Source organism: Haematobia irritans, chromosome 5, assembly GCF_050003625.1.
Source record: "Haematobia irritans isolate KBUSLIRL chromosome 5, ASM5000362v1, whole genome shotgun sequence".
NCBI classification, from domain to species: domain Eukaryota; kingdom Metazoa; phylum Arthropoda; class Insecta; order Diptera; family Muscidae; genus Haematobia; species Haematobia irritans.
In genome coordinates, this window is record NC_134401.1 from 138,641,073 (window position 1) to 138,713,161 (window position 72,089).

The 72,089-nt window shown below is 35.2% G+C and overlaps 2 protein-coding genes across 4 annotated transcripts; both read right to left on the reverse strand.

Annotated features, from left to right (window-relative positions):
- Nucleotides 1-5,751: 5,751 nt before the first annotated feature.
- LOC142240352 (uncharacterized) lies at nt 5,752-8,619 on the reverse strand. Its single transcript, XM_075312060.1, has 5 exons — nt 8,467-8,619; nt 7,887-7,946; nt 6,385-6,740; nt 6,160-6,319; nt 5,752-6,096 (listed from the first exon to the last, which is right to left on the reverse strand). Exons 3-5 carry the CDS (start codon nt 6,589-6,591, stop codon nt 5,945-5,947), a joined length of 519 nt encoding a protein of 172 aa, XP_075168175.1. The 5' UTR covers nt 6,592-6,740; nt 7,887-7,946; nt 8,467-8,619; the 3' UTR covers nt 5,752-5,944.
- An 11,761-nt stretch (nt 8,620-20,380) lies between these two features.
- LOC142240353 (uncharacterized) lies at nt 20,381-30,560 on the reverse strand. 3 transcript variants are annotated; one of them, XR_012723242.1, is made up of 4 exons: nt 30,354-30,560; nt 30,017-30,195; nt 20,656-21,352; nt 20,381-20,497 (listed from the first exon to the last, which is right to left on the reverse strand). XR_012723242.1 is itself a non-coding variant. In XM_075312061.1 (2 exons), exons 1-2 carry the CDS (start codon nt 30,079-30,081, stop codon nt 20,932-20,934), a joined length of 486 nt encoding a protein of 161 aa, XP_075168176.1. In that variant the 5' UTR covers nt 30,082-30,560; the 3' UTR covers nt 20,612-20,931. The 3 variants fall into 3 exon arrangements, 1 of the variants encoding a protein (XP_075168176.1); XR_012723241.1 differs by having other exon boundaries at nt 30,017-30,560; XM_075312061.1 differs by lacking the exon at nt 20,381-20,497 and having other exon boundaries at nt 20,612-21,352; nt 30,017-30,560.
- Nucleotides 30,561-72,089: the final 41,529 nt, after the last annotated feature.

Below are 72,089 nucleotides of genomic sequence, written 5' to 3' on the forward strand. Positions count from 1 at the left end.
TTGACAAAAGTTCCTATAGAAATAAAATTTTGATAAAATTTTCTATAGAAATAAAATTTTGATAAAATTTTCTATAGAAATAAAATTTTCACCGAATTTTCAATTTAAATAAAATTTCAACAAAATTTTCTATAGAAATAACATTTTGACAAAATTTTCTATAAAAATAAAATTTCGACAAAATTTTCTATAGAAATAAAATGTTGACAAAATTTTCTATAGAAATAAAATTTTGGCAAAAATTTTAAAGAAATAAAATTTTGACAAAAGTTTCTAAAGAAATAAAATTTTGACAAAATTTTCTATAGAGATAAAGTTTTGACAAAATTTTCTACAGAAATAAAATTTCGACAAAATTTTCTATAGACAAAACTGTTGACAAAATTTTCTATAGAAATACAATTTTGATAAAATATTCTATAGAAATAAAATTGTGTCAAAATTTTCGATAGAAATAAAATTTTGTCAAAAATTTCGATAGAAATAAAATTTTGACATAATTTTGACAAAATTGACTATAGAAATAAAATGTTGACAAAATTTTCTATAGAAATAAAATTTTGACAAAATTTCCTATAGACAGAAAATTTTGACAAAATATTTTATGAAATAAAATTTTGACAAAATTTTAAATAGAAATAAAATTTTGAAGAAATTTTCTATAGAAATAAAATTTTGAAAAAAAAATTGCTATAGAAATAAAATTTTTAAAACAATTTTCTATAGAAATAAAATTTTGATAAAATTTTCTATAGAGATACAGTTTTGACATAATTTTCTATAGAGATAAAATTTTGAAAAAATTTTCTATAGAAATAAAATTTTGACGACATTTTCTATAGAAATAAAATTTTGACAAAATTTTCTATAGAAAGAAAATGTTGACATAATTTTCTATAGAAATAAAATTTTGACAAAAGTTTCTATAGAAATAACATTTTGACAAAATTTTCTATAGAAATAAAATTTTGACAAAATTTTCTATAGAAATAAAATTTTGACATAATTTTCTATAGAAATAAAATTTTGACATAATTTTTATAGAGATAAAATTTTGACATAATTTTCTATAGAAATAAAATTTTGACAACATTTTCTATAGAAATAAAATTTTGACAACATTTTCTATAGGAATAACATTTTGACAAAATTTCCTATAAAAATAAAATTTTGACAATGTTTTCCGTAGAAATAAAATTTTGACAAAATTTCCTATAGAAATAACATTTTGACAAAATTTCCTATAAAAATAAAATTTTCATAAAATTTTCTACAGAAATAAAATTTCGACAAAATTTTCTATAGAAAAAAAAAAAAATGTTGAAAAATTTTTCTATAGAAATACAATTTTGATAAAATAATCTATAGAAATAAAATTTTGTCAAAATTCGTTTTGTTTGTTATTGTTGGCTTCTCTTCAATCGTTATTGTTGTGTTTTTGATCTCAGCTTAAAGCCATGCATTGACTAAACTACAAGTGTAGCTTAACCAACAGAGGAAAAGTATGCTTGTCAAATTTATTTGGGCAAAGCCCTATAGACTGCAAGATGGTTGGATGTACAGCTGTTTCGGAATTACCACATTCCTCATCAGCATCCTCTACTTGCAGCAAAACTATCAACCAATTATCAGAATAAATTCGGGTAATTCACTCAACCCAAAGTGAACTACACTTGAACCTCCCGAAAAAGGGTTTGATAGTCGGCTACTGCCTAAACAATTTTCGATAGAAATAAAATTTTGTCAAAATTTTCGATAGAAATAAAATTTTGACAAAATTTTCTATAGAAATAAAATGTTGACAAAATTTTCTATAGAAGTAAAATTTTAACAAAATTTTATATAGAAATAAAATTTTGACTAAATATTCTATAGAAATAAAATTTTTACAAAATATTTTAAAGAAATAAAATTTTGATTGAAGTCGGATGCTTTTGCAAATGTACCATATTGAACCACTTGTAATATCCATCCAGCTTAAGAATCGGATATTGAGGCATAAACCAACTGGTTAGTACTCTCGCTTTTTCAAAAAAAGCTCCTACCATTTATAAATCGCATATATCAATCGCATGTACCCAACTAAATCCCTGTACTAACATTTAATCACTTTATTTAATTGTTCATTTTTCTCAAATCACCTTCAAGATTATTTGATTGTAATCAATTCAATTATCGATTCAATTCCATTGAGACGTCAAGTAATAATAATCTCAGCAAAAAACGGAATTTTTAATTTTATTTTTTTTTTTCATATCGCATCTTTTAATAGACACTTGTCATCGCAAATCTTTTTCAAATCACAAAACCAATCGTCTCCGTCGTCATCATAGCTAGACACTTTACACTAGAAATAATTTAATCTTTAATTTTTGTTTTCAATATAATTGCGATCACTTTAAAGGCAGTTGTTTCAATTTTTTGTTTTCAATCGAAACAATACTCTGAAGTGTTTGAAGTTTGGCGCAAAAATGCAGCAACAAAAAAAAGACAAGGTAAAGCGATTGGTGTCAATAAGATGGATGACTAGATGTCGATGGATGGATGATTGTTCAAAGTCACCAGGCCCAGCATCAGCACCTCCGAACAATAATGTCTAAAGTCTATGGATGCCGCAGCTGTATTCAAAGCTTTTTGTTTTGGCTAAAGTGAATTGTAATCTTGGTTTTTTATTAAGATTTGATTTAGACAGAAAAAGTTCGACCACACACGTTGTTTGTTTTGTTAGTATTTTGCTTAAAAATGATGTTGGAATGGGCAATTCATTGAATGAATGAATGCTTGATTACGTTATCGACCAAATATTAAAACATAGACTCGAATTTAGATTACGATTTTTGATTTTAAACTAAAGACACATATGGGAGATGGAGATAGGAGGGATTATAGTAGGCCTAGAAGTTCACTATAGAAAGATTTATTAAAATTAAATTTTATCAAATTAAAAAAAAAATAATAATAATATTATGTTTTAATTTTTGTTTATTAAAGACAAATTTTGTCAATTAAAAACTAATGTTCTAATTTTAATTTTAATTTTAATTTTAATTTTAATTTTAATTTTAATTTTAATTTTAATTTTAATTTTAATTTTAATTTTAATTTTAATTTTAATTTTAATTTTAATTTTAATTTTAATTTTAATTTTAATTTTAATTTTAATTTTAATTTTAATTTTAATTTTAATTTTAATTTTAATTTTAATTTTAATTTTAATTTTAATTTTAATTTTAATTTTAATTTTAATTTTAATTTTAATTTTAATTTTAATTTTAATTTTAATTTTAATTTTAATTTTAATTTTAATTTTAATTTTAATTTTAATTTTAATTTTAATTTTAATTTTAATTTTAATCTTAATTTTAATCTCAGTTTTAATTTAAACTTAAATTTAAATTTTTGTATTAATAAAAATTAATTTAATTTGAAATAAATAAATAAATAAATTAATTTAGACTAGACGCTAATATTTTTCTAAAAACCAGAATAAGTTGCATAAATTGTAGGGTATCATAAACAGTTACTTATGATTTTTTCTCTCACCGTACTAGGTCCCAAAGTATCTGCAGATCTTTGAGTTTTTTTCTTGAATTTAGCTATACGTGAATTGATTGTTCCATCACTTGGAAGGGGGTCAATTAAAAAGTGATTGTTAGTTAGATCGATTATTGAATCGCTCACATCCATTCAGTGTTTGCACTGAGTTCAGTATTGGATATCGCACAGATACCTGCAGTATTCATTCACAGGTTTTTTTCGCTTGAGAGATCCATTCATAATCATAATCGTGTGTTCCAAGAGTGAATGTTAGTAATTATGTTGCTATATGTGTTTGTAGTATTGCTAGCTACTTACTCCACACTTTTTGCCCGGCACGCATGCGCTTACGCAGTTTACAACTATTACTTGGTCTATTCCATATATGGGCAATTGCAATTTGGTTGGTATTTCCAAAACTAAGTGGCCGATTGGCAACTACTTCCACTTGAAGCTTAAAAACAAGCCTAACATGTTGATCGTTTGGCAAAAATTGACATTTTGGATGTTGGGTGACAATATCGGTTTTTTCTCTCTTTTAAATGATGCCATCGCCAGCTAGATAAACAATTCCATTAGCCGAAAGTCCGAAATAGCAGCTTGCTCTGTTTTGTTGGTTTTTTTGTTCTCTGGAACTCCACTTAGTAATAGTGGTTAAGTGAAGTGATTGGCTTCATTAAAAATGTCTGACATGTTGTTCGAAAAATACATCCATTAGATATTTACGTGCTAGGAAAATTTAATTTTCCGATTGTGTGTTACAGATTTTCCCCCAAAGATTTTTGACATGTTTTTCCAAAAATCATTTACGAGACGCTATCAATTTTGTGTACATTAGCGTAATTAGTTGCTTAAATATGGTCACCATTAGGAAAATGTTCAGTGAATGCAAAATGAGTTGCGGCCAATGGGTATTTATCCATCAACATTTTTGTGTTGAGAGCAAACTGGGGGAAATAGTTATGGGGATATGGCATATTAATGATGATTTTGTTTTTTGGGTATAGATGGATACGTGGAGAGATTTGGGTTAAGGAAAATATTTGCAAGAAGATTTTTTTAACAAAACAATCGCAAAGTTTTATATTTTAGGGCAAAATTTATAGAAAAATTATTTTAAAAAACTATAAATTTATTAAGGAAATATTTGCAAATGTAATTGTATACAAATTTGAATATAATTGCACTGGTTTTACAGTAATAGTTGTGGTAGTGATACAAGATTTGTTTTCAATTTGTTTAGTACAAATCGCCGTCAACTCAATACAATTTTCTTTTATTGAATGATACCCATTTTTAAGTCGAATAATTCTCAGGACGATGAATGTATTGAAAAGTTGATCAGCTTTTGGCCAAAAAAGTTTATATTAGAGAAATGCTTTTTCTACGATAAAATAAACTCGCATTCCTATTTGAAGGACATGAAATCTTTGTGCAAAAAAATTTTTTTTCATTGTAAACGCAGACATAATAATTTTTGCCTTTAATTAGGAAATTACTTAATTCAAGAAATTATAGTACCAATCACAAACATCAATTAATAAATTAATACAATTATTGTTTGTCATTGTTTTTGTTTTAATAAATTGTTGAATCCATTAAATTTTTAATTAAACTGTTTTTAAAACTCTCAATAATTATAAAAAAAATGTATAAATATAATAACCTGATTTTTCGAAATATTTGAATTCATAAAATTTCCATCAAGAAGAACATCCCAGCAAAAAAATTTGGATGTTCTTCCAAAGACACAACTTCAAAAGCACTTCCAGAAGATGCACTCCCAATGATGTTCTTTATTTTAACTACCCACACAGAGAAAAAATTAACCTTATATAAGGTTAATTTAACAATAAATAAATAAATTTTGGCGTCTACGTTATATAAGGTTAATTTAAACATTGTCTAGTTGACTCGAATTTAACAATAAAAATTGTTAATTTAACTATACCATGGTTGATTTTTTTAACCATGAAAATTGTTAATTTAACTATACCATGGTGATTTTTTTTAACCATGAAAATTGTTAATTTAACTATATTACGGTTGATTTTTTTAACCATGAAAATTTTTAATTTAACTACACCATGGTTAATTTTTTTAACTATGAAAATTTTAAAAATTAAAATAACAATGGTTATCCTACCGATATTCTAATAAAACAAGATCATTTCAATTTAATTCATTAAATAAAATTTTTATTAAAAACACATATTGTACATACTTAAAAGTAAAATTTATTTCTTAAATAAGTTTTTCCATTGCAAATTGTATTTATGTTAAGAGGAGGTCTTCAAAAATATGAAACAGAGTCCGGAATTTGACTAACATCCTTACGACTATAATGATTGGTTGAATTATGCTGGATGATGTGTAATGTTTTTCTTTCAGTGCGTCTATCTGGACTTTATAGTCGTTTAAGCTGGTAACATGCAGTGAAGCTCTCCTGCGCGTCACTTATGTCAAACTTTTTACAAACTTTCCCATATTGGCTTTTGAAACGAGTAGTAGGCTTTATAACGCTGTTTAGAAGTTTTACAATCATGTAATTAACACTGTCTGTAAATTAAAATTAAAAAATCTATTATGTTACAGTTTAAATAAATGTTTATATTATGTTACCTATGTTAGATATCTGCTTACAACAAGCCAGCTCCTCGCGTGACACTCTAACCTTTATATTACCATTAAAAAACTCTAAAATGCGGACTGAAAATGTCTCCCATTTAGGGTAAAGCGAATTTTCGCTGTTTGGATATAGCGATTTGAAATCACTTTTGATCTGAAAAAGTTAAAAAATGTTAATACTTTTTTAACTATAATTTTTTAACAGTGTAATGAATATACCAAGAAGTATCCGTAAGCTTGTGTGTAGCCTGGCCAATGAGTCAAAAGATCAATATTGCTGTTTGCTGTTTTTATGTCTTTCTTACAAATAGGAAATGTGGTGACCCAAATGTCACTTGCTTTTGGAGGTTCACAGTTATCCGAAAAACGTTTAGATATGTCCGTTCTTAAATTTTCTCTTAGAGACGTCAGATTTCTTTCATCCATTTCATCTTCTTCACTTGAATCATTTATTTCAAGGAACGGCCGAGCACTTTTCGACGTTTACTCTTTAAATTATGAGTAAACGTCATAATTTAAAGAGTAAACGTTCCACTTGGATTTTTGCGTGGTCCGCGTGCAATGAAATAAAAATCCTATGAATTAAAATAAAAAAAAATAAATCATTCAATGAATGCGTTAGACGAAAGTTTCCAGAACATTTTTAAGAACTTGGTTAGCTTAAAAACCCATATATAAAGTACAGGTGACGCGAAATTGTTGTGTCGTGTGAATCATGCTTAAATCAATAGCGAAAAAACAGTGAGCCGACCAGGAAGAAAAATTTGGGTTAATTTTAGCAAATTTAGAAGATTTAAACTAAACTGTATTACAAACTCTAACATGACGCCGATATAACAATAATATGTTAAGTAAATATTTTTTGACAAATTCAAGAAAATTTATTAGACATAACATAATTAATTTTTTTTAGTTATTAGAGAAAATGGTGTAGTTCCAAGGAAAAAATTGCAATTCAAAATTCTAAGAATGTCATACGAAGTTCAAGATAGGAGCATTTTTAGTAAAATTTGCAAATTTAAAGAAATAATGAACTATTTTGTGAGAAGTACGAATAAATCTTTATGCTTCATCTGTTTATAATTTTTCCCGGTTTTAACTAATGTACTCAAAAAATTATTTGAGTAAATGAAACTTTCTCTATCGATAAAAATTCCATGAACTAAAATAAAAATAACTTGGCTTTAGTGAAATAGTTTTTTGTACGTTAGTTAAATGAACTTAAAAAACGGGAAAATTTGTACACATATGAAGCATAAAGATTTACTAAATTCGTACTTCTCACAAAATAGCTCAGAATTTCTTAAAATTTGTAAATTTCTTTAACAAGTGAAAAAAATTAACTATGTCTAATAAATTTTATTGAATTTGTCGAACAATTTTTACTTATTATTGTAAAATCCACGTGAAATCTGCGTTTGTAATACAGTTTACTTAAAATTTTCTAAAATTAATTTTTTAATTTTCTGAAACTAACCAAAATTTTCACTCCTGGTACGTTCACTGTTTTCTCATTCAAGAACGATCGAATGAAGGCACTCACATACACATTTCAATTAACTGCCATCGATTATTTTCGTCACATACGCACATTTTTTTATATAATCACACTAACACTATTGGCTCCCACATGATTCACGAATCATATCACGACAATTTCTTTTCACTTGCACATCTATACTTTTAATATTTTTAAAAATTATAAAAAGAAAACAACTTACCAAAATTTGTCAAATCTCTCAACTAGTGAAACGCATAAACAAACACACAAGAAAATGAATCTTGAAAAACAAAAAACGAAAATGTCAGACACTATACATTAATTTGTTCGTAGCACTATTAACGAAATATTTATATAAATTTCTGTGGCTTAATTTAATTTCTTTCAATACTTTTCTGTAATATATAACCCTTTAGAATCAACTATTCGCAAAATATACAAACTTGTTAAGCCAACGAAGTTTCCAAATGTAAAACAAAGAATATCACATAAATACCGATATACACATAAATTGACTAACTCAACACATCGCTTGCCGTTGTATGTGTGTTAAGCATAAGAAAACAATAACAGCAAGCGATGCGATGTTTGAGTCTATTTATATGTATGTGTGTCTATTTATATTCTCTTGTTGGCTTGTATTTAACAAATTCTTTGATGCTATAAATTGTTACCTTTTTGGTAACAATTTATTTCATACAAAAGTATTGAAAGACATTTTCCTTATATACATATATTGTTAAAATTGTTGCACCAACATATTATTATATATTATTAATTCTTTAAATATGTATACTCACCAATAGGATCCGCTATTAACACCGCTCGCTTCTAAAAATGGGCAGACACTAAAGCTGATGGACAACTCAACAATCATCGAAGTTAGAAAACTGAGAGTGGCTGTACGAACAGCTTCGTGTGACTAACTATTGACCTTCGTATAACACAAAGCTGTTCATAAATATCGACACAACAGAGCCGAATGATTTTTTAAAGTTTGTTCATTTCGTACTCATTTCTGCCTCTCTCACGTAAACTTTAACCATATATAAGGTTAATTTAACTATGTTTCTTGTTAATTTTACCTTATATAAGGTTATTTTCTCTTCGTTACTAAACATTTACAATGAATATTTTGACCAGACGCATGGTTAAAAAAATCGTTGTATTTTTGGCTCTGTGCAGGAAGTTCTATTAATTCAATTGTTTATAACTAGGGTTTTTCATACTTTTAATAGGTAATTTTAACTTTTTTTGTTTCAAATAGGTTAAAAACAGAGTAAGAATTTATAAAATGGTACAAATCATTTAAATTTTGTCAAAAAAAAAAATGCTTAATCCAATCTGAAAAAATTGTGGATTTTTGAAAATATTTGAGGTCAAACGTTTCCGACAAGCGTTAGAATCCATTAAAATTATAAAAAATTATATAAATTATTTATTTAACAATATATCACATAATTTTTTTAATTTACATCCAAAAAGTTGAATTCGGATCACATCTAAAGAAGTGATGCAAATTCAGTGCAACGGCTGTTGAAATGGAGGACTTCCGTCCTATGACAAGCCCATGTTAAATTCATCGCTTCTGCGTCAATTTTGCACCACTTCCGGATCCAAAAAGATCATTTTCATAACTTTTTGGCGACGCTTTTTTTGCTGGGATATTATTGAAATTTAATTTCTAATGTACAGGGTGGCTGATAAGCAATGCAGCAAAATAAAGCACTTTATTTTTGCAGAAAAAAAAACATTTTTGGAAATGACTTAAAATTTTAGAATCAGTTTAGATTTATTCGAATTGTCAACCTTTGGCACGACTTACGGCCTTCAAACGGCCGACAAATCACATCAAACGCCGAAGTAGATCTGCTGTATTTTGGTCCATTCCTAGCTATGCACCATCTTAAAATTATCGACACTTTGATATTTTTTAATGTCAATCTTACTCTCCAAAATGGGCCAGGCGCAAAATCCAACGGATTGAGATCCGGAGATTTTTGTGCCCACTGCAAATAAAGCGAGGAACATCCCTTTAAACGATTCTTGATTGACGAAGGCCTGAGACCGGGTATCCATGATCTGCGGCTTTAGGACATTTTCCCGATAATATTCGACACTTTTTTTTACCCCACGATCGATGAACGTGGAACGTCGTGAGCTCCCACTCACCGCTACGGCGGCCCATAGCATTACCATCGGCGGCGTTTGAGTTCTGGTGGTCAATCGAAAATGTACATTTTCATCTGACTCTCTTTGACATGCAAACTCGATGAGGTTTTTTTGATTTACAAATTGCTCAATTTGGAATGAATGACTTCTCATCGCAGAAATCCAAATTCAGTAACAGAATGGCGCTTTCCGGTTAAGTTGTTTTGTGCTTCGGTAAGCTCTATCACTTTCTGGAACTGCAAGTGCATTTTTATTCCCTGCGCCACACTGTAGAACAGGGTATTATAAGTCAGAAGGAGATGAGAACATGGTGTATTTGCTCAGAATCGGTTCCTGAGTCGATATAGTCAAGTCCGTCCGTCTGTCTGCGAACACATTTTTGTAATCAAAGTCTAGATCGCAGTTTTAGTCCAATCGACTTCAAATTTGGCACAAGTATGTGTTTTGGCTCAGAATAGATCCCTATTGATTTTGGAAGAAATCGGTTCAGATTTAGATATAGCTCCCGTATATATATTTCGCCCGATATGGACTTATATGGCCCCTGAAGCCAGAGTTTTAGCCTAATTTGCTTAAAATTTTGCACAAGAAGAACAATTAGTACTATAGGCAAGTGTGCCAAATTTTATTGAAATCAGTTCAGATTAGATATAGCTCCCATATATATCGTTCGCCCGATTTACATTCATATGACCACAGTGGCCAATCTTTTACTCCGATTTAATTGAAATTTTGCACAGGGAGTAGAATTAGCATTGTAGCTATGCGTGCCAAATTTGGTTGAAATCGGTTCAGATTTAGATATAGCTCCCAAATATAGCTTTCGCCCGATTTACACTCATATGACCACAGAGGCCAATTTTTAACTCCGACTTAGTTCAAATTTTGCACAGGGAGTTGAATTAGCATTTTAGCTATGCGTGCCAAATTTGGTTGAAATCGGTTCAGATTTAGATATAGCTCCCATATATATATGTTTTTCCGATTTCGACAAAAATGGTCAAAATACCAACATTTTCCTTGTAAAATCGCCACTGCTTAGTCGAAAAGTTGTAAAAATGACTCTAATTTTCCTAAACTTCTAATACATATATATCGAGCGAATAATCATAAATAAACTTTTGCGAAGTTTCCTTTAAATTGCTTCAGATTTAAATATTTCCCATATTTTTTTATGTTACTAACATTGTGTTCCACCCTAGTGCATTAGCCGACTTAAATTTTGAGTCTATAGATTTTGTAGAAGTCTATCAAATTCTGTCCAGATCGAGTGATATTTAAATGTATGTATTTGGACAAACCTTTATATATAGCCCCCAACACATTTAACGGATGTGATATGGTATCGAAAATTTGGATCTACAAAGTGGTGCAGGGTATAATATAGTCGGCCCCGCCCGACTTTAGACTTTCCTTACATGTTTTATTTCTGAAATGCTTTTGTAAGCTTGTAAACCATAACATGAAATATTTCTGAAATAAATCTATCAGCTTTCAAACGACCGGTTTAGAAATTATAGCAAGCTGAAGTATATTACAATACATATCAGTCACACTGTTTGTAGTTATATGAAGAAATTCTGCACAGTGGGGATAAAGATGAATCGATTTGCGATGAGAAAATATATGCATGATATCTCCATTAGGTGCTAGCATATAATTCTCAAATTGAGACATCTCTCCCATTTAGATCTATATTGAAAACTATGGAAATGTCCAGTTGCCTGCACTGAAACATGTCAAGGGGTATAAAAATTTTTTATCTGAAATTTTCTTTACGGTGACTCAATTTGTCGAGTTCCTTACTCTTATTTGCCTATAAAGTTAATTAATAAAATTAACCCCCATTTTCATGAAGCTCCGCTAGTAATCTGTTAATTAACGAACTTTTAAACCATATTATGGACATAGCTATCATCTTGCCTATATATTCCATATGCCAGTTAGGAACTTAACTACTGAAAAATTGTTCAGTCCAAGTTAACCGGAGAGAAGATATTTTCAATTTACTTTCTGTTAACTGGCAGTTAAAGCTTAACGGAGCTATATGAAAATGGCCGTAAATCAATTTCTCTAAAATTTTCCATTTTCTTTTTCTCTTTTTAGGTAAAATAAAAATGTCAAAAATTTTAGTAAGTATTTTTATTATGTTATGTAGGTAACCTTGTTTATATGACTAAAAATTGTTGGTGTCTTAAAATTGCTCAAGTAGTTTGCTGCGAATGACACCCACGTAGCTATTAAGTAAGTCTTTCTTCTTGTGGATTTGTTTTGATTTTCTTAGTATTCTTAATGGGCCACTCTCTGTATCTGTGTCACAGCAAGTATGTTCCCTTTAATGTCTCAGCATATTTTACATATCTTTAAATCATAAATCATGGCGGCATTTTTGCAGTAAAATTTTTGCATTTTTCTTCACTCTTTGAATTGTACCCCATTTTTCATGCGATCAAATGAAAATGCAGCAGTAGCCGAAGACAAAAAATAAATCAAACAAAAAAATTTCTCACAAATCATGCGGTGAGGAAAAGAAGCCGCCACTAAACGATCTACAAAAGTTTTTCATCATCACCCAATGACATGGTGGCAAGTGAGTGGAGGGGGTGGATAGAAAGTCTTATACACTGGAGGAAAAAGAAACAAGAAGTAGTTCCAAAACCTAGAAGCGATTTAGACGTCTATATTTTTATACCCTGCTCCACACTGTGGAACAGGGTATTATAAGTTAGTTTTCCATTAAAAATTTTCTTGAATCAACGAACGCTCTCACTTCCAAAAGCTTTGAAAACAAAATTAAGAACCCGATTTGGATCTGGTTTAGATTCCTAATTTAGTTTTTTTGCAAATTAATTCCTGTTCTATTCAATATTTAAATAAATTCCATATCTATCTTCCTAAGTAGACTTTCTTAATATTTCTTTAAGTGCATGCTTTTTTTACAGGCTTACAAGTTTGTCCATGCGTCCGTCTGTCCATCCGTTCTTGCACCCATTCATACGTTTTCTCTATACTACTTTGCCATTGCCTGACACTAAATCATTGTGAGTGACAATTGTCGTGTTGGGTCCGACACAATTAGCAAAACTGTCGTCATTACAATACCAGAGAAGGCCTTGCATGTGCGCTGCAGATGCTATGACAAGGCATCACCTTTGATTTGTTTAGTCTGCTTCCATAGGCATTCCTAGTTTGTTTTAGTTTTTTTTGCTCTTTCCGTACAAAATGTTCCAACTCTCCCTTTCCTTTTTTTTTGTATATGACAACAATTATTTAATGAGATCTTGTGATCTTATAAATCATTTGATTTATCACTTTAATTATAAAAAAATATGAGATGAACACATTGATTATAATCTTGTACTTTGGTCGGGGGGTATATCATTTGTTAGCGTTTATACGACCCTTCCTCCGTGGACCAAGATGATACAACATTGATAAGATAAGAAGAACATAAAGAACTACCGATAGATGTTTTTTTATCGAAAATAATTATCACTCATAATGATCACATAAAAAATCAATTTTTTACAAGCCCTCTTTCTTTTGTGTGGCCCTTTTTGGAGTAGCTTAATAAAGCATCTGATAGTGTTGCTCGCACAATGGGATGAGAAGGAATAAATATTGAATATTTTTGTTCGTTTTTTATAAACATTGGAAATGTGAGTTTAAACCCCAATAATGTATAACCCTATAACAGGTTGGCTGATAAGTCCCCGGTCTAACAAAGAAAAACACATTTTTTTTGTCAAAATTCGTTTTTGTTATTCAACATAGTTCCCTTCAAGAGCGATACAACGATTATAACGACCTTCCAATTTTTTGATACCATTTTGGTAGTACTCCTTCGGTTTTGCTTCAAAATAGGCCTCAGTTTCGGCGATCATTGCAGCCAAATTTTTTCCCTGCGAGCATCATTTTGAGGTCTGAGAACAAGAAAAAGTCGCTGGGAGCCAGATCTGGAGAATACGGTGGGTGGGGAAGCAATTCGAAGCCCAATTCATGAATTTTTGCCATCGTTCTCAATGACTTGTGGCACGGTGCGTTGTCTTGGTGGAACAACACTTTTTTCTTCTTCATATGGGGCCGTTTTGCCGCGATTTCGACCTTCAAACGCTCCAATAACGCCATATAATAGTCACTGTTGATGGTTTTTCCCGTCTCAAGATAATCGATAAAAATTATTCCATGTGTTTCCCAAAAAACTTTGCCAGCGGACTTTTGATTCTTTCCACGCTTCGGAGACGGTTCACCGGTCGCTGTCCACACAGCCGACTGTCGATTGGACTCAGGAGTGTAGTGATGGAGCCATGTTTCATCCATTGTCACATATCGACGGAAAATCGACTCGGGTGTATTACGAGTTAACAGCTGCAAACACCGCTCAGAATCATCAACACGTTGTTGTTTTTGGTCAAATGTGAGCTCGCGCGGCACCCATTTTGCACAGAGCTTCCGCATATCCAAATGTTGATGAATGATATGACCAACACGTTCCTTTGATATCTTTAAGGCCTCTTCTATCTCGATCAACTTCATTTTACGGTCATTCAAAATCATTTTGTGGATTTTTTTTGATGTTTTCTTCGGTAACCACCTCTTTCGGGCGTCCACTGCGTTCACCGTCCTCCGTGCTCATTTCACCACGCTTGAATTTTACATACCAATCAATTATTGTTGATTCCCTGGGGCAGAGTCCGGAAACTCATTATCAAGCCAAGTTTTTGCTTCCACCGTATTTTTTTCCCTTCAGAACAGTATTTTATAAAGACACGAAATTCCTTTTTTCATTTTTTTTCACAATAACAAAAGTTGCTTCACAAAAGACGCTCAAGTTTGAGAGGTTTCACTGAAGTTTTTGATTATCGTCAAATACAGAATCGATCTACTCATACTGTTTGTTCTTCAGACTTTAAAAAATTCACAAATAATCTACAGTGAAACCTCTCAAAATTGAACAAGCGAAAACCGGACACCTCACAAAAGTCACCAGCTGCCAGGTTGGGACGATGCTATATTAACAATTTAAAATCAAGCTCTCATAACTGGACACCTCCCAAGTGTAGACAAAATTTAGGTGACAACTTCTCAGAGGTTTCACTGTAGTTCAAGGAGTACAGTGTGGGTGATATTGCAACCAATTTCAGGTTGAAATAGTTTTTAAACCACTCCTCTGACTGATTTATTCCTGTGACAGTTGTTTTTTTATTCTTTACAAGCTTACAACAACATTTTGATCTTTTGCATTCAGAAATAAAATTTTTCGTGATGCAATTCGAGCGTAATAGTGTGATTGCTTTATATTTGGGTGAAAAGCCACAAGTGGCTATGTTAGAGCTTACACACAGTGAAGGAATACGATCTTCTCCTAGAGCAAAATGTTATTTTTGAATGGGGAAAATGGAGCATTTGTGCCGCAAAAAATTTTTTTCTCGCCAAACAAAAATGGTTGTCCAATGGTTGTGCTAGCGTTCTTGAGGAATTTTGAATATTTCGCTTCGGTTCGTCGGTGATGGTAAGATTACGTTGCGTTCGCGACATGCTGCCCACAGATCCCTTCTCGTCGAATTTGCAGAAGAGCCCCGCCAAGGTGAGTTGTGCCCGTGGGTTTGCAAGGAAATCTAGCCCGCAGCAGATCGTCCTCGGTGGATTCGTGTAGGACTAGAAATCATGTATATTGATCTCCCATTTCCATCGGAACTTCCACGGTCTCCCGTATTCTGCATTGCGAATTATCGGCAAGTGTCAAATCTGTCACGTAAGACTTGAATGGCATCTATAATACTTTCAAACCTTTTGCTTATACAGGAGATCGTGGCTTCGGTGTCGAAAGTTGCGGAAACCATATGATTCTGGATTCCTATGACGGCCACCAATCTTGTAGGCTCCATCTGGAGCGTTGTTGTAAGTGGAGGGGTGATAAGAGAGAAGTTCACCATTGTGGTATCTCAATGGACTGAATAGTCTAAGTGAGCCTGATACATCGGGCTGCCACATAACCTAACCTAACCTAAGTGGAGGGGTGTTCGGTTAACTTGTGGACCCACCTTCTCTCGTCCTTGGCGAGTCCGATTACCGTTTGCCTGGTTCGACCTGCAACAATTGATAGTTCTACCTCTCATTTATCACATTCCCAACAAAAGCGAAGGGGTTCTCGCCGAAACCTGGAAGCATAGTTACCATCTTGCCCACAGCGGCGAGATGGTGTCCTGAGATTGGGGATTCTAGGTCCGTCTGACAGATTTTCTCGCTCCAAGTGCCGGTGTTGTTTTCGCGGGTTGGCGACCATAGTAGATAGGTGCTTGGTTAGCTTGGAGCGTTGTTCTTGGGGGAGGTGTGCTTGGTTAGCTCGTGGACCCACCTCCCCTCAACCGTGGCGGGTCCGATTACCGTTTTCCTGGTTCGACCTACAACAAGAGATAGTTTTCATCTCTCGTTTACCATATTCTCAACAAAAGATATGAAGATCACGTCGACACCCGGCAGCGTAGAGACCATCTTGTCCACATCGGCAGCATCGGTTGTCCTAGGATAGGGGATTCTGAGTCCGTCTGACACATTATCCCGGACCAATTGCCGGCGTTGTTCTCGTGGCGACCCTAGTGGATGGGTGCTTGGTTAGCTTGTAGGCCCTCTTCCTTGGCGAGTCCGATTACTGTTACCCTGGTTCACGGCGACACCTGGGAGCATAGTGACCATCTTGCCCACAGCTGAGATAGGTTGTCTTGGGATTGGGGATTCTGAGTCCGTCTAACATATTTTCCCGCTCCAAGTGTCTGTGTTGTTGTGGCGGGTTGGCTAACATAGCGTGCAAGCTTTCCGGGACCCCTGTCAGCTCCAGTAACTCTTGATGCCATCCAAAAATAACATTTTACTCTAGGAGGTGATCATATTCCTTTTGTGGATGCACCAGCATATCACTTGGAATAAATGTTTTGTTTCTGGTAGCATTGCTACCGTGATGCTGGCAAAGTTGCATCGCGTCCGAAAATGGAGAAAAAAGGTAAAAAACCATAAAAGATCGGGAAAGTGATAGCCAGATTTGATGGTTATCTACGCCGCAGAACGGATACAATGGTGTAAGAGCTCATTGATGCAGAAAAAACGAGCTCACCATTGCACCACAAGGGCCAATTAACGAATTTGGTATTCTTCGATGAGAAGCCATTCTAAATTGAGCGTTTTGTGAACAAAAAATATGACTGGATTTACTTGCCATAGAGGTCAGCTGAAGGGGCACACCTCTAATTGGCCACCAGAAGAGCCGCTGATGGTAAAGGTGTGGGCCGCCGTAGCGGCCGATGTTTGCTCTCCTCTCATATTCATCGCCACGGTCGATGTAAAAATACCGAATATTATCGGGAATATGCACAAAAGACAGTATCGAAGCCCTGGCGAGACAAACATTTCGGCCGCAGATCATTATCCATTATCGAAGCCCTGGCGAGAAATAAACTTCGGCTGCAGATCATTATCCATTCCAACAGGACTCAGCACCATCAAAATCAGAACGCGTCAACCAAAAAAGGCTTAAAAAAGAGGTTCTTCGATTCATTTCTGCCGCATAATGATCGCCAAAATCTCAGAATCTCAATGCGTTAAGCCTGGGGCTTTTTGGAGGGTGAGGTTGGCACAACAAATACCCAAGTGTCGATAATCTCAAGAGTGCGCTTTGCCGCGAATGGACCAAAATACCGCAGAGCCACTTTCGTGCGGTGTGCGGCGGTTTGTCGGCCGTTTGAAGGTCACAATTCGTGCCAACGGTAGCCAATTCTAACAAATCTAAAGTGATTCCAAAATTTGAATAGCGCAGTTCTGTATATGTGCATCAGTCAATAATCAAACCTCATTCCTCTTTCATTTTTATGCGTATTCGTCATTTGGCAATTTCCTCCCAAAAATGTTTCTTTTCACTACAAAAAAATGTTTGAAATTTCGGAAAAAACGACACAAATGTGACATGTTTTCTACAAAAAATTACAATATTCCCCATTTATTTGTTTGCTCCAAATCATATTTCTATTTCGGGAACATTAACCAAGGTAAAAGGGAAATTTTCGTTTTGAAATCTCTTCCTACTGTGTTTTAAACTCGACAACTTTTATAAACTGCCTATCCATTATCTTTAGCCTACCTCAATATTATTGCTACCCGCCAAAACGCATAGTTTTTGTGTGGCTATCACCAAAGTATTTTGTGTTCGTATTTTTTTTTTTTCGTTTTCTCAGATTTTCTTTTCACAAAGTAAAATGTGGATGCAAACCCAAACAAAGAAACAAAATCGAATCTCTCGCCAGGCGCCATTTGGACTTAATTAAGTCATCAACCAGAAGGCAGCCTAATTGGTGATTCTGTTGCCATCGTTGTAGTTGTTGTTGTTGTTACTTTCTGTGGTCACATTCATATCTTGTACTGTTCCGCTTCAGAAAGTGTTTTGGCCTTAGTTGGCTGCCGCTGTTGGTTCTTACTGTTGTTGGTGGCCACCAGAAAAAAAAACACACACACACGGAACCGCAGACACAGAGCGCCCAAAATATCAGGCAGTGATTCCTATGGATCAATAGCCAGCGAATCCCCACATTTGTATATGGGAGAGCGAGGGGTGCACTATGGTGGCACCGTCTGTCCTGAATGGTGCTGCACCACCAGCAGCAGCATCATCAGCCTTCTATTCAATCGACCACAAAACCGTTTTCTTTTAAAGAACACCCAGCAAAAGGTAGTCGCCTTCACTTTTCTGTCGATCACATATATTGCCCATCACTGTTTGCAGATGATGGAGGTGATGCGTTGTTGCTGTTGTAGTTCTTGGGGAGATCCATTCTTTCGTATTTTCATATGTGGAAGGGATCTTCATATACAAATCCCAAGTACATTCTTTTGCAGTCACCGAATATGGGATTTGGAAAATTAAACCATTGTGGGATTAAAGGGATAAAGGACAACACAAGTACGTGAAGACCTGGAAAAATCTTGAATTAAAACTTCGATGTCTGGATCCACAACATTGCAAAATTTGTTACAAAGTATATGGAATCCCCACTTTAACTTTATCTATATAAGTTTCTATAAACTTATCGATTAAAACTACTGCTACAGAATCCCTTGTTTACGATTCTAGCCGTATTGTTAAGTTAGGTTAGGTAAAGTGGCAGCCGGATATTTCGGGCTCACTTTGACTATTCAGTCCATTTTGATTCCACAATCTGGCAGCACAACACATTCAATCGGCAGCACAACAATGTTTAACTCAATGACAAGGGACCTCCTTTTTATATCCTAGTCCGAACGGCGGTCCACATTGCGATGAAACCACTTAGAGAATCCATGACCCTTTATACGCAATGCGAATTTATAGCTCCTTGACCTTCGGTGTTGAATCCGAGCTAGGGATACTAGCGAAAACTATACCAGTATATGTTGCAAACTAGGTTAGGTTAGGTGGCAGCCCGATATTATCAGACTCACTTAGACTATTGATGAACTTCTCCGTTATCACTGAGTGCTGCCCGATTCAATGTTAAGCTCAGTGACAAGAGACCTTCTTTTTATAGCCGAGTCCGAACGGCGTTTCACATTGCTGTGACACCATGTCAAATGTCATCAGCATTACTGAGAGGCGATAATCCACCGCTGAAAAACTTGTTGGTGTTCGGTCGAAGCAGGGATCGAACGAACCCTATGTATGCAAGGCGGGCATGTTAACCATTGCACCATGGTGGCTCCCTTTCGAACTAGCTTGGTAGTTTTCAATAAGGGAGATGTATCAACCTTCTAGGGGTTGATACAACCTTTTAGGGGTGACCTTAAATGGTAATTTAAGAATGACCATTTAAGGTCATGTGAGGAAAGCTGATTGGAACGAGAAATCCTTCAACATCGTACTAAAAGCTGCATGCCTTAGAGGAAGGTTAGGTTAGGTTATGTGGCAGCCCGATGTATCAGGCTCACTTAGATTATTCAGTCCATTGTGATACCACAGTGGTGAACTTCTCTCTTATCACTGAGTGCTGCCCGATTCCATGTTAAGCTCAATGACAAGGGACCTCCTTTTTATAGCCGAGTCCGAACGGCGTTCCACATTCCAGTGAAACCACTTAGAGAAGCTTTGAAACCCTCAGAAATGTCACCAGCATTACTGAGGTGGGATAATCCACCGCTGAAAATTTTTTGGTGTTCGGTCGTAGCAGGAATCGAACCCACGACCTTGTGTATGCAAGGCGGGCATGCTAACCATTGCACCACGGTGGCTCCCATGCCTTAAAGGAAATTCCGCAGGAAGCTCTTCAACAGGACAATGCCCACCGGAGCTCCGAAGGACTGAGACGCTTTCAGTATGAATCTGAGAAGATTCATCTTGAAATAATTTTGTTGTAGTATTGAAAACACGTCCGAGGCTTTCAGACTACGGAAGATAATGTCCACTAACCGCTTCATGTATCATTAAAACATCGGAGGTCCACTGGTCGATGTGTAGAGAGGAGACACGAGATGCAGTCATTGACGGACAGAATTAGCCCGTATATGCCGGTGATATATAAACACTGTGTTTAATTGTTAGGCTACAGGGGGTGTCGGTGGAGAAGGTGAAGAAATAAGTGGACACCAATTCCTGGAGTAAGTGGACTGTATGTGGGGTTGATGGGACAACAGATGGGTTACCTTAATAAAACAAGAGAATTGTGGATATTAGATGACTGTCATAATTTCTCTAGTACGAGAAATGATGACTCCACAATTAAACCGCCAAGACAAGAGAATGAGAAAATACATATATTTTAGAATTTGAAGATTTGGAGTTTATTAGAGATTGTGCTCACCGTTCCAGACGTGGGAAAGAATTGAAAGAAAGTAAATCTCTAAGCTTACCAAGAAACTTAAGCGCTATTACATACATTAACCATGATTATAACATAATTCACAATAAACATTTTGATTAATTAGTAATAGTGATGAGAGCATTGATTTTAAGCTTATGTGCGGTATAATTCACAATAATTCAGTAAGTTAAATTCAAATGTATCTATATAAACTCAAATGTATCTTTATATTATGAATAAGTCTAAACTTGAGTTTAGACATGCTCCCCCACGACTTCACTTAGGGGAAGTACAAAGTACGGTCGCTAATGCACGTATAGCTTCGGAAAGAATTTTTTGGTTAGAGGTTTGTTGACTGGAGCTATCGGAAGTATTGTTGTTGTTAGTGTTGTTGGTACCTTTGGTTTGAGGTGGTTGTTCCTTAGTGGTATTGTTCGACGATCTACGTTTGCGTTCGGTGTAATTTGGATGTAATAATGTGTTGTGCGGCCTTCCACACTTCTTACACATGTTTTTAGATCGGCAGTCACGAAAGCGGTGGCTTCTTGCCAGGCAGTTAACGCAATAGACCTCCCGTAGAACCCATATATTACGCTGCTTAGGGGTCATTTTTAAAAATCGTGGGCAAACTTTAAGCGCGTGGAATTTATTACAGAGCTTGCATTTGTAAACATTTGGTGATCGCTGCTGGTGAGATCTGAAATGTATGATATGAGGTTAATGAGTGGAAATGTTAGTGATGAATAGTTTGAGATGGTGTGCAAGACATTATTCGGGCTGAGTATCTTCAATGGTATTACAGAGGGGTAGATAGCACAACTTTGCTATTGGCCGAGTTATAATACCTGTTGCTATACGTATATCAGCAACACGTACATTCGAATCTGATCCGGAGTAGGTTTTCACTATTCGCCCTAAAAGCCACTCATAGGGTGGAAGCAAGTCATCCATTACAACTACTAAGTCGTCGACCTTTAAGTTCGATATGGAAGATTTCCATTTGTATCGCTTGTGCATTGATCTTAAATATTCTTCTTTCCATCTCAGGGCAAACTGATGATGGAGTGCTTTTAATTTGGTCCATCTGTTAATTATTGATAATTTCTGAGCTGTAGGTTCCGGGAAAGCTAATATGGGAGATCCTCTCAAAAAGTGGCCTGGGGTTAAGGCCGTGAGATCTGCTGGATCTTCTGTCATAGCCGAAATAGGCCGAGAGTTCAAAACTCCTTCTATTCGGGCCAAAATAGTTGAAAATTCCTCAAATGTAAATCTATGAGCACCAGATATTTTCTTTAAATGGATTTTAAAACTTTTAACGGCGGCTTCCCATAGACCGCCCATATGAGGCGCATGGGGAGGAATAAATTTCCATTCAAAACCATGAGCCGCATACTTCTGTGAAATATCAGAGGACGATATTTGTAGAAACTGTGTAAAATCACGAAGGAGAGTTCTACTAGCTCCAACAAAGTTGCGACCATTGTCCGAGAATATTCTACATGGGAGCCCTCGCCTCCCGACGAAACGGACAAACGCAGCCTCAAATGCTGCAGACGACAAATCGCTACATGCTTCTAAATGGACTGCCTTCGTACTGAAGCACACAAATACGCAGGCATATCCTTTCGTAATGGGAGCTTTTCTGAGAGTGGAGCTTTTCAATTCAAAGGGGCCCGCAAAATCAATACCTGAGACTTGGAATGGTGGTGAGAAAGTACACCTCTCGGGTGGCAAAGGAGCCATTATTTGTGAACTGGCCCTATGTTTGTATATAACACAAATCTTACATTTGTGTATGACACCCTTTACGCGAGCTTTTAGGCGGGAAATGTAGAACTCCGTTTGCACAAATCTACACATTAAATTACATTCTCCATGGGCCAGGAAGACATGTAAATGGGATAAATAAAGTCGACAAAAATGGGAATTTCCAGGTAGTATTATCGGGTATCTTTCCTTGTACGGAAGGGATGAGTTAGATAAGCGACCATTTGCTCTAATGATTTGGTTCGAGTCCAAAAAGGGGTTCAGAGTTTGTAAACTGCTCTTATTAGAGAGAGTACTACGTTTCCTCAAATTTTCGTATTCGCAATTATAATATTGCTTTTGAGCCAGAGATATTAGACGAAACTTGACGAATTGGATCTCATTTTGAGAGAGATTCGTAGTTTGAACCATTTGACTATTTTTCCATTGAGGATGGGAATTGTTGAAGAAACGGAAAATGTATGCAATCACACGTAATGCTCTCGAATATGAAGAAAATCGAGACATTACATCGATTGATTCAGTGCTAACTTGATGGGATGTAACAATTTTCGTTGCTAATTCTGGAATAACTGGGTTTTTCGATGGCCAAGTCGATTCAGGATTAGTGAGCCATGATGGACCATTCCACCAAAGCGTGTTGGGAACGAGATCTCGAGGCTTAGATCCTCTAGTCCCAAGATCGGCAGGGTTGTCATGTGTAGACACGTATCTCCATTTAGCATTGGGAAGAAGTTCGTGTATTTGAGACGTGCGATTTGCAACGTATGTCTCCCACGAGTATGGTGGTTTGGACAACCAACCTAAAACAATGGACGCATCTGACCAGAGTGTAATCGAGGCAATGTTATCGTCAAATATTTGCGTCACATATTTCACGAGGTGGGCCAATAACAATGCTCCATTTAACTCTAAACGAGGTAACGAGACATGTTTTAGAGGCGCCACTTTACTTTTTGCTACGAATAGCTGAGAGAAGACAGTAGGAGTCGATGTCTGACAACGGAGATAGACACAGGCACAATACGCCCCCTTGGAGGCATCACAGAAGCCGTGGATTTGAACTTTATCGTCAGGCATATATTGAATCCAACGTGGTATTTCTATAATTTTTATCTGCGTTAAATCATTCAATAAATTATTCCAAATATGCAGGGAATCAGGAGATATGTCATCATCCCAACTTTTAGTCTCAAGCCAAAGTTGTTGCATAAATATTTTAGCCCTAATTACCACAGGAGTTATCCATCCTGCAGGATCGAAGAGTTGAGCCACCTGAGAAAGTATTTGACGCTTTGTGGCAGAGTCATGAGTTTGGATCGGAAGGGCAGAGTATGTGAATTTGTCGCTTAATGCATTCCACTTTATCCCAAGAGTTTTTGTGGAACTAGTTTCCGAGAAGCGTAATAAATCCAAATCGTACAAATCTTCTGGAGGAAGGTGAACCAGCAATTTGGGATCATTTGCAGTTATTTTCTTTAAAGGAAAACCTGCAGTCTTGAGTACTGAGATAAGTGCTTTCTGAGACTTAATAGTTTCTTCGATTGTAAATCCACCAGACAAGATATCATCGACATAAGTTTCTCGTCTAATAATATCAGAAACTTGAGGGAATTGCTGTTCACAATCAGAAGCGAGTTGTAATAAAGTGCGTATAGCGAGGAACGGCGCGCAGCTAATGCCAAATGTCACAGTGTTCAGTTGGTAATCCTTAACTGGGCCCTTTGGATCGTTTTGAAACAAAATCCTTTGATACGCTCTGTCATCGGGATGTATCTTGATCTGCCGATACATTTTTTGTATGTCTCCACTATACACGTATTTATACTTTCTCCAATTTAGTATCGTAGAAATTAGATCACTTTGGAGCGTGGGACCAGTATAGAGTACATCATTAAGAGAGACTCCCGAATTGGATTTACGGGATGCGTTAAAAACTATACGCACTTTGGTGGATTTATGCTCAGGGCGTACCACCGCGTGGTGTGGGAGGTAAAATGAGAAATATTTACCTTGGGAAGATATCTCTTGAGAAGAAGACTCCTCCATATGATTTAACGAGATATATTCGTTAAGTACCGCGTTATATTGATCCTGAAGATTGGGATCTTTTGATAAAGCCCTCTCCATTCTAGTATATTGTCCTAGGGAAATAAATCTTGATGAACCAAGATAAAGAGTTTCTGGGAATTCTCTTTTAAACGGGAGCCTCACTACATAGCGGCCATCCGCATCACGAGTAGTTGTTGTGGCGTAAAGATCTTGGCAAAATTTATCTGAATCAGAAATCTCTGGGTGTGATGGGATTTCTTCAATCTCCCAAAACTTCCGAAGGACATCGCTGAGAGCATCCGATTCACAAGGGACTACCTTAGTAGTAAATGCATGGATTGCTTCAGTCGGCATTGGCCCACTGAGAACCCATCCAAAAATGGTGTTGTAAGCAGATGCGAAACCATAAACATTTTTCTTGATACCGTCAAGATTAACGAAACGCTCAGAGTCGTTGCCAAGTATTAGATCGATATTGGATGATATATTGAAGTCTGGATCCGCTAAGTCGAGGCTTAGGAGAGCAGAATGATCGGAAACTTGAAAAGAGACAGCGGGTAATTTTCTAGTAACCTTTGGGAGTATGATCGCGTTAATTGAAAACCGGACATTGTGTTTCTGGGCATATAAATGTAGCTCGCATTCTTTATCTGCGATTTGAGTTACTCCTCCGATTCCACCAATTTCAAATCGAGATTTACGGTAAGGAATTTGTAATCGATTTCTAATTTTTTCCGATAAAAAGGTTCTTTGAGATCCAGAGTCAATTAAGGCTCTTATCGTAAAGAGCTCACCTCTATGCTCAATTTGAACCAATGCGGTCCTTAACAAAATTGTTTCACTATTTTGTGAAAAATTTGCGTCAACACGCGCGTAGGCCTCCTTTGAAGTAGAAGGAACAGGTTGTTCGGGTAGTCGTTGGGAATCCTGACTAATAAATTTATTAGCGCCAGATGTTCGAGAAGTTTGGGAGTCACTGTTCAAGTTTTTGCCATTATCTAAATGCAGCAGAGAATGATGCTGTTTCTTGCATGTGAGGCACACGCGTTTGCTTTTACATTTAGATTTCGAATGAGCTGCAGAGAGGCAGTTATTGCAGAGTTTCTGCTTAAACACAAAATCGATGCGTTCTTGAACAGAAAAATTTCGGAAATCAGGACAAACCCGGATATTATGATCTGAGTTGCACAACTGGCAGGAATAAGAAGAGAGCCTTTCTTGAGATGTGTACGTTTGCACTTTGCTTGGATTTTGTGACGAATATTTTGGGTATATCTCGTTGGGAATTTTGGAATTTCGGAAACTTGATATGCGTTCTACAACCTCGAATCGGTTGATTAGAAACTCATCCATTTGGGACCAACTTGGTAGCTCACGATGGGATTTGAGAGATTGTTCCCATTGAGAAATAGTTTCCTCGGGAAGCTTAGTAGATATTAAATAAATCAGAATGGGATCCCATGTTTCAACCTTAACGCTGAGGGAATTTAATGTACTCAGACAATCCTTTACAGTCGAGTGTATCCTTTGCAAGGATTCACTATCCTCAGATTTCGCTACGGGAATACCGAACAGTATTTTTAGTTGGTTGTCTACTAAAACTCGCTTGTTTTCATACCGAGTTTTCAAAGCATTCCAAGCTAAAGCAAAATTTTCGTCACACAAAGCATAACGCTTTACTATAGCGCCCGCACTTCCTCGAGTTTTATTCCTTAAATGATACAGCTTTTGTGCGGGTGTGAGCTTCGGATGATTTACGTACACGGCCGTGAACATGTCACGAAAAGATGGCCATTCTTCGTAACTACCCTTAAAAATCTCTGTGTCACAGGGAGGGACCTTTATACAGACTTCGGACGTATTAACATTCTGGGGTTCTGAGATCCTGTAAGGGTTAAGAGTTAGTCGTGCTGTCCTGCGAGGTGCAGTATCCTTAAGATATCTGAAATTTGAGCTCGTGTTTCATAATAAGCCTCAGCGCAAATGTTGAAGTTAACTTTTGCATTCTGTTTTAACTCATTAGAAACAATAGATTCGGAACACAGCATCAAGTTTTCATATTCACCTTGAACCTTTCCCCATCTCCCTTCTAAGTCATCCAGTTTGACTTCCAGAAGAGAGTCGGTTTGATCCGCGATATCTAAACTCTCAAAATTCGAACAGAACTCTGTTACTTGATTGCAAATAAAAGCAAATTTTTCATAAATAGGTGGCGGCATGACAGTATTTTCATCTATATCTTTGGGATTTGTCATGTCTAGATACAAGATAACAGAGAGTATGAAATTCCCTCTTATAAGAAGCACCGTAAAGAGTCAGAATGGCAAATGTACGATGAATTTCAAATTTACAATATCTTCAAATGAAACCTCAATAGATCGAAAATCGGTAACTTAGGTATTTCTTTTCTTTCAAATGACAAATATGTAAGTTTTTTTATCACCTTTAATCCAAAGGGTATTGTAAAAAACTCTAAAAGTTGGTAGGTGAAGTAAAACTAGTCACTTATAACCAGTAGGCAGAAAACTTCATAACCCGTTTTATTTCCAAATAATTGCAAGGGCTTTCACGAATTTATGGATTGGATGGTAAGTAACGATATTGAAATTAAAACCACGGAAAAATATTTCACAGAAAAAAAGAGTACGTTGGTTGACAGAAATAGAAAATGCGTGAAAATGTTTGAACCTTAGATATGCCAAGTGAAATTATCTTACACTTTCGAATTGCTATACATCAGTTGAAATGTCTAGCTATTGGTTAATTGTAAACCGGACGAAAGTTTATGTGTAATGAGTCAGAACATAATTGCTACACATCAGTTGGGAATGTATAGCTCGTAGGTTGATTGTAAACCCGGCTTTGGAAATTTGACAGCTACATTTAAGAACACAAATGTAACTACAGGTCGTTTGGAAACCTGACCGACTAAGACGGTTTTAAATAAATATACGAAAGAGCCCTTTTTTGGTAATTGTACAATAGCCGAAAGACAGAATTTAATAACAATTTCACTTCAAATCTCCAGTACAAACGACCATGACCACGCATAGCATACAACTTGTTAAATGTTCACAGTATCACTTTATAAATTCCGGAACCCATAAATATCCACGATAGAGCACAATTACTTTCTTTTCGATGAATTTAAAAACAAACGAATCGAGTGGATTTAAAAAACAAAATCGAGTGATTTTAAAAAATAAAAGAATGATATGTATATGGAAATAAAATGATGAATCAGATAGAAATAGAAAATAGAAAATAGATATATATATATATATATATATATATATATATATATATATATATATATATATATATATATATATATATATATATATATATATATATATATATATATATATATATATATATATATATATATATATATATATATATATATATATATATATATATATATATATATATATATATATATATATATATATATATATATATATATATAATATATATATATATATATATATATATATATATATATATATATGGAAATAAAATTATGAATTAGGGTTAGTTAATTCGTTGTTAGTTCAAATTTATCATTATTTCAAAATGCTTTTGATAGAATTCGTTTTATCTGCATTAATTCCCAGATTCAACTCAGAATGTATGAATGGAATTTCCAATAAATTATTTCTCTTTCATGAGAAACGATTTTTGTATATATTTCAGTTTCGCCATATGAATATGAATAGACTCTCCATTCGTTCCATGGATATAATAAGTTTTTCTTCTGCATGTATTTTTTAATAATTTTGTGATTTTGTTTTGTCCTCAAAATTCAGGTTACACAACACTGTGTGCAAGATGTGGTAACGAAACACTGTTCGGTATACCAGATTTAGATGTGGTGAGAGAATACTTGAGAGAGATAGTGATGCAGTATAACAGTTTGAGTTTGTATGTGTGTATTGAATAGTATCTGCGAGAGTGTTTTCTTCTCTTATGCTTTAATTTTTCTCATATGCACAGTGTTCATATAAAGCCAATAATATGGGTTAGTTTTAAACTTGGTTATCTACTTTGGGTTATAAAATACACTAATAATTTTACCTGAGCTTTGAGATGCTGGTCTATAGATTTTATTTGGTCTTGTTGATTTATTATTATGGCGCGACCCGAAACCCGAGTTATTAATTTATATTTTACACAGTTAATCTGAATTGTTTCTACAATTTTTATTTCACCACAATAAATTTTGCGCTATAATAAAATATATTAACGATGCTTTAATATCTTGTTATACACTAAATAATTTTGTTGTTCTCGCTTTACTTTATTTCACTTTGCATTGAATGTTTTTAATTTTATGTCTCTGCCACATCACCTTTTCTGCTTTAGGCAAAATCTCTTCTCTACCTATATCACTCTCTTTAAGACGAAGTGATGATAACTATTTGGGCGAATATGAATTTAATTTTAGCGGGCAAAAGAAAATGAGATGAAACAATGTAAGACGAAATTGTATAAAATAATCGAAAGGGAAAATGTAAAAGAAACAAAGTAAATTAATGTAATACCCCAGTTGCAAATAACGGTAATTCCAGTTACCCAAAGGGAATGCAAATTCTTGTGTATAAAATAAAATTGGCTTGATTCAATATATACATATATTTTTGTAACGGTGCTTTAACTATTTTCCTTTTACACGTTTTCCTGCCGATATAATTTCATAAAATTTTTTACCACGTGCATGCAAATTTAACGAAACCAATAACAAAAGTCATGCTAAATTCAGAGATCTCTGTGCAATTTTGGGGGCAAATTAGATTTCTTGTCGTATAAATCAATTTTAACGAGATATACAAATTCAGGCTATTTTAGCCCAATTTCTCCCGTTTTTTTCTTTTTTGAGTAATTTAGTTGAATTTGTAGGCACAGAGTATTTTTCCTTCGTATGTAGACGTAGATTAAATTTTTTGTTTTCACAGCAACATTTTTTAGGGGAAATTTGTCATCTTCCATAGGAAGTTGTCAAGGAAATGTGCTATTGTAGGCCGAGTTTCTTTGTTGACAGAATGAACTTTATGTGAAAAAGAGCAATTTTTGGACTACTAAAGATTCCTTTTTTGAAATTGTTGAAATAAAAGTTAAAGTTTTAGGGGTAAACGTGCAATTTTGGAATCTCCGTATTCCGTAGAAAATTTTAGTCCTAGGCTAGAACTTTGAGAATTTTCTTTATAATTCAGAAAGAAAATTGTATTTAGAACATAGCTGAAATTTTGTAAATTCCTCGATACCTTTATTAATTCTGATTTATCATTTCCACAAATTTATAAGTTATTTTTCTCACATAATATACATGCAAAGTTCCGTTTTGTTTAATTTATTTAATTTTACTTTTAACTTCACACGATTTTTTCCCCGAAATTACGTCCATAAATTAATGTAACACTTATACTTTTTCTGTTTTTTTAATATTTGCGCGACGAACGATTACGATTACGTTTAATTAATCTTTACGGACCGGCGTCTCAAACAAACTAATGAGGAAGATCTTGATCTACTTATGTATTACCTTCTATTCTCGTTTGCAGTTACTACTCTTTTCTGGTTTGAGAATCCTCTCCTCGAGTGGACCATGTTTAATTGTTAGGCTACAGGGGGTGTCGGTGGAGAAGGTGAAGAAATAAGTGGACACCAATTCCTGGAGTAAGTGGACTGTATGTGGGGTTGATGGGACAACAGATGGGTTACCTTAATAAAACAAGAGAATTGTGGATATTAGATGACTGTCATAATTTCTCTAGTACGAGAAATGATGACTCCACAATTAAACCGCCAAGACAAGAGAATGAGAAAATACATATATTTTAGAATTTGAAGATTTGGAGTTTATTAGAGATTGTGCTCACCGTTCCAGACGTGGGAAAGAATTGAAAGAAAGTAAATCTCTAAGCTTACCAAGAAACTTAAGCGCTATTACATACATTAACCATGATTATAACATAATTCACAATAAACATTTTGATTAATTAGTAATAGTGATGAGAGCATTGATTTTAAGCTTATGTGCGGTATAATTCACAATAATTCAGTAAGTTAAATTCAAATGTATCTATATAAACTCAAATGTATCTTTATATTATGAATAAGTCTAAACTTGAGTTTAGACACACTGTATCAATTTAGCATATATTCCAGTAAAGTGGAAGGAGACAAGGTTGTTTTCATCCCTATAGCGGGGGAATCCTTTCACTCGGTTGCGAAGAATTTCCAACCAATCAGATATTCCTCATTCCTTCTTAAGACTCTGGAGAGGTTGACATATATTTATGTTAGTACTAATTGCTCTCTATACGATGACATGCTTATACAAAGGGCACATCTACTGAGAACATTCAGTCACATCCATTCGAGTTCTATATTAAATGCATTCCGCACTGTTGATGAAATGTAGATGAAGGACTACAGAGATTGAGAGACGAATTTCAAACGGGACTTATTTGGTCAAGCAAAGATTCAATGGTATGTGAACAGAGAGACTCCCCAAGTTCTACCACGTCTTCTGGGGAATGTTGCTATAAACAGTATTCTGGTTCCCTTCGAAAAAGGAAAGATAAAAGTAGTGAGAGAAGCAGTCGGGGGATATTATACAGAGAGTTTATCCGCATAAATGACAAATGCGGAATGTTTGTGTATCTAAGACGCATTCAGTAAGACAGGAACATATTCCATTAATGTCATATTGCATCTATTGCTTTTAGATATTTTAACCAAACAACGGCTGAACGGATGATGTGATATGGTTTTCTGGCCTTGGAGCAGCGAAGGCTGTACGTCTCAATCCGAATCCACAATGGTTAGCATGACTGCCTGGCATACAAAGAGTTGTGGGTTCAATCCCTGCTTCGACCTAACACCAAAAATTTTTTGCGGTGTATTATCCCCTCTCTGTAATGCTGGTGACATTTCTGAGAGTTTCGAAGCTTCTTTAAGTGGTTCTGTCTTGGTAATGCCGTTCGAATTCAGCGTTTCACACATTTCTTTTCACCTAAATCTCAATCCATTATTTGAGAGATTTTCCTTCCTATTTGCGCATACGACTTGGTTTCTCGACTTTTGTATGCGGTTAACATTTTCTTTGCTTCCTTAATGGGTTAATCTGCACAATTCTGTTGATGTGGAGATCGATTTTTCAAAAACTCTCACATGATCATCATCATCATCATCTTGCCATACAAACCAGCGGCAGCAGTTTCAGCGGCTCTCATATCTACAAAAATGTGATGTTGTATATCAATCGGAATATCTTCTTGAGTCGCAAAACAGTTTTTCACTTTTAAAATGTGGCTCATTCACAAAAGGATAAGACGAACGAAAAGACCACACGCCAAGAAAAAGTTCTGAAGGGCGGACATAAGATTAATAAGCCAAAAAAAAAAAACCAAACAAAGTTCAATGGGGCCCAGGGACTGAAAAGATCAAAATCTGTACATGAAAGAATTCTAAATTAGATGCAAAATCTATGGTATCCTTTAATGCAGGAGGGGTATGGTATCCCCTTGTGGGAAAGTTCCCTGAAAAGAATCAGATACACGAAAGCGAATACAAAAATTTCAAATGCAGCAAGTGTTAGAGCTAAAAGCAAAAGTGAATGCTGCTCCAAGCTTGTTTTGCTGGAAGTTCCCCTGGGATAGAGAAAAATATCTCTCTACTCTCTACGTATGGTAAAGATGATTCATCTTTGTGATCCAATTTTGGTTTTGCAATATTTTGCATAAGCGAATAACTTAGTTGACCATAACATATAGCTTCGTTATTCTCTTGGGATCAGCAACAGATGATCATGATGATGATCATCATCAACAACTTTTTCTTTACTGCAGATGGAATATGTCCAAAGACATTCTGTTCGCTTGCATGACTCACATGTTGACTATGGAGTTCACAGCCAAAGGTCGGAATGTGTTTTCCAAGAGCAGGTCTACTAACCCAACCAACCAGCCAAATAGCCGGCCAGTTAACTCAACAGCCATATGAGAGATAGTCTTACATGCTGCTGCTGTTGCTGCCTGTTACTGTGTCAAGCTTTGAATTAAGTCAGTTTAGTTCGTACCGAAACCGATATTGGCCATTGGCTTGTCTGGTAGGTTCATGGTGTTATGTCTGTCCCCCTCGCCGCCCAAGTGGCATGTGAGCCTTTTGGAACCTACGACGACGACGACAACAACGACTCGATTACTATGATTCTAGCGTGTACTCTAAGTAACCAAGATGATGAGAATGACGATGCTGCTGCTGATGATGATGTTGCTGTATATTCGCTCAGCATTGAAGCTGTTACTCCAACCGAGCCGATATTTGCTGGTGGTGAAAGACCACCAACGACGTTGCCAAAAGACCATTTGATGATGTTAACGTTACATACGCTGATTGGGGTGGTCCAATTCACTAAATTCTCAATTTTTGCTAATTTTTATGTACTCGTACACAGTGAAGTACTTACGACATGAATTTATCTGCTCTACACATGCCACAAAGCGGAGTAGTCATTGGCGTAACGAAGGTAATTGGGAATTGAGGTTTTTCAACTCTGTTGCCATATCTTCTTCGGAAATATTTATTGAAAGTCTTCTTCATTGAGTATTATCTCTGGAATAATTCTTCGCTAATGAATTGTGAACAGTTTGCATGCTATTGGGAAAGAAGATGATGTGGAATGATGGAGAGATGAGTTAGTGAAGCGAACGTCTAATGGTCAGTAGATACATTCTTGTTCTCCATAAATGGACAATAGAATTTTGGAAATTAATCTGCTCCTAGATTCTATTTGTAAATAAATCAAAATGATATGTTAAGGTAGGACAATTTTTAGGGGAATAAACGGAAATATTTTGCTGAATCAAGATGAGATAGTTACTTCGAGAGAATAACTAGGAAATCGTAACATACGAGATTATAATGGGTGCTCTCTCATGCAGTGTTCCATTCGGGATCCAAAGATTTTGACCTTCTCTTAAGGATTGTGGTATGGAATCTGAACTAAAGATAAGCCTTCTTTAAACTAAAGATATTTGTATAGGGAACCACCTAGTTTTAAATCTAAGAACTGTGAAATTAAAATTATTTCATTTGCGAAATTTTAACATCGCTGACACGTGGTGGCCTTCCACTCGGCTTCACTGGTACGACGACATTGCTTTCTGAACTGCTGTCTTGTGCACTCCCTCATCACTATCATCCCTGATCAGATAGTTGATTGTACAGCTTTTCTGAAGTCTAGCCGGATGTCCTTGGCTCGCTCAAATGTTGCCCTCCTGGATGTGGTTTGGTGGCTTGCCTACTGCACTTTATCAGGTGTTGGTGGGTGATTCATTTGTACTCAAGCTGCAGATGCTGATCCGGTGTCTTGGAGTGATATCCTGTAACAATCCCCAGCGTAGTATTCTGTTCTGTTTGAAGATTTTTCCATTGAATTTGGGAGTCCAAACGGGTGCCAAGAATGGGACGCCTGATCGACTCATAGGTGCTTTGAATCGTCTCTTTATCTTTGTCCCAAGTCCTATTCTAGCCAGTGCCTTCAGGATATTTTTTCTACTCCCAACGCTTTTTGGTAATCGCATGTTTCCAAGAACAATGAACCTTGGAGTTCTTGGATTTGGAAATGCTCTGGCCACGTATGTGGATGTCAGGCTGGTGGTTAACGTCTTTGATCCACGATGTGTAGGGAGGTAGTTATTATTTCTCTCCTCCTGCCACGTAAACCGAGGGGGACATTTCACTGCCTTGAGATACTCAATGATTGTTCCTCCTGGATGAAAATTTGTTTCCTCTAAGTTCCACATAATTTCCATAATATCCCTGAAAAGGATGGTATGTCAAACGCTTTATATAGAAATGCAATGGTCGTACTCCTTCCTAGGTCGAAACCCATGCTGATGTTCTTCGACTTCTGATTTCATGGGGTTGCTCGACAAATTGTCTGCAGAAGGCTTTCGCCATGCGGTTATTATCTGTCTAAGTTTGCCCGTCCAAAGAAAATGGAGATGCTGTCTATCCGTGTGGGATTCAAGAGGTTCCGAATCGTCTACCATAACCCTTTGGATCCAGGATTGAACTCCTTCAAATGCCTGCGATACTTTTATAGCTTATGGGTGACCACGAGCCATCCGATCTCCTTAGGGGACTCGTGATTCTGGGATCAGTTGAGTTGTCATTCCAGCCTTTATCGCTTAGAATACGCACTCCTGCCTGATGACCATAGGAGGACAATCTGGTCTGAGTGTACGGAAGACTCACATTTGCCTTCTGCTTTCATGGGGTTGCTCGAGAAATTGTCTGCAGAAGGCTTACGCCATGCGGTTATCATCCTTCTAGGTTTGCCCGACCAAACAAAATGGAGATGCTGTCTATCCGTGTGGGGTTCGAGAGGTTCCGAATCGTCTACCATAATCCTTTGGATCCAGGATTGGACTCCTTCAAATGACTGCGATTCTTCTATCGCTTATGGGTGACCACGAGCCATTCGAACTCCTTCGGGAGACTCGTGATTCTGGGATCAGCTGAGTTGTCATTCCGGCCTTTATCTCTTGGAATACGCACTCCTGCCTTATGACCATAGGCGGAAAATCTGGTCTGCGCCTGGACGGATGACTCACTTTTGCCTTCTGCTTTCATGGGGTTGCTCGACAAATTGTCAGCGGAAGGCTTTCGCCATGCGGTTATCATTTTGCTAGGTTTGCCCCCCCCCCCACCCATCCCAAAACAAAATGGAGATGCTTTCTATCCGTGTGGGGTTCGAGAGGTTCCGAATCGTCTACCATAACCCTTTGGATTCAAGATTGAACTCCTTCAAATGCCTGCGATACTTCTCTCGCTTATGGGTGACCACGAGCCATTCGATGTCCTTAGGGAGACTCGTGATTCTGGGATCAGTTGAGTTGTCATTCCAGCCTTTATCGCTTGGAATTCGCACTCCTGCCTGTTGACCATAGGAGGACAATCTGGTCTGAGTGTACGGAAGACTCACATTTGCCTTCTGCTTTCATGGGTTGCGCGACAAATTGTCAGCAGAAGGCTTTCGCCATGCGGTTATCATTTTTCTAGGTTTGGCCCCCCCCCACAAACAAAATGGAGATGCTGTCTACCCGTGTGGGGTTTGAGAGGTGCCGAATCGTCTACCATAATCCTTTGTATCCAGGATTGGACTCCTTCAAATGCCTGCGATTATTCTATCGCTTATGGGTGACCACGAGCCATTCGATGTCCTTAGGGGGACTCGTGATTCTGGGATCAGCTGAGTTGTCATTCCGTATCCCCCTTTCTTAATGGCCAATTGTCATGCTTCTATGGAGAAATTTGGATGTCGGGGAACCGACATCTCCACACGGCATTGACTTTGGCAGTGTCAAACTCGTATCGATCATTCGATCTCCTTAGGGAGACTCGTGATTCTGGGATCAGCTGAGTTGTCATTCCGTATCCCTCCTTCATAACGGCCAATTGTCATGGAGAAATTTGGATGTCGGGGATCCGACATCTCCAGACGGAATTGACGAGAAAAATACCTCGTAGTAATTTCTCGGGAATACCGGTATCTGATCGGGAGGGGGTCAGATCTCTTGGCTATGCAGAGCCGGGGAGCTTCGGAATGAGGCTTTTGTTCTAGTCGGGTAGTCTTCATTTAACACACATAAATCTGTGTCATCAACATGGAATCGGGTAAGGGAGATATCACAATGGATTGAGCAGTTTAAGTGAGCCTGAAATAAAGAGCTGCCTATCCTGACCTAACCTTTGTTCGGGATAATCTTAGAAGCAGCAGTACTTCGTTTTTTTTTTAATGAACGAACATATTGCAAAGAAAATATTTGGTCCGAGTGAACGAATTTGACCGCCATAGAGATAAAGGCGACGTCCATACATACCGTGAAGCCTTGGTGTTGATTTTTCTTGAACGACCGTTCTTAGTTCAGTAAACATCCATGCACGAATTCTTTTCTAAAGAAATCTGTTTAGATTCAAATGTCATATTTTTGCCAAGTGTTTGGAAAAGTCTATTCGTATCCCATGCCAAATTCTTGTAATCTTCAATACCCTTAATTTGTAAAATACATCTTCTTGTAAAATAAACAATTAGGGTGAGCAAGAATCAATTGACTTCTTCATTCATATCCGGCAGCGACATCACTTGCATGCTTATGATTTTTGGGTGTGACAGAAGAATTCTTAAAATTTCATCAAATGGAGCATTTTTCCATGGCCATCACCCTTCTAGCAGTTGATGCAGCTGCATTGCAAAAACAAAACTGGGAAGGGGGCCAAAGGATGCACTCCTATGTGGGGAGAACAATCGAATGAGCGCATTAATAAAGACCACACATTTTGACAACGTCAGGGCAGACCACCCAAGTTGATAATTTATGTCGTACAACATTTGCAACAAGATCAACAGCCAACATGCAACATTCGTACATCCCTATGCACATGCGCGCGCACTCACATACCCATTGTCGGCAGAGTTTTATTCATTCTCCTACTACACTATACCATACACTATGTTATTGGTCCTTTTGCGCAAAAGGCCTTTATTTCTTTGCTCCAAATGATGAACTGGAAAAAAGAGTTGGCGGTGACCAAATCATGACGATCAACCAAATAAAGAACGAACGAACGAAACTGAAACACACTACATGGGATATGAATTGAAACGCTACGAGGCTCTTCTTTTATTGGGTATAGGTCATGACTTGAGTTTGGAATTGGGAAAGGGAAGCTATTTCATATACAGGGCCGCTGATATGTATTGCAACCAACTTCAGGTTGAAAAAAATATTGCAACCTGTATATCTGTAAAGTTTTTAAAGTGGACAGTGATTCCTGGTGCATATAACTTGAACTTTATATTCAATGTTCTTTTCTTCGCAAATAAAATAGCTTTGATCTCAACATCGTACCACTGTTCTCCAATCAGAAATGACAAAATAAAACACGTTTCATAAAATTGAACTACAAAACTTTATTGCCACTTTTATATTCCCCAAGAATTCCTCTTTGGACTTTTATCAATGGTCCGTCGGTCGGTCCCCCCATTCATGATGATTCACTTTTGCGTTCACTGTATGGTCTTTTCTTCTCATCGGAAATCGAGGTGTGAAATTGAAACTTAAGATTAGTTAATAAAATAATAAAAAAGTGAAATCCTTAAATTCTTTATTATCCATGGCTAAGCCATTAATGGCAAACGCATCTTCATCATGGCCATCACAAAGGCTATTATCCTCATATTAAAACGCCCCCAAAGGCAATGTGGACAAGTCCATAAACTTAAGATTATTATATGAGCCCATGTTTAGAGTGCCTTTAAATTGGAAGAATGGGGAGCTCTAAGAAAAGAAAGAACAGATGTCATCTTATTGTAAAAAAAAAAACAAACAATTGGATATTTTGCAAAAGCAAATGGACAGTTTGATTGGGATAAGAATATGTGGAAACCAAACAATAATGGATTATTGACATTCCATAGATTACGGGTAGTCTTGTAAAATAATCATGGGAAAGAAAGATATTTTAGAGTGAAGTTATGATTTTCTGTGGTGGTATGAAAATGGGCCCAGGAAGTTATGCCCCAAAAAACCCAAGTGAAATAGGGTACCTAAAGTGGGGAGATGTTTCATAATGACTATGATCCTCAAGAAAATGAGCTCCAACAAAATGTACCAGAAGCATGAAAATCGACCCCAAAGCAAATTAAGGCTCAAATGAAATAGGGCTCCAAAAATGGGGCGACGCTTCTGAATTAAACGAGACCCAACAAAATGTAATTGAAATATGAAAACCGAGCCTAATTCAAATTTAGGGCTCAAATGAAACAGGGTCCCAAATAAGGATTACGGTTCATAATAAATATGTGGCCCATGAAAATGAGCCCCAACAAAATGTAATGAAAACATGAAAATCTACCCTAAAGCAGAATTAAGGCTCAGTTGAAACAGGGCTCCAAAATTGGGGGCGACGCTTCACAAGTCCCATGAAAATCAGGCCCAACAAGATTTCACTGAAGCATGAAAATCCCCTCTAAAGAAAAATTAGGACTCAAATGTAAAAGAGCCCTAAAGCAAACATAAGGCTCAAATGCAGCAAGGGCCCTAAAGTGGGGCGACTCTCATAATAAATATGAGGCCCATGAAAATGAGTCCCAAAAAAAAGGCAAAAGAAATATGAAAATCGACCCCCAAAAGTGGGGTGTGCTACATAATGAATATGAGCTCCAACAAAATGTAACTGAACCATGAAAATCGACTCTAAAGCAAAACTAGGGCTCAAATGAAATTAGGCACCAAAAATAGAACGGCAATTCATAATCAAAATGAGTCCCAAAAAAAATTTAACGAAGAATGAAACTCGGCCCTGATGCAAAAATAGGGCTCAAATGAAATTAGGCCCCAAAAATAGAACGGAAATTCATAATTAAAATGAGTCCCAAAAAAAAAATTAACGAACAATGAAACTCGTCCATGAAGCAAACTTAGGGCTAAAATGAAAGTGGGCCCCAAAAATGGGATGAGAGCTCATAATGAATATGTCCCTGACTAAATTTTACTGAAGCTAAAAATCGTCCCCAAAACAAAATAGGACGATAATTCATAATGAATATGAGCCCCAAAGAAATTTAACTGAAGCATGAAAATCGACCCAAAGCAAGAGAAGGGCTCAAATGAAACAGGTGCCCAAAATTGGGACGACAATTCATAATCAAAATGAGTCCCAAAAAAATTTAACTGAAGCATGAAAATCGACCCTAAAGCAAAAGAAGGGCTCAAATGAAACAGGGGCCCAAAATTGGGACGATAATTCATAATCAAAATGAGTCCCAAAAAAATTTAACGAAGCATGAAACTCGACCCTGAAGCAAACTTAGGGCTCAAATGAAAGTGGTCCACAAAAATGGCATGAGGGTTCATAATGAATATGTGCCTTGACAAAATTTTACTGAAGCTAAAAATCATCCCCAAAACAAAATTAGGGCCCCAAAAAAGGGGATAACGATTCATAATAAGTATGAGCCCCAACAAACTAAAGCATGTAAATCGACCCTACACCAAAATTAGGTCTCAAATGGGGAAAGTGCCCAAAATTGGGACGACGATTCACAATACATTTGAGCCCCACTAAAATGTTACTGACGCATGAAAATCAACCCCAAATCAAATGAAACGGACTCAAAAGCGAGGCGACGCTGCAAATCGACCCCAACGCTGAAGGCCGCCCATTTATATCCCTTTGAAATCGCATTAGCCCACTTTGAACTCCTTTTTAGGAGAAAGTCTCAAACCCTGTCCGAAGACAGGCCACTTATATCATGTCTGAATCTCTTTAGCCTATTTTGGACTCTATCCATAGGAAAGAGACTTAAACATCTGCCGAAAATCTGTTTCATATATTAACTGCACTACAAGCAAAGGCCGTCGTTTTATGTTCGTGATAGCCAACTTTGGATCTCTCTATAGGAGAAAGTCTCATCTTTCTCTAGCCATATTAAATCATTTGCAATACAATGCTATTTGGGATGAAAAAGGGTGTACAATTGCCACCATTGTCATATCTCAAAAAGCGAAAATAGACCGTAGCAATAAACGAAGCACAGTCCCAAAAAGGAAATTGGGGCAAATTTTCATTTAAAATATTGGGGTTTATTTTCATAATACAAACAGGTCCAAAAAATAACTGAAAGTGTATAGTTACCACCAATGTCAAATCCCAGAAAGGAAAAATAAGAATAACTTGAAAAAACACAATCCCAAAAAAGAAATTGGGGTTCATTTTCATTTAAAATGTTGGGGTTATTTTCATAATGCAATTGGTCTTCAAAAAAACTGAAAGTGCACTGTTGCTACCAATGTCAATTACCAGAAAGGAAAAAAAGGATTCACTTGAAAAACGCACAATCTCGAAAAGGAAATTGGGGCTACTTTCCATTTGAAATATCGAGGTTTATTTTCATAACACAAGCGGGTCCCAAAAATAACTGAAAGTGTACTGTTGCCACCAATGTCAAATCTCACAAAGCGAAAATAGGCCCCATTTGAAAACAAAGCACAATCCCAAAGAGAAATTTGTGTTAATTTTCATTTAAAATATTGGCGTTTATTTCATAATGCTGGTCCCAACTGGAATTGTCGAATTCCAGAAAGCGAAAATAGGTCCCACTTCAAAACGAGGCACAATCAAAAATAGGAAAATGGGTATATTTTCATTTGAAGCATTGGAGTATATTTTCATAATGCAAACGGGTCCCAAACATAAATTGAGGTGTACAATTGTCACCATTGTCAAATTCCACAAAGCGAAAATAGGCCCACTTGAAAAAAAAATTGGGGCTTATTTTCATTGAAAATTTGGATTTAATTTTCATAATGCACACTGGCCCTAAACATAAAGCGAAAATAGGACCAACTTGCAAAACGACACAATCCCAAAAAGGACAAATTGGGATTTATTTTATAGTGCCAACGGGTTCCAAAAGTGATGTCCGAAAAAAAGGTGAGTACTAAGTTCGAGTTTAGCCGCTAAAGTGAAAACTAAATCAGTAAAGAAAGGCATCAAATTATCCATCTTTGTTGCAAATTTTATTATAACTTGATGGGGAATAGCCCAAAGCAAATTTTCACAAAATTTGTATTCCATAAAATGGATTATCAAAGAAAAGTAATCGTAAAACAAGTATATACGGCCGTAAGTTCGGCCAGGCCGAATGGACGGTACGTAGAGAGCCAGAATTTAAATAATGGAGTCGCTTATATGGGGGCTATATACAATTATGAACTAGATATGGACCAATTTTTGTGTGATTGGGAATCGATTTATCTGAGGCTATATATAACTATAGACCGATATGGACCTAGTTAGGCATGGTTGTTAACGGCCATATACTAGCACAATGTACCAAATTTCAACTGACTCGGATGAAATTTGCTCCTCCAAAAGGTTCCAAAACCAAATCTCGGGATCGGTTTATATGGGGGCTATATATGATTATGGACTGATATGGACCACTTTTGGCATGGTTGTTAAATATCATATACTACCACCACGTACCAAATTTCAACCAGATCGGATGAATTTTGTTTCTCCAAAAGGCACCGGAGGTCAAATCTGGGGATCGGTTTATATGGGGGCTATATATAATTATGGACCGATTTCAACCAATGTTTGCATAGGTGTTAGAGGTCATATATTAACACCACGTACCAAATTTCAACTGAATCATATGAATTTTGGCTTTCCAAGAGGCTCCGGAGGTAAAATCTGGTGATCGGTTTATATGGGGGCTATATATAATTATGGATAGATGTGGACCAATTTTTGCATGGTTGTTAGAGATTATATACTTACACCATGTACCAAATTTCAGCCGGATCAGATGAATTTTGCTTCTCCAAAAGGCACCGGAGGTCAAATCTGGGGATCGATTTAAATGGGGGCTATATATAATTATGGATCGATGTGGACCAATTTTTGCATGGTTGTTAGGGATCATATGCTGACACCATGTACCAAATTTCAGCCGGATCGGATGAAATTTGCTTCTCTTAGAGGCTCCGCAAGCCAAATTTGGGGGTACGTTTATATGGGGGCTATACGTAAAAGTGGACCGATATGGCCCATTTGCAGTACCATCCGACCTACATCAATAACAACTATTTGTGCCAAGTTTCAAGTCGATAACTTGTTTCATTCGGAAGTTAGCGTGATTTCAACAGAAGGACGGACATGCTCAGATCGACTCCGAATTTCACCACGACCCAGAATATATATACTTTATGGGGTCTTAGAGTAATACTTCGATGTGTTACAAACGGAATACCCCCATCCTATGGTGAAGGATATAAAAATGGCGATTTTAGCGTCTAAACTCGAACTTAATACCCATGAAGATGTGGTTTTCAGTATAATTTTTTTGGCTCCTACTTCATATAGGTTTTTAGGCTCGTTTTCAAGGGGCCCATATTCATAAGGTCATTATACCCACCACCATAGAATGGTGACGGGGGTATAATAAGTTTGTCATTCCGTTTGTAACACATCGAAATATCGATTTCCGACTACATAAAGTATATATATTCTTGATCAGGGAGAAATTCTAAGACGATGTAACCATGTCCGTCTGTCCGTCTGTCTGTCTGTCTGTTGTAATCACGCTACAGTCTTCAATAATGAAGCAATCATGCTGAAATTTTGCACAAGCTCGTCTTTTGTCTGCAGGCAGGTCAAGTTCGAAGATGGGCTATATCGGTCAAGGTTTTGATATAGTCCCCATATAAACCGACCTCCCGATTTGGTGTCTTGGGCTTATAGAAATCGTAGTTTTTATCCAATTTGCCTGAAGTGTGAAATCTAGAGGTATTTGATGACCATAAAGAGGTGTGCTAAAAATGGTGAGTATCGGTCCACTTTTCGGTATAGCCCCCATATAGACCGATCTCCCGATTTTATTTCTTGGACTTCTAGAATCCGCAGTTTTTATTCAATTTATTTAGAAATTGGAAATCTAGAGGTATTTTAGAACCATAAAGAGGTGTGCCAAAAATGGTGAGCATCGGTCAATGTTTTGGTATGGTTCCCATATAAACCGACCTCCCGATTTGGGGTCTTGGGCTTATAGAAACAGTAGCTTTTATCCAATTTGCCTGAAATTGGAAATCTAGAGGTATTTTAGGACCATAAATAGGCGTGCCGAAAATGGTGAGTATCGGTCCATGTTTTGGTATAGCCCCCATATAGAGCGATTTCCCGATTTTACTTCTTGGACTCCTAGAATCCGAAGTTTTTATCCAATTTGCCTGAAATTGGAAATCTGGAGGTATTTTTGGACCATAAAGAGGTGTGTCGAAAAGGGCGTGTATTGGTTCATGTTTTGGTATATCCCCAATAATGACCGATCTCCGGATTTTATTTCTTGGGATTATAAAAACCGTAGTTTTTATCCAATTTGTATGAAATTCGAAATCTAGAATTATTTTTGGATCATAAAGAGATACGCCGAAAATGGTGAGTATCGGTCAGTGTTTTAATATATCCCTCATAAGAACGAGTTCCCGATTTAACTCCTTGGGTTTCTAGAAACTGTAGTTTTTATCCTATTTGCCTGAAATTTCACTTCTTGAGGGTATAGAAGGCGCACCGATCATGAAAATTGCTTGAAACTCAATGTAAAATTTCCAGATTTTACTTCTCGGGTGAAAATCTACAGATTAAAGATTTCAAATCAAGACGTTATTTTATAATTTTCTTGCATACTTACAAGAGATGTTAATGATTCCTCTAAAACAAAAATGGTTCTTACAAATCCAGAATCTGATATAGTCTTCATAGGTAAAATCTTTAAATTTATCTGCAGGAGGTGTATTGGTTGAACTGCTCTGCTTGATTTGTCCTCAAACCCCCCTGAAATTTCAAAGGAAACCCTAATATTTGATTCATGGTGGTGGGTATTTAAGATTCGGCCTGGCCGAACTTACGGCCGTATATACTTGTTTTCTATAATATTTAGAATCAATTTCTTAATATTGTAGAAACTCTTGAATATGCCGATGATCGTAACTACTTATTGGTATATTTTCAATTTGGTTTGACTTTTAAACTTTGATTTTTCCACATATTATGTTAAAATTTCATGAAATTTCTATCTTTTGAACCAGTATCAGAAAAAGTTCCTACAATCAACAGAAATTTTTAGAATATTATTCAGTGTGTGTGTGTTTTTTTTTTTCAGCGCAAAGCAAATACCTGAATCTCTCTAAAATGCTAATAATTGCAAATATTAAATAGATTTATTAGCCTCCCAAAAAAACACAATTCGACATAGATTTATGTAAAATAACACAAATGCCAATTTATTGCAATTCCTAATGGCGTGACTACCAACCAGTTTCAACTGGGGTTTAAGCTGTCCGTAATGGAAACCAAATCCGTAAAAATAAAAACAGAACAAATTAAAATTCAAAACGTTTCGTTTTTTGTTTTTGTTTTTGTTTTCATATTCACCACAACTCAATTAAGTTGTACAAAATTTTAATGGTATAATTTTCGCAAATCTGTAGAAATCTTGTAGTTCGAGTATCGTCGTTATGTTATGTTCCCAAAGTGGAATTGTGATTTAGAAACTGTGAACATGGTTATATAACAAGTTTAACATCGAAATAAACAAATTTTTATCGCAGCGATCTATGCATTAAACGATCTAAAACATTAAATAAACACCTGAAAAAAATCACCAATTTTTTATAGATTGAGACAAAACTTTTTTTCTAAATGCTGGGTAATTCTCATAATTTAATTATGTTTTAAGCATTTTTCTTTTAGTGTACATAAGCCCGTATTTTTTTCCATTCATGAAATTTGTTTTAATATTCAAATCTATTGGTTTTTTTTTGAGCTATCATAATATATCCGTCCATAAAACCCACTCACAACTGTTAGAAAAACATTTAAACATTCAAAACATTTAGCAAATTAGTTAAAAAAAACAACATCTTCAACACGGACAGCAACAATAACCACAAGGCGACGAGGAGTGGCATTAGCAGCACTAGTGGCAGAGTCGCAGAGCACATCTGGTTGCTATAATCATAGCTAAACGACGTGTGTGTGCTAATGATTAGTTTAAAATTAATCTAAATAAACCATACACTACTATCATACGATACATGAGCATATGCATACAGACACACACATACATATTTAATGGGCAACATTTTAATAAGATATATAAATCTTCACAGTTGGGTTAATTTCCTTAAGATTCATTCCCCAGCACTCCCTATGGGGAGAGACCCTGAGCTAAGTGTAAGATTTAATTTTTATTCTCCCCTTTTTTTTTTGGATATCTCAAAACTTATTTATGACTTTACCCATTTCGTAGTTGACCAAGCGCGCAATCTCTATTTCAATCGAAATCGTCCATATAAATTTTATTGTCATCTAAAATTATTTATGCATTTTTCTGAATTAATTTTCTTACACTCTCTTTTGTTGTTGAAATGGACGTGAATGGGTCGGGAAGGGAAGAGTTAATTTTCAGTTGCATACAATTAATGGCTCATGTAACCCACCAAGTCTAGTCTGGCTATCTAGCTTGATTGTGAAAATTTCCTAGGAAAGTGTGACAGATTAAATCACCAATGTCAGAGTCAGAGATCACTATGTTGTGATATGGAACGAGAGTCAAGAAATAAGTTAAATAAAAAAATTTTGAAAAATATACCACGAGGCAAGAAATTATGACAAAATTTCTTTTTGACAAGAAAGTTTGAAAAATTTCCTATAGACACGAAATTTTGACAAAGTTTCCTATAGACAAGAAATAAGTTAAATAAAATAATTTTGAAAAATATACCACGAGGCAAGAAATTATGACAAAATTTCTTTTTGACAAGAAAGTTTGAAAAATTTCCTATAGACACGAAATTTTGACAAAGTTTCCTATAGACAAGAAATAAGTTAAATAAAATAATTTTGAAAAATATACCACGAGACAAGAAATTATGACAAAATTTCTTATTGACAAGAAAGTTTGAAAAATTTCCTATAGACACGAAATTTTGACAAAGTTTCCTATAGACAAGAATATTTTGATAAAATTTGACAAAGTTTCCTATAGACAAGAAAATTTTGATAAAATTTTCTATAGATAAGAAATTTTGTCAAAATTTCCTATGGAACAGAAAATTTGGTAAAATTTTCTTTAGACAAGAAATTTTGTCAAAATTTCCTATTGGCAAAAAGTTTTTGCAAAATCCCATAGGCAAGTACACACAAAATTTTTTTTTTCTGATTCAATCACCAAATTAATTGATCCAATTAATTTTTTAATTGAAATGTCTTCAATCACGAAAATGATAGTATCAATCACAGTTTTAATTGGGCATAGAAAAAATTCTTGATTAAAAAATTAATTGATTTTTTTCAGCAAATTTCAATTAATTTTTTAATTGATTCAATTAAAAATTTAATTGATGTTGATTGCAAAACTCAAATAATTTATTAATTAAAAAAGGTAACTATATTTAATTACTTTCTGAATTGGCTTAAAGTTTTTATTTGGATTAACAAATGATTGGTTGAAATACATTTTTCATTAAAACTTAAAAAAAAAATCAGCACTTTTTTTAACTGAATTAGTCTTCCGAATTTGATTAAAAAGTTAATTGTATCAATTAATTTTTTAATTAAAAATTTTAAAATGTTCAATCATTGACATAATTAACTTAATTTTCTATCATGATTAAAAAGTTAATTGTATCAATTAATTTATTAATTGAAAAAATTTTCAACTTCAATTAACTTTTTAATTGGAAATATTTTGGTGATTTTTTTTCTGTGTAATTGTGACAAAATTTTGACAAAATTTCCTTTATATATTTGAAACAAAAAACAAAATCCTACAAGCAAGAAATGTTGAAAATTAAAATCCTGTAGAAATGGAATTCTAACAAAATTTCCTATAGCCACGAAATTTACACTCAAAAAATAAAAGGTTACTTGGATCCAAAGATTTTGACCTTCCTTAAGGATTTTAATATTGATTCCGGGCCAAAGATGCGGCTTCTTTAAAATAAAGACATTTTTTAGGGCCCTCTCTGGCTGACAAAAATTTGACAAAATTCACTATAGACAAAAATGTTGTCAAAAATTTCCTATGTACACAGAAAAAAAAATCACCAAAATATTTCCAATTGAATTTGAAAAAATTTTCAATTAATAAATTAATTGGTACAATTAAATTTTAAATCATGATAGAAACATTAAGTTAATTAAGTCAATGATTGAAAATTTTAAAATTTTTAATTAAAAAATTAATTGATACAATTAAAAAGTTAATCAAATTCGGAAGACTAATTCAGTTAAAAAAAAGTGCTGATTTTTTTTACTTAATTTTTAATTAAAAATGTATTTCAAACAACCATTTGTTAATCCAAATAAAAACTCTAAGCCAATTCAGAAAGTAATTAAAAATAGTTACCTTTTTAAATTAATAAATTAATTGAGTTTTGCAATCAACATCAATTAAATTTTTAATTGAAATTTACTGAAAACAATCAATTAATTTTTTAATCAAGAATTTTTTCTATGCCCAATTAAAACTGTGATTGATACTATCATTTTCGTGATTGAAGACATTTCAATTAAAAAATTAATTGGATCAATTAATTTGGTGATTGAATCAGAAATTTTTTTTTGTGTGTGTGGGCAAGAAACTTTGACCAAATTTCCTTTAGACAAGAAATTAAAAAAAAATCCTATAGGCAAGAAATTACAAAAAAAAAAAATAAAATTTAAACAAAATTTCCTATAGACAAGAAATTATGAAAAAAATCCTATAGAAATAAAAAATTTGACAAAATTCCTATAGAAATGAAATTTTGGCAAAAATTCTTCAGAAATAAAATTTCCTAACGAATCAAAATTTTGAGAAAATTTTTTCTAGAAATATATTTTTGAGAAAATTATCTACAACAAGATATTTTGACAATATTTTCTATGGAGAAGAAATTTTGACACAATTTCCTATAGAAATGAAATTTTGACAAAATTTCTTATAGAAATGATATTTTGACAAAATTTTCAATAGAATTGAAATTTTCTCAATATTTCCTATAGAAATGAAATTTTTATAAAATTTCCTTCAGAAATTAAATTTTGACTAACTTTTTTAACGAATCAAAGCTTAGAGAAAATTTTCAAGACAAGAAATTATAGAAATAAATTTTTGACAAAACTTCCTATAGAAATGACATTTTGACAAAATTTCCTATAGAAATAAAATTTCTACGACAGGAAAATATAGAAATTAAATTTTGACAAAACTTCCTATAGAAATGAAATTTTGACAAAATTTCCTATAGAAATGAAATTTTAACAAAATTTCTGTAGAACTAAAATTTTCTATCGAATCAAAATTTTGAGAAAAATTTCTATAGAAATAAAATTTTGCGCACATTTGCTACGACTAGAAATTTTAACAAGATTTTCTATAGAGAAGAAATTTTGACAAATTTTACTAAAGAAAGACAAGAAATTTTGACAAGATTTTCTATAGAAATTAAATTTTGAAAAAAAATTCCTATAGAAATGAAATTTTTGAAAAAAATTTTCTATAGAAATGAAATTTTGACAAAATTTTCTATAGAAATGAAATTTTCAGAAAAAATGTCCTACAAGAAGCAATTTTGAAAACATTTCCTATAGAAATGACATTTTCACAAAATTTTCTAAAGAATTAAAATTTTTAGAAAATTTTCTATAGAAATAGAATTTTGAGAAAATTTCGAACAACAAGAAATTTTGACAAGATTTTCTATAGACAAGAAAATTTGACAAGATTTCCTACAGAAATGAAATCTTGAGAAATGTTTCGATATAAAAAAGAAATTTAGACAAAATTTTCTATAGAAATGAAATTTGTAGAAAATTTCCTATAGAAACGAAATTTCGACAAAATTTTCTATAGAAATGAAATTTTCTAACGAACATAAATTTTGAGAAAATTGTCTATGGAAACAAATGTGTGAGAAAATTTCCTACGACAAGATTTTCTATAGAGAAGCAATTTGAACAAAATTTCCTATAGAGAAGCAATGAAAACAGAATTTCTTATAGAAATAACGTTTTGAAATGAAGTTTTGACAACATTTCCTACAGGAATGAAAATTTGACAAATTTTCCTATAGAAATGAAATTTTGACAAAATTTTCTATAGAAATGAAATATTGAACATTTCCTATGGACAAGATATTTTGACAAAGATTCCTACAAAAATAAAATTTTGACAAAATTTCTTATAGACGTGAAATTTTGATAAAATTTCCTATAGAAATGAAATTTTGACAAAATTTGCTATATGCAAGACATTTTAACAAAATTTATTATAGAGAAGAATTTTGGCATGACATTTTGAAAAATTCTATGTAGACGAGCAATTGTGTCGACATTTGCTATTGACAAGAAATTTTGACAAAATTTCCATAGACAAGAAATTTTGACAAAATTTCTTATATAAATGAAATGTGGAAAAAAATTACTACAATAAATTTTGACAAAATTTCCTATAGAGAGGAAATTTTGTGAAATTTTTCTACAGAAAAGAAATTTTGACAAAATTTCCTAAAGAAAAACAAGTCTATACGGCCGTAAGTTCGGCCAGGCCGAAGCTTATGTACCCTCTACCATGGATTGCGTAGAAACTTCTACTGAAGACTGTCATCCACAATCGAATTACTTGGATTGCGGTAACACTTGACGGTGTAAAGGTAACTTAAAACTTCCTAACACCGTCTTGTAAATTGCAAGGCAGTCCATACGTGGTATATATTAAACTAAAAAAGGCCGATCAAATACGTGTATAATTAAGTTTGACAAAATTTTATATAGAAAAAATTTTCTATAGAAATAAAATTTTGACAAAATTTTCTATAGAAATAAAATTTTGACAAAATTTTCTAGACCATATACTAACACCATGTACTAAATTTCAACCAGATCGGATGAAGTTTCCTCCTCTAAGAGGCTCCGGAGGTCAAATCTGGGGATCGGTTTATATGGGGGCTATATATAATTATGGACCAATTCTTGCGTGTTTGTTAGAGACCACATACTAACACCACGTTCTAAATTTCAACCGGATAGGATGAATTTGGCTCCTCCAAGAGGCTCCGGAGGACAAATCTGTTGTTTATATGGGGGCTATATATAATTATGGACCGATATGGACCAATTTTTGCATGGTTGTTAGAGACCATGTACTAACACCATCTACCAAATTTCTACCGGATCGGAGGAATTTTGCTCCTCTAAGAGGATCCGGAGGTCAAATCAGGGGATCGGTTTATATGGGGGCTATATATAATTATGGACCCATATGGACCAATTTTTGCATGGTTGTTAGAGACCATATAATAACACCATGTACCAAATTTCAGCCGGATCGGATGGAATTTGCTTCTCTTAGAGGCTCCGCAAGCCAAATCGGAGGATCGGTTTATATGGGGGTTATATATAATTATGGACCGATGTGGACCAATGCATAGTGCATAGTTGTTAGAGACCATATACTTACACAATGTACCAAATTTCAGCCGCATTGGATGACATTTTTTCTCTTAGAGGCTCTGCAAGCCAATTCGGGGGATCGGTTTATAATTATGGACCGATGTGGACCAATTTTTGCATCGTTCTTAGAGACCATATATTTACACCATGTACCAAATTTCGACTGGATCGGTTGAATTTTTTTTTTCTTAGAGGCTCCTCAAGCCAAATTTTGGGGTTCGTTTATATGGGGGCTATACGTAAAAGTGGTCCGATATGACCCATTTTCAATACCATCCGACCTACATCAATAACAACTAATTGTGCCAAGTTTCAAGTCGATAACGTGTTTCGTTCGGAAGTTAGCGTGATTTCAACAGACGGACGGACGGACGGACATGCTTACATCGACTAAGAACTTCACCACGACCCAGAATATATACGTATACTTTATGGGGTCTTAGAGCAATATTTCGATGTGTTACAAACGGAATGACAAAGTTAATATACCCCTCATCCTATGGTGGAGAGTATAAAAATGTTGACAAAATTTCATACAGACAAGACATTTTGACAAAATTTCATACCGACAAGACATTTTGGGCTAGATTTCCTATAGACCAAAACTTGTTCGGAAATTGTGGAAAAATTTTCTATGGACAAAAAATTTTGAAACAATGTCCTATAGACACAATTTCCTATAGACCGGAGAATTGAGAAAATTTTCGATAGACAAGAAGTTTTATACAAAATATCTATAAACAAGAAATTTTGAGAAAATTTTCTATATGAATAAAATTTCGACCAAAAATTTTGACAAAATTTCGAGAAAATTTGCTAAAGAAATTAAATTTTCTTAAAATCTTTAATGTAAAAATTTTTGATATAATTGTATTAAATTATCTTAGTATAAAACTGTTCATAATCTAGCTGGCTCTGTCCGATTTTATTTCTTCCCCAATTATTTTCATGAAGATCTAATTTTTCCTTATTGTTTTTTCTTTATTTTCAGGTATGTTTCAAACTCCTCTACAAAAGTTTATATAGAATTTTCTACTGGCCATCAATCCCATAATGGAAATTCTTGATCAACCCTCGTATTTGTATTGCAAGTAAGATATTGCCATAATGGTTACGTTAGTATTCTCATATTGTGAATTATTTGTTGTAGATGTTTTTGTTGTAAACTTGTGTTGTTGCAAAAGAACATAATATTTTTACTTAATTACTTTGAACGCGTGTGTATTTAAAGAAAGCATATGTATATCTTCCATACTGGCCGTCCGTCCATCCGTTCGTCAGTCTGCTTCTCTTCGAGTCCGTCTGTTTGTGCATATATATGCAAGTGTAAAGTTTTTCGTCCAAAGCAAAATAAGCCGCCACCGCCGACATGTGGCCTTAGGAAGGTTACAAACACTTGTCGCTCCGATGCACAATGTCGACGCATTTTCATATGCCAACGGGCCACATATGCTGCACCAGCACCAGGAGTATACTCTTCTCCGCTATCCGCTGAAATACCCTCAATATCGGGATGTTGTGTAGTGCCCTACAGTGTGCCAGGTTATTGCCATGGATTTTTGCCATTGGAAAAATCTACCGACTGACAGATTTTTGTTTATATTGAGCATCATAACATACTCCTCCATATGGCCGAATGGCTGAATGTGTGTGGCACATTGTCTCCAAAAATCATTGCTATAGAGTTAATGTGTTCGTTATTCGCATATGCCTGACCTTACCATTTACCAGCATGAGAGGTGAATGAAAGTATGAGAGGAGAAAAGAGAGGAGTAAGTAGACCCACAACAGCGTTTTTGCTAACACTAATTAACTCATTAACATTTAGGTTTTTGTTCGCTTGCTTGGATGTCGTCTTCGTCGGTGGCGGCTGACTCTGTTTTCTGTTTGCATTTTGCATGGTAGCCACCATCACCAGTAGGATCAGCAAGAAGAAAAACATATAAGGGCAACAATTGCCCAGATATGACATCAAGGGTTTTTTTTTGTTGCTGTGGCGGCGATGGTGTTTTATTTTTTCTCTAAACCAAAAAATTCTTAAATCGCATTCATACTTCGGCATCAGAACAAGATAAATATGTCCAACAATATTTGTTGAGTTTTGAGTTGAAGAGGAGCTTATCTGAGATTCCATGGTTGTGGTTACCACACACAAGGATCGAAGGCTAAAATAGGAAAAACAGACTAAGTTGAGGGTGGTGAAATAAAAAAGGGGCAAAAAAGTAATATTCAAAAAATCATTGCAATATATTTTCAAAAATATAAAGAAAGACCAAAGTAGGTCATGTAATGGGGTGTTGTGCTTTTCTGGCCCTTTAGGGAGCCACCGTGGTGTAATGGTTAGCATGATCGCCTTGCATACACAAGGTCGTGGGTTCGATTCCTGCTTCGACCGAACACCAAAAAGTTTTTCAGCGGTGGATTATCCCACCTCAGTAATGCTGGTGATATTTCTGAGGGTTTCAAAGCTTCTCTAAGTGGTTTCACTGCAATGTGGAACGCCGTTCGGACTCGGCTATAAAAAGGAGGTCCCTTATCATTGAGCTTAACATGGAATCGGGCAGCACTCAGTGATAAGAGAGAAGTTCACCAATGTGGTATCTAAGTGAGCCTGATACATCGGGCTGCCACCTAACCTAACCTAACCTAACCTACTTCAAAGAAAAATGTCCTTAGCTCAAAGACAAACACCTTTAACGGAGGGACGTGAATATCCAAGATTCGTGCCCTAAATTGAATGAAAATAAGTTTTGAAGCGAAGATTATGAGCTTTGTTGTAATTAAAATTTCATTATTTTTAAGAAATTTACCCTTAATGTTATATTAATTGCGCATCCTAAAATTTAGTTTGCATAATCTTTCATATTAGATCCATATATAAGCAACGAAATTGAAGTAACATAAACCTTTTAGTTAAGTCTAAACTTTTTTTTTCAATGAAGACTTAGTCTGTTGCCAAAGTCAATGGCGTATTTCACATGACATTTGGTTTCCGCAAATTTTTGCATTTTAAAGTACAATTACCAGATGTTTTTGGTTGTTGCTTTGGGGATGGGGATTGTCAGCATGCATAAGATTATCATTTTTCTTGTGTGACAATTTTGTCGCTGATTTTTTTTTTTGGCTTTTTCAAAGTTTTTGTTTCTTTATGCCTTCAATCTAATTCAAAGAAGTTGATTTTGTTTTGGTTGTGATACCGCATTGCATTCGCATAAAAATGCCATAAATGTTGATGATCAGTCACAGAGTGCTGGTAAGATTCACTTGCTGTTCTTAGGTTCGAATACCCAGAGGTCGTGAGAATTGGCCAGAAGGTAGGCTGTAAATTAACACAAATTTTTTTAAGGAATTTTAATTTAGTCTAAATTTAAAGCGCCAAATAAGTAATCTTGATTTTTGCTTTGGCCTGAAAAATGCAAGGCCAGTGAGGAAAAAAATGTTTAGATATTATCACCTTGTATCTAAGACATATTAATGAGTTTTTGGGGCATTGTTTTATGATGGGAAAGAGATCATGCAGAAAAGAGATCATGCAGGTCAAAGCTAATTTGCAAATTTCCAAAGAAAATCTAGAGATAAAGCCTAAACTGCTTTAAATTGTATAACGAACAAGTTCTATGAATGCAGATATATTTGAAGGTATGAAATGAATGGTATACATTTTCCATCTATTGAAGGTTTAAGAAGAGGAGCAAGGAACCTGTAAATATCTAACCCGAAATCAAAAAGCACTTTTTTTTAAATTTGGATGAATATGTACACTGAAAAAAAATATTGTCGTGAGATCAAAGATTTCATGTCCTTAAAATACGAATGCAAATTTTGCTTACCATAGAATGCAAATTTTGCTTAGCATAGCATTTCTCTAATATACAGTTTTTTTTCCTTGTCCAAAATCGATAAACTTTTCAATGAAGTCGTATTGTCCTTATAAATAAGTGATTTGACTTAAATATGGATATCATAACATGAAAACAAACATTTTTGGGCTAAGGTCAACTTGACTTTAATAATTCATAAAAACTTTTTAAAATTAATGAAATTGTCTTTAAATTTCTTGTCTTTTTGCATCTTGTGTACAAAGAAAAAAATCGTTTAAAAAAAGGATATGTTTTTCAACACTTTATTTTAAAGACGTTTTTTGTACCCTCCACCATAGGATGGGGGGTATATAAACTTTGTCATTCCGTTTGTAACACATCGAAATATTGCTCTAACACCCCATAAAGTATATATATTATGGGTCGTGGTGAAATTCTGAGTCGATCTGAGTATGTCCGTCCGTCCGTCTGTTGAAATCACGCTAACTTCGGAACGAAACAAGCTACCGACTTCAAACTTGGCACAAGTAGTTGTTATTAATGTAGGTCGGATGGTATTGCAAATGGGCCATATCGGACCACTTTTACGTATAGCCTCCATACACCGACGCTCAGTTTTGGCTTGCGGGGACTGTAAGAGAAGCAAATTTCATCCGATCCAGCTGAAATTTGGTACATGGTGTAAGTATATGGTCTTTAACAGCCATGCAAAAATTGGTCCAAATCGGTCCATAATTATATATAGCCCCCATATAAACCGATCCCCAAATTTCACTTGCGGAGCCTCTAAGAGAAGCAAATTTTATCCGATCCGGCTGAAATTTGATACGTGGTGTTAGTATATGGTCTCTAACAACCATGCAAAAATTGGTCCATATCGGTCCATAAATATATATAGCCCCCATGTAAACCGAACCCCAGATTTGTCCTCCGGAGCCTCTTGGAGGAGCAAAATTCATGCGATCCGGTTGAAATTTGGAACGTGGTGTTAGTATGTGGTCTCTAACAAACACGCAAGAATTGGTTCATAATTATATATAGTCCCCATATAAATCGATCCCCAGATTTGACCTCCGGAGCCTCTTAGAGGAGGAAACTTCATCCGATCCGGTTGAAATTTGGTACATGGTGTTAGTATATGGACGGGAGCTACCGTGGTGCAATGGCTAGCATGCACGCCTTGCATACGCAAGGTCGTGGGTTCGATTCCTGCTTCGACCGAACACCAAAAAGTTTTTCAGCGGTGGATTATCCCACCTCAAGATGCTGGTGACATTTCTGAGGGTTTCAAAGCTTCTCTAAGTGGTTTCACTGCAATGTGGAACGCCGTTCGGTTTCGGCTATAAAAAGGAGGTCCCTTGTCATTGAGCTTAGGGTTAGGTTAGGTTATGTGGCAGCCCGATGTATCAGGCTCATTTAGACTATTCAGTCCAATGTGATACCACAGTGGTGAACTTCTCTCCTATCACTGAGTGCTGCCCGATTCCATGTTAAGCTCAAGGGGTCTCCTTTTTATAGCCGAGTCCGAACGGCGTTCCACATTCCAGTGAAACCACTTAGAGAAGCTTTGAAACCCTCAGAAATATCACCAGCATTACTGAGGTGGGATAATCCACCGCCGAAAAACTTTTTGGTGTTCGGTCGTAGCAGGAATCGAACCCACGACCTTGTGTATGCAAGGCGGGCATGCTAACCATTGCACCACGGTGGCTCCCATAGTCTCTAACAACTATGCAAAAATTGGTCCACATCGGTCCAGAATTATATATAGCCCCCATATAAACCGATCCCCAGATTTGATCTCCGGAGCCTCTTAGAGGAGCAAAATTCATCCGATCCGGTTGAAATTTGGTACGTGGTGTTAGTATATAGTCTCTACCAACCGTGCAAGAATTGGTCCATATCGGTCCATAATTATATTTAGCCCCCATATAAACCGATCCCCAGATTTGACCACCCGAGCCTCTTGCAGGAGCAAAATTTATCCGATCCTGTTGAAATTTGGTACGTGGTGTTAGTATATGGTCTCTAACAACCATGCAAAAATTGGTCCATATCGGTCCACAATTATATATAGCCCCATATAAACCGATCCCAAGATTTGACCTCCATAGCCTCTTAGAGGAGCAAAATTCATCCGATCCGGTTGAATTTGGTACGTGGTTTTAGTATATAGTCTCTCCATAATTATGTATAGCGCCCATATAAACCGATCCCCAGATTTGACCTCCGGAACCTCTTAGAGGAGGAAATTTAACCGATCCGGTTGAAATTTGGTACGTGGTGTTAGTGTATGGTCTCTAATAACCATGCCAAAATTGGTCCATATCGGTACATAATTATATATAGTCCCCATATAAACCGATCCCCTGATTTGGTTTGCGGACCCTCTAAGAGAAGCAAATTTCATCCGATCCGGCTGAAATTTGTTACATGGTGTTAGTATATAGTCTCTAACAAGCATGCATGAATTGGTCCATATCGGTCGATAATTATATATAGCCCCCATATAAACCGATCCCCAGATTTGACCTCCCGAGCCTCTTGAAGGAGCAAAATTCATTCGATCCGGTTGAAATTTGGAACGTATTGTTAGTGTGTGGCCTCTAACAAACACGATATGGACACGAATTGGTCCATATCAGTCCATAATTATATATAGCCCCCATATAAACCGTTCTCCAGATGTGATCTCCGGATTCTCTTGGAGAGCAAAATTCATCCGATCCGGTTGAAATTTGCAACGTGGTGTGGCCGCTAATAACCATTGCCAAATTTGGTCCATATCGGTCTATAGTTATATATGGCCGATCCCCAATCACACAAAAATTTGTCCATGTCGGTTCATAATCATGGTTGCCACTCGAGCCAAAAATAATCTATCAAAATTTTATTTCATTACATGTTAGCCTGATACCGAAACAGGCAATTGACGTTCAAATGCATTATATCTAATTATACAATTATTTTTCGAGCTTTATGGACAGATATAGATTAAGGAACATGGTTAATAGAGCCATTGAAAAGAAAACGCCAGATACAAAGCGTTTTCTTTTCGAAAAATTTTATTTCTATAGAAAATGTTGGCAAATTTTTATTTCTATAGAAAATTTTGTTAAAATTTTATTTCTATAGAAAATTTTGTCCAAATTTTACTTCTATAGAAAATTTTGTCAAAACTTTATTTCTATAGAAAATTTTTTCAACATGTTGTTCCTATAGACAATTTTGTCAAACTTTTGGCAAAATTTTATTTCTATAGAAAATGTTGTCAAAATGTTATTTCTATAGAAAATGTTGTCAAAATGTTATTTCTATAGAAAATTTTGTCAAAATTTTATTTCTATAGAAAATTTTGTCAAAATTTTATTTCTATAGAAATTTTTGTCAAAATTTTATTTCTATAGAAAATTTTGACAAAATTTTATTTCTATAGAAAATTTTGTTAAAATTTTATTTCTATAGAAAATGTTGTCAAAATTTTGTTTTGTCAAAATTTTATTTCTTTAGAAACTTTTATCAAAATTTTATTTCTATACAAAATGTTGTCAAGCTTTATTATATACGTATTTAATCGGCCTTTTTTAGTTTAATATATACTACGTATGGACTATCTTGCAATTTAGAAGACGGTGTTAGGAAGTTTTAAGATACCTTTCCACCGGCAAATGTTACCACAATCCAAGTAATTCGATTGTGGATGACAGTCTTCAGTAGAAGTTTCTACGCAATCCAAGGTGGAGGGTACATAAGCTTCGGCCTGGCCGAACTTACGGCCGTATATACTTGTTTTTACTTGAAAGATAGCATAATTTCTACTATAAGTCGAGTCTGATTTTCGAAAATATAGTTGTAGTGAAGGACTTTGATAGCATATGAAGAAAAAAAGCTGAAAAAAAAATTAAAATTGCTTCCTAGAAGCTGTGTACTTGCTTCAAATTTAAAAGAAGATTGTTTCTTGAAAATATCCTCACTTGTAGTCTCCGCTTCTTTGGCTCGGAATCAATAGCAAAACTGTTAAAGTAAGACAAAATCTTTGGAACCGGGCATGCGTTTTTTTTTCAGTGTACTTTTATAAATTCCCTTATTATTGAAAAATTCGCCACATCCCAATTTTGGAAACCCCTTTAACTCAGCAGCATTGTAGAGTATATTCACAGGGGCCAATAATTGTTCATGGTAATCAAAACAAATTAGAAACACCACCCATTCTAGATTATGAGGTTAATCTGAAAAATAAACACCCAGCCAATGTGAAAATATCAAACAACCAAGCAGCCAGCCACACTTTAGCACTTTAGTCTAACCAATAAGCCGAACTCCCACCACAACCACCCACTCTCTCCCACCCATTGGTCTATTAGCTCGTATAGACTGATATGGAAAAATTAAATCTGTTGCTAAACATTTTCCTAGACATCCCAAAGTGGGTAAACGACCACACGACCCATTGTCATCATGTAATAAAAAGACCCCAAAATAATAAAAATTCATTTGATAAATCCCCCCTTCGTTCTTGGGATAGGAATTATTGAGTGTTACAAGAAGATAAGCTCTTGTAAACTCTATAAAGTTCTTTTGACTTCGTTTTTGTTGTTTGGAAGAGGGTGGAAATTTTTCTATTTAGAATTTTATGAAGTGCTTTACAGTTTTTTGTGGCTTTTAAGAGGGTGGTTTTTCTTTAGGGTTTAGATTGGGGGCTTTTGTGGTGCGGGTTGTGTTGGGGTCTTTCATTCATGGCGTTTACATTTTGCCCTGTCATTGTTTTCTAAATTGTTTTATGAACTCCCTGTTTTTATTGTCTGTTTGTTGATGTGGGGGGTAGAGTAGAAAATTAGGGATTATTACCGTAATATTAAAGAACAACATGTAGAACAACCCTAATCATGATTATTATTATGTGGTGTCTATTGGAAAGAATATTCACACAAATATTCAAGGATATTAAATAGTAGCAGAAGATTGGATGTTTTAGTAAAAAAATAATTTTAGTTGTTAAATTAAAACTGTTAAATTTAAAAAATATATATTTGCCTCAAAATTATATGAACACTATAATTATTTATAGTTTAATGTAATTTATTTTAATTTAATTATATAATAATAACAATAATTAAAATTTATATTATTCTTATTTCGCCTTAAGGACCTATTAACCCATTAACGGCAAAAATGAAACTTCCGAACAAAAATTGATTTTATGGTGTTTTATTAACTCAATATCGACTATATACAAAGATTTAAATAAAAAACTGTAAGCTCTTAGAAAAAGGAGTGCCCTCATGGGGGGATATAGGGCAGATTAAGTATGAAATTCTCCAAAATTCTCCATTACTTGGTAGTAAAATTTTAAACTTTTTACTAACATTTTTTAACAAATAAAGAAAACTAAAATGTAGAAAGGAGTGGAGAGGGTTTACACAATTTTTACGTATAGTCCCCATATAAACCGACGCTCAGATTTGGCTTGCGGAGCCTCTTGGAGGAGCAAAATTCATCCGACCCGGTTGGTGAAATTTGGTACGCGGTGTTAGTATATTGTCTTTGACAACCATGCAGGAATTGGTTCATATCGGTCCATAATTATATATAGCCCCCATATAAACCGATCCTCAGATTTGACCTCCGGAGCTCTTGGAGGAGCAAAATTCTTCCGACCGGGTTGAAATTTGGTTCATTGCGCTAGTATATGGCCGCTAACAACCATGCCAAAATTGGTCCATATCGGTCTATAGTTATATATAGCCGATCCCCAAAAATAATATAAAAAAATTTTATTTCTATAGAAAATTTTGTCAAAATTTTATTGCTATAGAAAATTTTGTCAAAATTTTATTACTATACAAAATTTTGTCAAGTTTTTTCTTCTATAGAAAATTTTGTCAAAATTTTATTTCTATAAAAAATTTTGTCACAATTTTATTACTCTACAAAATTGTGTCAAGATTTTATTTCTATACAAAATTTTGTCAAACTGAATTATATACGTATTTAATCGGCCTTTTTATACCCTCCACCATAGGATGGGGGTATATTAACTTTGTCATTCCGTTTGTAACACATCGAAATATTGCTCTAAGACCCCATAAAGTATATATATTCTGGGTCGTGGTCAAATTCTGAGTCGATCTGAGCATGTCCGTCCGTCCGTCTGTTGAAATCACGCTTACTTCCGAACGAAACAAGCTATCGACTTGAAACTTGGCACAAGTAGTTGCTATTGATGTAGGTCGGATGGTATTGCAAATGGGCCATATCGGTCCACTATTACGTATAGCCCCCATATAAACCGACCCCCAAATTTGGCTTGCGATTGCTCTAAGAGAAGCAAATTTCATCCGCTCCGGCTGAAATTTGGTACATGGTGTTAGTATATGGCATCTAACAACCATGCAAAAATTGGTCCACATCGGTCCATAATTACATATAGCCCCCATATAAACCGATCCCCCGATTTGCCTTGGGGAGCCTCTAAGAGAAGCAAATTTCATTCGATCCGGTTGAAGTTTGGTACATGGTGTTTTTATATGGTCTCTAACAACCATGCAAAAATTGATCCATATTGGTCCATAAATATATATAGCCCCCATATAAACCGATCCCCAGATTTATCCTCCGGGGGAGCAAAATTCATCCGACCCGGTTGGTGAAATTTGGTACGTGGTGAAATTTGGTACATTACGCTAGTATATGGCCGCTAACAACCATGCCAAAATTGTTCCGTATCGGTCTATAGTTATATATAGCCGATCCCCAAAAATAATCTACCAAAATTTTATTTCTATAGAAAATTGTGTCAAAATTTTATTACTATAGAAATTTTGTCAAAAATTGTATTACTTTAGAAAATTTTGTCAAAATTTATTACTTTAGAAAATTTTGTCAAAATTTTATTTCTATAAAAAATTTTGTCAAAATTTTATTACTATACAAAATTTTTTCAAGATTTTTTTTCTATAGAAAATTTTGTCAAAATTTTATTTCTATAAAAAATTGTGTCAAAATTTTATTACTATACAAAATTGTGCCAAGATTTTATTTCTATAGAAAATTTTGTCAAAATTTTATTTTTATAGAAAATTTTGTCAAAATTTTATTACTATACCAAATTGTGTCAAGATTTTATTTCTATAAAAAATTTTGTCAAAATTTTATTGCTATATATTTATTGCTATTTTGTCAACATTTTTTTTCTATAGAAAATTTTGTCAAAATTTTATTTCTATAAAAAATTTTGTCAAAATTTTATTACTATACAAAATTGTGTCAAGATTTTATTTCTATAGAAAATTTTGTCAAAATTTTATTACTATACAAAATTTTGTCAAGATCTTTTTTCTATAGAAAATTTTGTCAAAATTTTATTTCTATAGAAAATTTTGTCAAAATTTTATTTCTATAAAAAATTTTGTTAAAATTTTATTTCTGTAAAAAATTTTGTCAAAATTTTATTTCTATAAAAAATTTTGTCAAAATTTTATTTCTATAAAAAATTTTGTCAAATTTTTATTTTTATAAAAAAATTGTTCAAAATTTGATTACTACACAAAATTGTGTCAAGATTTTATTTCTATAGAAAATTTTGTCAAAATTTTATTTCTATAGAATATTTTGTCAAAATTTTATTTCTATAGAAAGTTTTGTCAAAATTTTATTTCTATAGAAAATTTTGTCAAACTGAATTACTTACGTATATAATCGGCCTTTTTTTGTTTAATATATACCCCGTATGGACTAACTTACAATTGAGAACACGGTGTTAAGAAGTTTTAAGATACCTTGCCACCGGCAAGTGTTACCGCAATCCAAGTAATTCGATTGTGGATGACAGTCGTTAGTAAAAGTTTCTATGCAATCCATGGTGGAGGGTACATAAGATTCGGCCTGGCCGAACTTACGGCCGTATATACTTGTTTTTACTAACATTGTGTTTCATCCCAGGGCGAAAGCCGTTTTAAATGTTAATTCTAGAGAATTGGTAGAAGTATAAAAAAATTGTCTCCAAATCGGTTAAGATATAAATATTTGTATATGGGAAAATAAACCTTTCCAACATATTTGAAGGAGTTGAGGTGGTAACACAAACTTTGCTCTACATAGTGGTGAAGGGTGGAATATAGTTGGCCCCGTCCGACTTTAGACTTTACTGACTGGTTTTTCGATGAATTTGTTATGGACATAACCATACAATAATTTCGAAAGCAAAAACTTAAAAAGAGATTAACACAATTTTACCATGGTTTAGCATAGCTCATAAATATTTGCACACTTACTCTAGTTGCCATTTTATAAAAAAAAAAATATAATAAAAAATTATTTAAATTCAGTAGTCATTTTGGCCCAACACCCAATATCTCGAGCATTTCAAATCACCCTCTTAGACATGCTATCGAATCTCTCCAGTTTTTTTTTCGTCACTTTAAATAAGTCATAGTCATAGAAAAATTCCAATGAGCCTGAGGGTAATTAATGTTCATGTTATACTTACATATGTTGTAAGTCGAGTTAACTTCCTTTTAATGAAATCATAACATGCACAACCTGGCCGCCGACAGCAAAATCCCAGAAATATGCAATATTGCAACAGCCAACTGACTGCTCGACTTCAGTTAGTTGTTTCATGCAATTATGCCACTATTTTAGGAAAAAAATATTATAACATTGCCATACCGACACCTTTCCATAATCGTCACTACAAACGAAGAACATCAGTCCCTTTTAGCCATGATAATTGAACAGCAGCAAGGCGAACATTTTAATAAACCAGGAACCTTCAGCACAGCTGGGACCAAACTGGGGAAAGAAACTTAGAAATAGACTAAAAACCATGGCTAAAAATATACAAAAGTGCATCCAATGAGAAAACGTAGGAAGCACTGACGGGCGAATGAACGAGGGGTCTATGGCTCCATTTGTGTGAGAGCTTATAATCCAGAGGAAGCTATTGTGAGTTATGTTATTGGAAGTTGCTTTGTGTTTTCTTTCGTTTTGACGAATGTGCCAAATATGGCCTATTATGTGGCATGGCACATTTGAGGCATTTTTTCACTTCACCACAAAACTCTCGCCTCTTGGGTCGATTTTAAACAGTGGGTGTATGCTAAAACATGGAGTAAAAATAACTTATTTTTATGCCCTCTGCCATAGGATGGGAGCATATTAACTTTGTCATTCCGTTTGTAACACATCGAAATATTGCTCTAAGTATATATATTCTGGGTCGTGGTGAAATTCTGAATCGATCTAAGCATGTCCGTCCGTCTGTTGAAATCACGCAAACTTCCGAACGAAACAAGCTATTGACTTGAAACTTGGCACAAGTAGTTGTTATTGATGTTGGTCGGATGGTATTGCAATAGCCCCCATATAAACGGGCTTCCAGATTTGGCTTGCGGTGCCTCTAAGAGAAGCATATTTCATCCGATCTGGCTGAAATGTGGTACATGGTGTTGGTATATGGTCTCTTACAACCATGCAAAAATTGGTCTACATCGGTCCCCCATATAAACCAATCCCCAGATTTAGCTTGCGGAGCCTCTAAGAGAAACAAATTTCATCCGATCCGGCTTAAATTTGGCACATGGTGTTGGTATATAGTCTCTAACAACCATGCAAAAAATGGTCCATATCGGTTCATAATTATATATAGCCCCCATATAAACCGATCCCCAGATTTGACCTCCGGAGCCTCTTGAAGGAGCAAAATTCATCCGATCCGGTTGAAATTTGCTACATTTCGTGTATGGCCGATAACAACCATGCCAAAATTGGAGAGTGACAATCATAAGCGTAGTAAGGCCTCTGGGGGGAGGGCTTTGCCCCCTCCAGAAAAAAATTAGCCCCCCCCCCCAGAATGTGAAAACCTATATATGATTTTCCATTATATATTGTTACTGTAGTATAGATAGGGGGGCTATAGCCCCCCTGGTTAAGTATGTCTAGATACGGCAATGGTGACAATCGGCCATTACGGAGTCCTACACCTTTTCCATCTGCGGAACTTGAGTTCTGATGGCCAATCGAAGGTGTGCATTTTCAGCTGACCTCTTTGTCAAGTAAACCCGAACATCGGAGGAAATCTAATTCGGCGAGAAATCACCTAGAAAACCTAATTTTGTGTGATTTCCACTTTCGTTCAAACGTAGAAATTCTTTGGCTCTTCCCAGTCCAACTTTTTTTGGGTATCAGTGTTGCACTTTTTGAATTACGATGGCGTTAGTCCACATTCAATTTTCAAAATGTGTTGTATCGGTTCTACACGAGTTTACTACCCCTAGGGCGTGGATTCCCATCAAATTTATCGTTCACTTTTCGGATATATTCTGGTATAGTTACTTTTTTTTTTACCCACCAACATAGAATGGTGACGGGGGTATAATAAGTTTGTCATTCCGTTTGTAACACATCGAAATATCGATTTCCGACTATATAAAGTATATATATTCTTGATCAGGGAGAAATTCGAAGACGATATAACGATGTCCGTCTGTCCGTCTGTCTGTCTGTCTGTTGTAATCACGCTACAGTCTTCAATAATGAAGCAATCGTGCTGAAATTTTGCACAAACTCGTCTTTTTTCTGCAGGCAGGTCAAGGTCGAAGATGGGCTATATCGGTCCAGGTTTTAATATAGTCCCCATATAAACCGACATCCCGATTTGGGGTCTTGGGCTTATAGAAATCGTAGTTTTTATCCAATTTGCCTGAAATTTGAAATCTAGAGGTATTTTATGACCATAAAGAGATGTGCCAAAAATGGTGAGTATCGGTCCATGTTTTGGTATAGCCCCCATATAGACCGATCTCCCGATTTTACTTCTTGGGCTTATAGAAACCGCAGATTTTATTCAATTTACCTGAAATTGGAAATCTTGAGGTATTGTAGGACCACAAATACGTGTGCCAAAAATTGTGAGTATCGGTCCATGTTTTGGTATGGTCCCCATATAAAACGACCTCCCGATTTGGGGTCTTGGGCTTATAGAAACCGTAGTTTTTATCCAATTCTCTGAAATTGGAAATCTATAGGTATTTTAGGACCATAAAGAAGTGTGCCGAAAATGGTGAGTATGGGTCCATATTTCGGTATAGCCCCCATATATATACCGATTTCCCGATTTTACTTCTTGGGCTTCTAGAATTCGAAGTTTTTATCCAATTTGCCTGAAATTGGAAATCTAGAGGTATTTTCGGGTCATAAAGAGGTGTGCCGAAAACGGTGAGTATCGGTCCATATTTTAGTATAGCCCCCATAAGAACGATCTCCCGATTTAACTCCTTGGGTTTCTAGAAACCGTAGTTTTTATCTGATTTGCCTGAAATTGTAAATATTCTGGTATTTTAGGTTCACAAAAACGTGTATCGGATTAAGTTTTTATCGGTCCATTTCGCAATGCCTCCATATAGACCGACTTCACTTCTTGAGGGTGTAGACGGCGCACTGATCATGAAAATTGTTTGAAACTCAATGTAAAATTTCAAGATTTTACTTCTACAGATTTAAGATTTCAAATCAAGACATTATTTTATAATTTTCTTGTACACTTACAAGAGATGTTAATGATTCCTCTAAAACTCAAACAAAAATGGTTCTTATAAATCCAGAATCTGATATAGTCCTCATAGGTGAAATCTTTAAATTTATCTTCGGGAAGTGTCCTAAAGTCCTCAAGCCCTCCTGAAATTTCAAAGAAAACCCTAATATTTGGTTCATGGTGGTGGGTATTTAAGATTCGGCCCGGCCGAACTTAGTGCTGTATATACTTGTTCGTCCACTTTTTGAACACGGCAATTATCACGGTTTTGAGCAATGGTACGATATGGCTCATTTGCAATACCATCCGACGTACGCCAATAACAACTACTTGTGCCAAGTTTCCAGTCGATAGCAGACGGACATCTCTACATCGACTCAGAATTTCGGCACGACCCAGAATATATATACTTTATGGGGTGTGAGTAAGCCTTCATTTTAGGTGAACATTTTTTTCGTTGTAAGATTGAACTTGATCTATTTACCACATTAGCAAACGCATCCACGTTGGGAAATGGTAGGGCTCCCTATATTATTTGGCAAATATGTTTTTCAATATTGTCGAAATTCCACTTCCTTCAATCGAAATTATGAAAATTCCAAATAAAGGTGGGTATTAAGTTCGAGTTTAGCCGCTAAAATCTTTAATAATTCATTTTAAGGAATACAAAGTTTGTGAAAATTAACTTTTGGCTATTCCCCATCAAGTTATAATAAAATTTGCAACAAATAAGTATAATTTTATGCCTTTTATTGCTGATTTAGTTTTCACTTTAGAGTCTAACTTCGAACTTAGCACTCCCCTTAAATGTTTAAAAAGTTAAAGTACACACGTTTTTTTTGAGCTAGTTCGATAACCGGTTCGAAGTAATCTGAATGGTGGTAATTGACTACTTTCGGTTCCTCGGTAATGTATAAAGTAGACAAATATAAGTCATTTACTTTAGAAAAAAAAATTAATTTAAAATTCTTTTGGGAGCCACAACATTTCTCCAAAAATGCATCATGGCCAAAAGAACACAGAAAAAAATTTCACGAAAATTTTTACAATTAATGTCTTAATTGAGTTTTGAAAAATATTCAATTAAACATTTAATTGATTCGACAAATGTTTTAATTGAAACAAAAACCAATCAGAAAAAAATAATAGTATCAATTAATTTTTTAATTGAATCAATTAATTTGTTAATCGACTTTCAATTAATTTTTTCATTGATACTGTAATTTCTGTGATTGAAGACATTTCAATTAAGAATTAATTGAATCAATTAATTTCGTGATTGAAGACAAAAAATATTTGTTTTGTGTGCACTGTCCTTCATCCTATTTGGTATTATCCTTTGTAGAAGAAGAAAACCCGATATGGTTACATGTAATATAATTTAACTATTCATTCGCGCGTCTTGGCGTTGTTTTTGTATAATGAAAAGAAATAATTTTGTTTAGATGACTGATGATGACTGGTTGGTTAGTTGGTGGATGGATAGATGGTTGGATGGCTCGATGGCTGGTAGCTTGCTATAGTGTCGTTTGCCTCAATGAAATTAACTCCAATATGGCTGAAAATGTTGCCTATTACAGTGGAGTTGTGGTGGCGATGATGATAATGGTAATATAGTGGTTGCTGTTGGGTACTTGAATGCATGTTTATGACATGACTTAAGTAACTGAATGTCTGAGAGTTTAGCCTTGTTTGACTATTTTGTTGTTGCATGGAAATAAACACGCTCGCGCTATACGTTGTAATTTTAGTTTTGTTATCAAAAGCGTCAATTTTTTCTCTTGCTGTGCAATTTTTTTGCTGTGGTTGTTGGCTGTTGGCAATGTAGTTGACGTTGTTGGATGTCGTTTGCCATTTTAAAATTGAGTTATTTTGCTCCTGGGAACATTTTATGGTCATAAACACAATCATCATTTAGTAGCAATAACAACACAAACAACCAGTTTTTTTCTTTTATATGGGGCCTTTACAATGAACATATCTGCGTAAATGCAATGAACACATCAGCATAAAATACAGCCAGAGAAAAAAAGCAGCACAAAACAGTAGATGACACCAACATGGCCAAATGGTTAGTATGAGGAAAATGGTAATATGCAAAGAAAAAAGGAAAAAATAAGAGAAACTGGACATAAATGATATTACAGACACATTAATCGATGTGAACAAATCGATAACGGTTTAACGATTTTCTCAGTCAATGTAAACGAGAAAAATTATGATCGCAATGAGATTTTTCACTTGTTAGCGATTTATTGGTGCATCAAAATGACTTATATAAGTTCTTTCAACTGGAGCAAATAAAACTCTTATAGTGATATAGAATGTAAAAAATTAAATTCTCCGTTCACTGAAAAAAAAAACATGTCCAGTTCAGCGTTATCGTTGGGAATTTTCAAAAAGTGTCACAAAATGTGGCAATCGTCGAAAAAAGTGGCACATTTATTTTTGAAAAGTGGAACATTCCTTTTATTAGCTTATAAAAAATATAATAATAATAAAAAATATTTTACAATATTAGAAAAAACAATTAAAGGGTGATACGGTCAAAATTTGGTCAAGGGAAAAAGCGTGTAAATCGCTGAAATCGTTTATTTAAAACATCAAATTAAATTTCATTTCCAAGTTCAATTAGTATAAAATTCAGGAAAAATATTCAGTTAGGCTTTCGCTTTTCCAAATCCGAATTGCCGGGCCTCACGCTTGACACCTGCCATCAGATTTTGTACAGCCACCTTTTCCACCTTCTTCGCCGCAGAAAGCCAGTTTGCCTTGACCTGCTGCTCGTCCTTAGCAGTTTTTTTGGTCTTCTCTAGGTTCCGCTTGACAACAGCCCAGAATTTCTCAATTGGGCGGCTCTCTGGCGTGTTGGTAGGGTTCTTGTCCATGGGAACCACCTGCACGTTGTTGGCGGCGTACCACTCCATGGCCTTTTTACCGTAATGGCAAGAGGCCAAATCCGGCCAAAACAGTACGGAACAACCGTGTTTCTTCAGAAAAGGCAGCACGTAAATTTCTTGGTTGACAGTCCCGGAAGCTATGAAAATGCTGCTTTCCCAGCCACAGGTACAGATGGCTTGCCAAACCAGATATTTCCTTGCGAACTTCGACAGTTTTATGTGCTTGAAAATATCTGCCACCTTTCCCCATCCTTTTGCCGTATAAAACTCCTGTCCCGGAAGCTGCTTGTAGTCGGCTTTGACGTAGGTTTCGTCGTCCATTACCAAGCAGTCAAACTTCGTCAGCATCGTCGTGTACAAACCAAATGACCATGACCAAATTTTGACTGTATCACCCTTTATATACGGCCGTAAGTTCGGCCAGGCCGAAGCTTATGTACCCTCCACCATGGATTGCGTAGAAACTTCTTCCACACACTGTCATCCACAATCGAATTACTTGGGTAGCGGTAAAGCTTGCCGATGGCAAGGTAACTTAAAACTTCCTAACACCGTCTTCTAAAATGTAAGTAAGTCCATACGTGGTACATATTAAATTAACAAAAGACCGATTAAATACGTATATAATTCCGTTTGACAAAATTTTCTATAAAAATAAAATTTTAACAAAATTTTCTACAGAAATAAAAATTTTGACAAAATTTTTTATAGAAATAAAATTTTTACAAAATTTTCCATAGAAATAAAATTTTGACAAAATTTTCTATAGAAATAAAATTTTGACAAAATTTTTTATAAAAATAAAGTTTTGACAATATTTTCCATACAAATGAAATTTTAACAAAATTTTCTATAAAAATAAATTGTTGACAAAATTTTCTATAGAAATAAAATTTTCTATAGGAATAAAATTTTGGTAGATTATTTTTGGCTCGAGTAGCAACCATGATTATGAACCGATATGGACCAATTTTTGTGTGATTGGGGATCGGCTATATATAACTATATACCGATATGGACCAATTTTGGTATGGTTGTTAGCGGCCATATACTAATACCGGGTTCCAAATTTGAACCGGATCGAATGAATTTTGCTCCTCCATATACTAACACCATGTACCAAATTTCAGCTGGACCGGATGAAATTTGCTTTTCTTTGAGGCTCCGCAAACCAAATCTGGGGATCGGTTTATATGGGGGCTATATATAATTATGGACCGATGTGGACCAATTTTTGCATGGTTGTTAGATACCATATACCAACACCATATACCAAATTTTAGCAGGATCAAATGAAATTTGCTTCTCTTTGAGGCTCCGGAAACCAAATCTGAGGATTGGTTTATATGGGGGCTATATCTAATTATGGACCGATGTGGACCAATTTTTGCATGATTGTTAGAGACCATATACTAACACCATGTACCAAATTTCAGTCGGATCGGGCGAAATGTTCTTCACTTAGAGGCTCCGCAAGCCAAATCTGGGGATCGGTTTATATGGGGGATATATATAATTATGGACCGATGTGGACCAATTTTTGCATGGTTGTTAAAGACCATATGCTAACACAATGAACCAAATTTCAGCCAGATCGGACGAAATATTCTTCTCTTAGGGGCTCCGCAAGCCACATCTGGGGATCGGTTTATATGGGGGCTATATATAATTATGGACCGATGTGGACCAGTTTTTGTGTGGTTGTTAAAGACCATATACTAACACCATGTACCAAATTTCAGCCAGATCGGATGAAATTTGCTTCTCTTAGAGGGTCCGAAAGGCAAATTGGGGGATCGGTTTATATGGGGGCAATATATAATTATGCACCGATGCGGACCAATTTTTGCATGGTTGCTAGAGACCATATACTAACACCATGTACCAAATTTCAGCCGGATCGGATGAATTTTGCTTCTCTTAGAGGTTCTGCAAGCCAAGTTTATATGGGGGCTGTACGTAAAAGAGGACCGATATGGCCCATTTGCAATACCGTCCGACCTACTTCAATAACAACTACTTGTACCAAGTTTGAAGTCGATAGCTTTTTTCGTTCGGAAGTTAGCGTGATTTCAACAGACGGACGGACGGACATGCTCAGATCGACTCAGAGTTTCACCACGACCCAGAATATACATACTTTATGGGGTCTTAGAGCAATATTTCGATGTGTTACAAACGGAATGACAAAATTAATATACACCCATCCTATGGTGGAGGGTATAATAAAATGTAAAACTTAAATCAACCACATTGGTGACCTTCTCTCTTCTAAGAGCTACTCGATTACATTTTGAGCTCACTGACAAGGCACTTCCTTTTTATAGCTAAGTCCGAACGGCGTTCAACATTGCAGTGAAACCACTTAGAGAAGCTTTGAAAAACTCAGAACTGTCATAAGCATTACGGAGGGGGGATAATCCAACGCTGAAAAATGTTTTGGTGTTACGTTGAAACTGGGATTGAAGTTCGGACCCTTTGTATGCAAGGTGGACATGGTAACCATTGCATCATGGTAGGTCCCTTCGGCATTTAGTTTGGTCCCACTGTCGATGAATACCCCTCTCAGTAATGCCTATGATATTTCTGAGTGTTTCAAAGCTTGACCGTACAGACTAACTGGAACCAGAGGGCAAGTCTTCGATTTTATTTATCAATTTATTGATTTTCATTTTCAAATTTCAAAATTGGATTACCACGAACCTGTCGCTGAGCTTGATGTATGTATCCGTAACTTTATCCGCTATTTTTTAGTAACTTTTACAAAGATTCGTTACTTACGGATAATATATTTTGGAATAGAGAAATGGTTTATTGTCGTTAATTTTAATTTTTAGAGCAAATGTCTTAATCACTCCAAATCCTTCTTAAGAGGTTGGCTGATAAGTCCCCGGTCTAACATAGAAAAACACATTTTTTTTGTCAAAATTCGTTTTTATTATTCAACACAGTTCCCTTCAAGAGCGATACAACGATTATAACGACCTTCCAATTTTTTGATACCATTTTGGTAGTACTCCTTCGGTTTTACCTCAAAATAGGCATCAGTTTCGGCGATCACTTCTTCATTGCAGCCAAATTTTTTCCCTGCAAGCATCCTTTTGAGGTCTGAGAACAAGAAAAAGTCGCTGGCGCCAGATCTTGAGAATACGGTGGGTGGGGAAGCAATTCGAAGCCCAATTCATGAATTTTTGCCATCGTTCTCAATGACTTGTGGCACGGTGCGTTGTCTTGGTGGAACAACACTATTTTCTTCTTCATATGGGGCCGTTTTGCCGCGATTTC

Bases quoted from the DNA above. Each gene is read 5' to 3' on its own strand.
- LOC142240353 (XM_075312061.1), bottom strand. From the start codon at position 30,081: ATGGTCCACTCGAGGAGAGGATTCTCAAACCAGAAAAGAGTAGTAACT. The intron at 21,353-30,016 runs GTAATACATAAG...CATACATTTCAG, and splicing joins ACTGCAAACGAGAATAGAAG to ATCTCACCAGCAGCGATCAC.
- LOC142240352 (XM_075312060.1), bottom strand. From the start codon at position 6,591: ATGGATGAAAGAAATCTGACGTCTCTAAGAGAAAATTTAAGAACGGAC. The intron at 6,320-6,384 runs GTATATTCATTA...TAACTTTTTCAG, and splicing joins AAGCTTACGGATACTTCTTG to ATCAAAAGTGATTTCAAATC. The intron at 6,097-6,159 runs GTAACATAATAT...TTTAATTTACAG, and splicing joins TAAGCAGATATCTAACATAG to ACAGTGTTAATTACATGATT.